General features: G+C 37.3%; 1 protein-coding gene across 1 annotated transcript; it reads right to left on the bottom strand.

The window, feature by feature from the left end:
- Positions 1–7,181: 7,181 nt before the first annotated feature.
- C11H11orf58 (chromosome 11 C11orf58 homolog) lies at positions 7,182–30,094 on the bottom strand. The gene is made up of 5 exons (XM_068555793.1): positions 29,888–30,094; positions 24,814–24,897; positions 10,460–10,520; positions 8,384–8,493; positions 7,182–7,650 (listed from the first exon to the last, which is right to left on the bottom strand). Exons 1-5 carry the CDS (start codon positions 29,948–29,950, stop codon positions 7,420–7,422), a joined length of 549 nt encoding a protein of 182 aa, XP_068411894.1. The 5' UTR covers positions 29,951–30,094; the 3' UTR covers positions 7,182–7,419.
- Between the last annotated feature and the right edge of the window lie 30,854 nt (positions 30,095–60,948).

Here is a 60,948-nt window from a genome sequence, read left to right as displayed (position 1 = left end):
GACTCAATGCGTGTGCTTCCCTTTCAATGACTAGAAGCCCTATATGGGTTGGCCAACACGGATTTCTTCACCTTTATTCATGAAGGATATTTTCACTGGGATAGGATTGTAAATTGGTGATTATTTTTTTCAGTGCTTTGAGGATATCATTACATTGTCTTCGGGCTTCTTTGGCTTATGTTGAGAAGTTAAATGTCTTATTCTTGCCCTTAATGTGTCCTTTTCTTTTTCTCTGTCTGTACATGTTTTCTTCTTTTCTTTGGGTCACAGCACTTTCACTGTAATATGCCTAGATGTGATTTTGTCTTTATCCATCTTAGGATCTGTAGATCTCAAATCTACGTGTGGGTATCTTTTGTCAGTTTTGGAAGATTCTTAACCTTTATCTCTTTGAAAATTGATTTTCTCCATACTCTCTCTTTTCTCTTTCAGGGACTCCAATTATATGAATTCTAGCCCTTTTTACTCTCTTTTTCCGTTCCTGGGAAACAGTATCTTATTTTGCAAGAATCCATTACATCCATGTGAAAAGGATTTGACAAATCAACTAGCATTTCTTACTGAAATGCTTTTGCCACTAGAATTTCCCTGTACTAAGAAGCAGTGTCTGTCTCTGACATTAGCAGTGACAAAACCCACAAACCTTCATGGAATTGGGACATGGCCACCTTTTGTTTCAAGGACATAGGGCAAAAGACGTGGAGGATTTTCCTGGTTACAAGGTTAAATATTTTAAGGTTATAGGCTGCATTATGCTAGTCCTCAGTGGCAAATTCTGAGTGACTGAGGCACCCACATGCTCTTTGATAAAAATCTATTTGTGATATGCAGGGCTCTCTAACACATAGGCCCCAAGGCAGGAGCCCATCTTACCTGGGTCTAAAGGTAGGGTTTCTCGATCTCAACACTACTGATATTTTGGGCCAAATAATTCTTTGTTGTGAAGGTCTGTCCTGTGCATGGTAGCATATTTAGCAGCATACCTGGCCTCTACCCTGTACATATCAGTAGCACCTCCCAGTTGTGACAAGCAAAAATATCTCCAGATATTGCCAAATGTTCCCTGGTGGGGCAAAATCCCTCCTGGTTGACAACCATTGGTCTAAGGATGGTACTCCAGACGAGAAAGACCCACTTGAAACTTAATACCAATGGCCTGCTTTGTGAAAGAAAGCACATCACCGGTTTAACTAGAGACACAGGTGTGTGTTCTTTTGACTTTGGCTGTTGGGAAGCTCAAAGCTAAGTTTCGTATTTACTACATTAACTGTGAGCCTCAGTTTTCAGGACTGATCTTATTTCTAATACAACAATCTTTTAGGAAATGGCTTCACATAATTTGAAAAGACCGGCAGGTAGAGTGTCTCCATATGAAAAAGCCTTAGGAGGCAACATCTTGGTACTGGTAATGGCACAAGAGGCACCATTTTCAGTAGTGCAAGTTAGGCTACTTGAGGCCAGCTTTGAGGGCAGGTTTTGGGAGTTGGGGAGAAGAGGGAAGGCATTGTTGGGTAACTGTGGGTGGCGTATCTTGTGGGGAGCATATGGGAGGTATTCCTTTGCTTTTTCTCAGGCCCGTAGTAATTGTGGAATGCTTTCTGAGAGTGGGGTAAGTAGCTGAAGTTCAGAAATCAAGTGAGTAGGGGTTCAAGGCATAGTAATTTGGGTATTAAAAGTTAATGTGTACTTCCAAGTTTGGAGACAGAAGAGTTAAGTCCTTTCTCTCTTCTCTTGAAAATCACCCAGAAGCAATAAGGAGAATGAGAAAAGGAAGTTCAGACTCCAGCTTCAACAAAACTAGGAGACATCTGAAACTCTGAACTCTAAAATGGGTGAAAGAGTTGAAAAAGTAGTAAGTGTCAAAGGAGAGTACAGGGGGTATGCTTGCCTCTGCAGGATCTGAGAAACCTAGCTAGTGTCTTCTTTAAGGCGAGGCTATTTGTGGGACAGGTCTGTTAGAGCAGCAGGGAAGAGGGCCCCTGCGGTGTAAAAAGCCCTTTGGCATCTGATCTTCACTGGCAGGGCTACAATGGTTCACACACATAACTCTGGACCATGATAAATTTTTCTGCCAGCTTGACCTTTCCCCTACATGAAAACCCTGCAAACACCTGGGAAGAACTTCATTTGAAGACAAGTCATCTGTTTTCCCCATCCAGGTAAACAGAAATTCCTTTCTTCCAAGAGCTCATTTCTGACTCCTCTCATATGTTACATCCAATCTAGAATCTAGTTCTCATTACTTCCACTATGACTACCGTAGTCCGAGCCCCTGTGCTCACCTAGAATCTTGCAATAATTTCACAATTGTGCTCTCCATTTTCATAGTTGACTCCCTACAGCTGCCTAAGCTTTGTTAGATCATGTCACTCTAATAAACTCTCCAATGTCTTCTCACTCTCCTTAGCATAAAATCCAAAGTTCATGTCACAACTCTAATGATCTTATTCCTGCTATCTCTTTGAACTCATCTCACAACCCTCTGTTGCCCCTAGCTTTATTATTCATTGCATCCCTTTACCTTGTTTTCTTAATATTTATCACAAATGATACATATTTGTTTATTGTCTCCCCTCCACCAGAATGTAAGCTTCATTAAAGGAGGGACTGATTTTGTTTACTGCTGTATTCCCAGTGGTTAGAACAGTGCCTGGCACATAGTAGGTGCTGAGAAAATATTTGCAGTTGACCAAACAATAAAAAAGAACTGGCACAGGCTTTGGAGGAGGATATTAAAATAGAAAAGGATCAAGAAAAATACATGGCAGGTGAAGAGCACTCACCAGAAAAATGTTGCCTCAAGAGATTGTTGAAAACTATAATCAAAGATCTCATGACAACCTTAGTATCTTAACATCTCGATAAAGTGCCAACATCAGAAATACAAGAGGATATGAGGAAACAGAAGAAACATGAGCTGGCAGAATTCAAGGAAAAAAATTACATAATAATCATAAAAATGAATACAAAATTGGAATGATAGAGTATACAGTGCTCAATCACGATGAGAAAACAGATGATAAAAATAAAGAAAAATGACATGGAGATAGATAGGAGATGTAACATGCACATAATTGGAGCTTCTAAAGGAGAAAATTTCTATTTTCTATTTTTATAGATGAAAGCACTGAGAAACCTTGCTCACATGAAGTCAGTAATAGATTTTAGAAACATCACTTAATCCTCTGAACTCTTGGAATTTAGGCCAAATATCATAGTGATCTTTCTTCAAATTGTATGTCTAATGAATCAGCTGACAATTCAGTTCTCTACCAATTTTATTGAGGGCATGTAACTGGAAGCTACTCAGTAAATGTAGTTTGACGTGCAAAAGGAGTCATTCAGACCGTAACATCAACGTTTCAAATTGTCCCTTTGTTTGGAGGCTTTACTCCCTAGAATAAACAGTGAGTTTTGGGATGGATGAGAGGTATTTCCTTTTTTCTAACGGGTGAAGGGTTACAGTGAAAGGAATAGTTTTCAGAGATCAATTTAGAACAAATACATATGAATGTACAGTGTCGGGAAATTGATTCCGTTGAACCCCTTCATGTATCCCAGGAGTGTATATTCATTTGAAGACTACTGGCTAACAATGCCAAGCACTGCTATCAGGTCAAGCAAGGAATGAATTAAAAAATATGGTTTAGGAAAATAAGAATTGTTGATTTGATAAAGTAGTTTTCAATACAGCTGTATTAAAGTTGGGTAGGGCTTCCCTGGTGGCGCAGTGGTTAAGAATCCACCTGCCATGCAGGGGACACGGGTTCGAGCCCTGGTCTGGGAAGATCCCACATGCTGTGGAGCAGCTAAGCCTGTGTGCCACAACTACTGAGCCTGCGCTCTAGAGCCCGCGAACCACAACTACTGAAGCCCGAGCGCCTAGAGCCCGTGCTCCACAACAAGAGGGGCCACCGCAATGAGAAGCATGTGCACCGCAACAAAGAGTAGCCCCCGCTCGCCGCAACTAGAGAAAGCCCGCACACAGCAATGAAGACCCAACGCAGCCAAAACAAACAAAAAAAAAAGTTGGGTAGAAGCTATATTGGAGTGGATTGAGGGGGAAGGGGATGGTACTGAAGCAGACAGTAATAGAAATGTTATTAAAACTGAATACTGAAAAATGTGGAGATAGATAGGATTATAGCTGAAGCATATGGTATCTAGGAAAAATCTTTTTAAAAAGATGTGAAATACCTAGGGACTTGGGGAGAAATGTTGACAAAAAAAGGATCAACAGACTTAAGGGAGAGGTTGAAGACTCCTAAAACAAGATAATCAAAAGTTCTAGGTTCACAAGATGATGCAAAGGGTTAACAGTAGTTGGCATTTACTGAGCTGTTTTTTATCAGTGTGCTAAATAAAGCTTTTTACCTGTTTCAACTAATTCTCACAATAACCATACAACGTGGTTGCTACTGATATTCTCATTTTACAGATGAGGAAAGGAGACTCAGATTTAGTTATGCCCAAGGTCACTGAGTTTATCACTAAGTTGGCAGAGCTGGGATGTCACCTAGAGCATTGGAGCACTTCTCCACAGGTGTCAATTTAGGTGGAAGTTCAGGGAATTTCTGCCCGATAAAATCTCTTTAATGTAAGCCAGAAAGCAAGGACGTAAGAGTGAAGAAAAGAGAGGGTCACAAGTTTGAGAATAGGGGTTTTCAACAGTTAAGAACAGGAAAAGAGTTGATGAAACAGTAAGGATAACATGCAGTGTTGTTAATTAACACTTAGTAATATTGATTTGTACAGTTGGTGGCCTTTCTCCAGAAATAATCCATAGGAAATTGGATACATCTAGGGCTGTATTTTCCAGAAAGGTTATGACACTGGGGAGGGTTATTTGGGATACTGAGAACAATGACACTGAATTGACATATCACTTAAAAATATGGACAGGGCTTATGGAACTGGTGAAAACAGACAGATAATGACCTGATTTGAACTTGTGTAAAGGAATACAACTGTTATGGTCAGAGGTGAGGTTTCTACATTTGTGATTTCAGAGGTAAAGTTGTTTTGGGATATTAGAAGTAGCCAAGACGTGGCTGCTGTGGAGACAGAGAGTAATGGAACTAAAGCCCCGTAAGTGGCCACTGATGTCAACCAGGTAGTTGCCATTTATTTCCTCAAAATTTACTGAAAGAATATGACCTATCTTTCTGCTCTCAAACTTGTTTAATCAGAACAGCAATCACTTCAGACTTTCTTCTGTACCTGCAATTCATCCGGATTTAAAAAATTAGATTTGAGAAGAGGATTTTTACCTATCAATACACACAAAATTGGAATCTGTGTTCCTGAAAACCTTTACAATAGAAAGATCACTGGATCACTGGTATAGTCAAGCACTTGGGAGAAGTGTATTTCAGGTAAGAAATCATCAATAGTAGGGAAAAGTTGCCACTCAACTTTCCCCTCAATAGCATGTTTCACTGCACAAAAAAAAATTGTGTTTTCCCTTCTGGTACTTCAGTAGGGATATCAAAATGCCATGGCATCTCTCTTCCTTTAATCCACCCACCACACACACACAATTTGATAAGGAAAAACAAAAACAAAAACCAACCCAGTGTTCATGCTTAAAAGACAGCCATGATATTTAATGTGGTGCTGGGACACTAGGCCACATGGACCAACAGACCTAAATTTATTCCAACCCTGAATTTTGTTAATGTCCAATAATATATGAATTGGAATGAGAATTTCTCTCTCTGAAGATGAAGAAAAAAGGTCTTCCAGTGTAGTTATTTTAGAAGGAGGCTCTTCTATTTACATATAAGAACCAAGACTTATAAATAACCAAGCATATTTAAATAAATTGATGAAAATACCTTTTAAAACATAATACTGGTCTCTCCCTCTTCCATTCTTAAACACATATCAGTCTTCACTTTCTACTTAAATTAGTTGTAATAAGCAACCCTATAGACTAGCTATTTGACAATCAGTGGCCAAACTGAAATTTGAACAAAGCCAAACTTGTTTAAACCAGATACTATTTGTTAAATGTTACACATTCTACTAGCCACTGACTCAGTATTTTACTATATAGCGTAGCACCTATTATAAAACAATGTGAGAAATAAGAAAAAAATGAAATGTTGGGGGTCTGATATACGAAAAAAATTTCAGGATGGATTGCATAATCCAGAAATCACTTGTTCTATTTGCTACATTCCTCGAACATTCTAAATTTCAAAATGACACAGGAATTAAAAAAAAAAAAATCCAACACATTAAACATATACTTAAGTATCTAGATGTGTAACAGTTCAGCAAACAAAAAGGTTTAACTCAAAGCCTTTGAACATGTCACTTAAACATTAAGATTTTGAACCCAATTACTCAAAGATCATTGACTAGCCCATAATGCAGTTTGTGTTAATCTGCTGTACAAATTAACCAGATAATAACAGTCAGATCTTACTCCAACAGAAGTGGCGATAAAATCATACAGCAATACTCTTTTTGTAATTAGATAATCAGGATAACAGCGCTGGGATAAAATGAAGAGAATTTCTTGTTTCAGCTTCTTGTTCAATAAGCCTATTCCTCATTTTCAGACAATGAGGATAAAGGTATCACAACCACATATGAGAAACTGCTTTCTCTTTATTTAGGTGTTAGGAAGAAAATTAACTTTGGTCACATATTACCTTAAAAAAAAAAAAATCCAGTTTTACATATTCCTAAATAGATAGGACCAAATGATCAGAGAAAAAATTTCTTCTGTAAAAATTGGCCAATTTTATCAAAAATCTAACAAACAGTGTCATTCAAATTATGTAAAGACTGCTTGAGATCATAACATTCCAAATATACGACAACTGCAACTCCATCCTAACCGGTGTGAAAAGTATTTGCTCTCATGTTGCTTTGGTCCAAAAGAGTAGAGCTGATTCAGTAAGAGTAAACTAAGTACCTAATCTTTTGCCAGCATTAATTTAGATTGTTACTGGCAGCAGAAATATCCATGAATAGTTCTACTATAAGAGCGTATAATAAAAGAATATTTTTATGGACACATCACAGTACCAGATAAACTTGTGTAAGAGAGAAACATGAAGGAACAAAAAAAGATAAACAGCTACCACACAAAAAATACTGTTTCCCCCATAACTGTATTTGAAGGGGTAAAAAGGTAGTATTAGAAGTTTGATGATGCTAACATGAAAGGAAGTTGAGTATTGTATTTATTTCTTATTTTATACAACTCTTACTGTTTACAAAAATGGTTATAGTCATGCCCATAAAAGTGTAACCCATGGCATCTGAAAGCAAACACTCTTTGTAATTATTTAAAAGGGCCTTTTTAAAAATTATAATACAAAGGTCTGTGCTCTATAAGCAGTCCTCCACTGTGCATTATAACAATAAGGCTTACTTTTAATACAAAGACTAAGTGTTTGGGAGTTATGAGCCACTGGATTTAACAAACATCATCTTATAGTTGCTTTTTGCATCTTTTTTGTTTTTGGGATCCTCCACTTCATCAGGGTGCTCAGTAGCTTGGAGTTCTTCAGCAGATTCTTCTTTCTCTGACTCTGAATCACTTTCAGAGTCATCTGGACTTTCAGGATCAGGTGAATCATCATCATCATCATCATCTCCAGCTACATCACCTTCTCCATCATGATCATCTACCTAAAAACATCAATCAACAGCTATTAAAATACATTATCCAGTACAAAAACTGGAAAAGACCCTAAATTTTTTGTCTCACTCCCTAGCCATTAAATTAACAGTTTAAGATCAGAGGCTGCCTAGGGAAGAAATGAGGACTCGGGCACCTCCATGTGTTTTATACACTGGGACCTGAGTAGGATTTTGGTTTAAGAAAGGGCTCTGAAGACCACTCACCTTCTCCCCTCCCCCCTAGTTTGAAAATAATATATTATTATCTTCCTGATGGAAACATTATTTTAAGTAAATAAGGCAAGTTAACCACTGATCCATGGGAATATTTAAACAGTTATCAATGTTTTGCATATTACATTACTTTGGAGTAATGGACCAACAGTTATTATATGAAAAGAGATGACGTAGGAAACAACCAAGAAAACTCTCCTGAACCGGTATTTACATAAAATATTTCATGTACCTTGTATGTTGTTCATGCCAACTTAAGATGTGCCCTAATGATTATCTAAGCAGAATTTACATTAAGCTAGTATCAGAAAACATATTTCTAAAACTCTCAAAAATATCTATTCTCATTATCTACAAAGACCTAGTTTGGCATGTAAAAATATTTTAAGTAACTGCATAAAGAAAGCTTTCTACATAGGATTCTTGATTGCTAGAGTAATTTAACACAAGTAAATGATAATCAAATTGGAAATTATCTTCCCACTTAATGAAAATACGTAATTACTACCTCACTGAAGCCAAGTCCACAATGTCGTCGATATCTTCCTGATAATTTACTGTCCAAACTTTGTTGATATTGAGACTCCAGTTCTTCATTAATTTTCTTGTCTTCTTCCCCTGTATGTCCAGTGTACTTTGATTATGTTTCAGTCAAATTAATAAAAATATTTGATTACACAAAAAACCCACAATACAGATGCTATTATATTCAGGGCTGATTTCTCTAACTGTGACTAATTTTACAGTGAATTTTGTGGATGGGTTTATAAACCATAGGTAGTTACCCAATAGATAAAATAACTGAAGGATGTATTTATGATTACTTCTTTAGTAACCAACCCCCTGAAGCACAAGTTGTTTATTAAAGATGAAAAACTTAATTTTTCCCATGTAATAATTCAAACCAGATACAGGAATCTCAGAACTGCTTAAGTTTACATATTATAAATATTAATTACTAAGAACTTTGGGCATGATGTTTTAGTTTATTTATAGTCTGATAATGGTTCTCCTGAAAGTTTCCTCCTAGTCATGTAGAAAAAATCCTCCAACAAACAAAAGCTTCTGTCTTTGAACAGAAATAATGAAAAGGCACACAATTCTGTTCAGAGAATGGCTAAATAAAATGACCTTGGAATGGCTTCCCTTTATGCCTTTCTTTGCATATCAGTTTACTGCACCAACATAAACTTATTTGTAATTTTACCATGCAACATTTGATATATAAATTATTTTTAACATATATTCTGTTATATATGTTATGAAGCAGAATACTAAACAACCACCTATAAACTTACCACCCAAGAAGTAGAACATTACCAATACCATTGAAGCTTCCTGTACATGACATTTTAATTTGTAAATACAAGAAGAATTTCATATTTTAAAAGAATGAATGCAACAGTTAAATATATTTCTATTCTGCCAAAGCTCAGGGACTCTTTTGCCTTTTGTAGAAGTGCAAATCAATTTGAAATAACTGTTCAACACCGGAAATATAAAACGCATACTAATTTCTAAAATGTGCTACATATTCTAGGTCAGTATAAAGTTAACTTAATTGATATAATTAAAGGTTTTCTTAAATATATCTAGGTCAGGGCTTCCCTGGTGGCGCAGTGGTTGAGAATCTGCCTGCCAATGCAGGGGACACGGGTTCGAGCCCTGGTCTGGGAGGATCCCACATGCCGCGGAGCAACTGGGCCCGTGAGCCACAATTACTGAGCCTGCGCGTCTGGAGCCTGTGCTCCGCAAGAAGAGAGGCCGCGATAGTGAGAGGCTCACGCACCGCCATGAAGAGTGGCCCCCGCTTGCCACAACTAGAGAAAGCCCTCGCACAGAAACGAAGACCCAACACAGCCATAAATAAATAAAAATTAAAAAAAAAAACCAAAAAACAAAAAAACCCAAAAAACAAAAACAACTTTCTTTCCTTAAAAAAAAAAAAAAAAAAAAAAAAATCTAGGTCATTATGCCCTGTTATTAATAATGTCTAAGATTAAGGCCAGTTTTAAATGGGATAAAACTTTACTTTTCAGCAGACTGAATTCAAATCCAAATTCTAATTCATTTTCAGTTTTTATTTTTAAAGTTTTTTCCCCAAAATTAAAAGAAAAATTAATTTCTTCCGGCTTTCCAATGAGTTTATACTCTTCAAAGATTTCAGAGCAAAACTCAGTGAATAAACTAAAAACCAGTATAATATGCCAACTATAACTGTATATTAAATAATTTACAAAATACATGTAAACTCTAGATACTACAGTTGGCAAGATGAGGCACAAAACCTCACTACAATTAAAATACTACATGTTGTGAGTTAGTAAAAATGAAGACAAACTGGTCAGTTTCTTGGTTAGAATATCATATTGATGTATATATACTCTCAAATCTTTTATGACAGTATATACTAACTGTTACATGATATATGTAACATGTTTACATATACTACATATATTTCTAATATTTATTAGTCATTAGAACTAAACAATTATAAACGGAAGCTAGAGTATCCCAAAATATGTACAAATATTTCATATTCCAAATTTAGCACCTCCACTCTAATTATATTTTACTTTCTTACCTGTTCGGAAGTGAGATGTGGATTTGTGATCTCCTATAACAAGACGACCAGTATGTTCTTTCTGTAAGAAGGCAGGAAATTTATTAGAATTTGAGACCACTAATTCAACATAATTATTAAGTGTTTACTATGTGCCTGACAATATTCCAGGCTTATGGGATACAGTGAAGAAAAAGAACTAAATTAAGATCCCTGTCTTTATGGAACTTACATTCTTGCATGGATAGGGATGGGGAGGGGACACAAAATCAGTAAGTAAATTATAGTATGTCTGAAGGCAATGTAATTACAATAAACCAAGCAGAGGAAGGGGATAGAAAGTATGTAGAGTTCAAGCTGGAATTTTAAATGGGAAAAATAGCTAGAAAAGTGGATCAATCTAAACATTTTCTTTCCTAAAATGCCAGTTAAATGAGTTGCTTTAATTTTTCCACCTTCTCTTTCTGATGTCTCAGGCATATATCATGGAAAGAAAGCAAATGAGATTATTTAACTGAATAAAAATAATAGATTTATAATGAACAAAGTGATCGAAATTTAAAATATAAAACATAAAAATAACCATTACTATTTAACAACATACCACAATCAAATAGCTAGCTCATTACCTTTGACTACAATAAACACCCACTTTCAAACTATCAAAAAGCACAGAACTTAAAACAATGTAGTTCTATAAAACATAAAAATAAATCTCACTCAAAGTTACCAACTAATCAGCTTACATAATTACTCTCAATTTATCAGTTCCAATCCAGATTTCATGGTTCATATTTAGTTTTGAAACCAAGCAGGAGCCTGTGGGGCTCCTGGGCATGGAAGCCTTTCCGTGTCCCCAGTTTCTTGTTTATAGGGAACAGACTCCAGCCTCCATGACACTCCCTGAGTTCCAAAGGGCAGATTCGAACTATTGCTAAACAGGGAAGGGAGGCAATGCAGAGACAAGGGAGGAGCAGTCAAGAAACTACAGTGTAGCCTTTGGATAAGGTCCTGGTTCTGCCTGAAGGGATACACATAACAATGAGTTCTTTACAGAATGAAAACCCCCAACAAATGTAAGATGTTAGCATTCTTTATTCCAGATTAAAGGAACCAGAGAAGCTCTTCAAGAGACCATCTGAGGCCAGATTAAAGGAGTCACAGAAACTCATCAGACCACCTGAAGCCAGGCCCTGCACACACCCTGATCCTTATCAGCAACACTGCCTTTGAATCACTGCTATAAAACTCCTCACCAAATCCCTCCAGGTCGGGACACACAGTTTTGAGAGGCACTGAGTCTGCTGTGTCCCCCGTTTGCCTGGCAGAGCAATAAAAGCTGTTCTCTTCTACTTCACCCAAAACTCTGTCTCCGAGATTCAATTCCATACTGGTGCACAGAGGCCGAGTTTTCGGCATCAGTTTCACAAGGTAAAGAAATAAATTGTTTGGGAGACTGGCCAAGATGGCAGAGTAGAAAGATCTTGAGCTCACCTCCTCTCACGAGCACACGAAAATCACAACTATCTGCAGAACAGCTATCGATGAAAAAGACTGGGAACCACCAGAAAAGATCTTCTGCAACTAAAGACATAAAGAAGGAACCACAACAACCTGGATATAATCAAATTCCATACCCCTTGGGGTGGGTGATCCACAAACTGGAGAATAACTACACTGCAGAGGTTCTCCTACAGGAGTGAGAGTTCTGAGTCCGACATCAGGCTCCCCAGCCCAGGGGTCTGGTACCAGGAAGATGAGCCCCCAGAGCATTTGGCTTTGAAGGCCAGTGGGGCTTAACTGCAGGAGCTCCACAGGACTGGGGGAAATACACTTCACTCTTCGAGGGAGCACACACAAAATCTCACATGCACCCGGACACAGGGTAAAAGCAGTAATTTGATGGGCACCTGGGCCAGACCTACCTCTTAGTCTTGGAGAGTCTCCTGGAGACGCGGGGTGGTGGGGGGACTGTGGCTCACCCTGGGGACACAGACACTGATGGCAGAATACTGGGGAACACTGTTGGTGGCTGACATCTTGGCTCATTAGTTCCAAGACCTTATCCCACCCAACAGTCTGTAGGTGCTAGGGCTGGCACGCCTCAGGCTAAACAACTAACTGGGCAGGAACACTGCCCCACCCCTCAGCAGACAGGCTGCCTAGAGACTTACTGAGCCCACAGCCACCTCAAGATATGCCCCCAAGACATGGCCTTGCCCATGAGAGGACTAAGACCCAGTTCCACCCACTAGTGGGCAGACACTAGCCCCTCCCTCCAGGAAGCCTGCACAAGCCTCTAGAGCAGCCTCACCACCCAGGGGGCAGACACCAGATGCAAGAAAAATATGATTCCCGCAGACTAAGGACCAAGTCTGCCCACAGCAGGCCAGACCGTACCCGCTAGCAGGCCAACGCAACCTTCAGGACACCCTGGACCCCATAACCAACTGTGTCAAGAACCACCTCCTAACCCCAAATCTTATATGTGCTCTGGGATCCAGGGGCCCTGCAGCCAGACTCCAGGAACCAGCTCTGACTGCCCACTTGTCCCCAGAATCTGGCTTAACCTGCCAATGGGTGGGCAACAGCCCCAGAGTCTTCATGAACCTGACTCTGACCACCCAGCCAGCACTAGCCTTGGGGCCCCCTAGGGTTCTGCAAGCAGCCACTTCATGACCAGGGCCTGCTAAACAGCAGCCAGCAGCATCTGCACAAGGCAGGGCCTGGCAACCAACCAGACTAGGGGCCAACCAAGCCCACCAGATCACCCACATAGTCAGGCCACCACAACAGAAGGACCCACACAGCCCTCTTAGGAGGAGACTCTAGAGCATATAGCTTGGGTGGCGAGAAGGGAGTGCACTGCTGGGATGCATAGGACACATCCTAGAGGGCCACTTCTCCAAAGTCAAGAAATGTAACTAACCTACCACATACATAAAAATACAAGTAACAACTTAGACAAAATGATGTGGCAGAGGAATATGTTCCAGATGAAGGAACAAGATAAAACCCCAGAAGAACTAACTGGAAATTGGCAATCTACCTGAGAAAGAGTTCAGAATAATGATTGTAAAGATGACCAAAGAATCTGGGAGAATGGATGCCAGAGCAAGAAGTTAGAAGTTTTTAACAAAGAGTTAGAAAATTTAAAGAACAACCAAACAGAGATGAAAAATACAATAACTGAAATGAAAAATACACCGGAAGGAATAAATAGCAGACTGAGTGATACAGAAGAATGGATCAGTGAGCTGGAAGACAGAGTACTGGAAATCACTGCCACTGAACAGAAAAAAGAAAAAAGAATGAAAAGAAATGAGGACAGTTTCAAAGGCCTCTGGGACAACATCAAGCACACTAATGTTAGCATTAAAGAGGTCCCAGAAAGAGAAAACAGAAAGAAAAAGCCTGAGAAAATATTTGAAGAGATAATAGCTGAAATAGTCCTTAACCTGGGAAAGGAAACAGTCACTCAAGTCCAGGAAGTGCGAAGAATCAAGGAACACACCAAGACACATTGTAATCAAGATGACAAAAATTAAAGATAAAAGAGAGAATATTAAAAGCAGCAAGGGAAAAGCAATAAATAACATACAAGGGAATTCCATGAGGCTATCAGCTGATTTTTCAACAGAAACTGCAGACCAGAAAGGAGCGCCACGATATATTTAAAGTGATGAAACGGAAAAACATACAAGCAAGAATACTCTACCTAGCAGAGCTCCTGTTCAGATTTGATGGAGAAATCAAAACTTTTACAGACAAATAAAAGCTAAAAGAATTCAGCACCACCAAGCTAACTTTAGAACAAATGCTAAAGGAACTTATCTAGGTGAAAAAGAAAAGGCCACAACTAGAAACAAGAAAATTAAGAAATGAAAAAGCTCACAGGTAAAGGCAAACATAAAGGTAGGAAATAATCCACATGCAAACTAGTAGGGAGGTTGAAAGACAAAAGTAGAAAAATTATCTGTATCTACAATAAGCAGTTAAGGGATACACAAAGCAATTAGATATAAAATATGATATCAAAAACAGTAATTGTGAGGGGAGGAGAGTACAAACGCAGGATTTAAAAAATGCATTTGTAATTAAGAGAGCAGCAACATAAAACAATCACGTATACATATAGACTGCTCTACAAAAACCTCATGGTAACCACAAACTAAAAATTTATAATAGATATACACACAAAATTATCCACAACACTAGAGATAGTCATCAAATCACAAGAGAAGAGAACAAAAGGTGAAAGACCTACAAAAACAAATCCAAGGGGGCTTCCCTGGTGGCGCAGTGGTTGAGAATCTGCCTGCCAATGCAGGGGACACGGGTTCAAGCCCTGGTCTGGGAAGATCCCACATGCCGCGGAGCGACTGGGCCTGTGAGCCACAACTGCTGAGCCTGCGTGTCTGGAGCCTGTGCTCCGCAACGAGAGGCCACAATAGTGAGAGGCCCGCATGCTGTGATGAAGAGTGGTCCCCGCTTGCCACAACTAGAGAAAGCCCTCGCACAGAAACGAAGACCCAACACAGCCAAAAATCAATCAATCAATCACTCTACACTTCTAAAAAAAAATAAACAAATCCAAAACAATTTTGGGAGAGGGAGCTGTGTAAGAGGAAAGGTTCTCTAACCCTGGGAACCCCCTTCACCAGCTGGCAAAAATCAGCCAGGACAGAAAGTGAGCTTCACTGGCTCAGAGGAGTGCAGCAACCGGCTTTAGGCAGGCAGAACAAAGAGACCAGCACTGATGGTCCTGGCCACCTCGCTCTACTTACTCCCCAGCCTGAGATGTGTGACTGCTGGTGCGAGGGGGCTGGGTGCTAAAACTCAGGCTTTAGGGGACAGACCTGGGGAGAGGACCGGGGTTGACTGCGCGGAGACAGCCAAAATGTACTGGAGTATGGCCCGGGCCACAAGGTGTGGGCAGGATGCCTGGGTCCAGCATAGAAGCCCCACTGGTAATGTGCTCATGAAGGGAGGGTCAGGACCCCACCACAGCAGCCTCATTCTCCTTGTGCTCACAGTGGGCACAACTCTGACTCTATGAGCTCTGGTAGTAGACAAGCCCTGGTGGTTGCCTACACACAGAGGTGGGGCTGAAATATGAGCTGTGTCCAGCCAGCAGCTTTGAGACTTTGGCAGATTTATGCCTCTGGTGCCTTTGTAAGCTCAGCACCTGGGGGACATCCAAGCAGATTATTGGTGCTTCTGTGGTTAGGGGGAGTCCAGAGTTAGCAGCTGCGGGTTTTGTAGGCATGTGCATGCAGAGGAAGGGCCGGGGTCTGGGCTAATTCCGTAGCTCCCATGGTGGGTCCAGGTGCCCGATTATGGTGGGTCCTGGTGCCTGACTTTGGCAGATATGCACTGGTTGCTTTCTGATAACTGCGCCTGAAGGGCATCTAGGCCAATTGACTGCATTCCCACAGCTGAAGCGGGGCCAAGAGCAGTGCCAACAACAGTGTACTTTGTGAGTACTCATGACAAGTGACAGGAGACATCACAGAGCATACTTTCCAGTGGACAGCTCCTGGGAGGAATACCCAGGGGCTCCTCTCCCAGTGGAAGCACTCCAGTCCCATCTACCTCACATTGCACTTTAGCAACAGATCTGAGAGCTTTTACTCCAACACCCCTGTTCAACATCCAGTGCAGGCTCTGGTCACCACAACGCCAATCACACCCCCTATCAAGGGGATAAGGGCAAGCACACATTGAGGAAAGACGTGGCAGTCATCCATACTAAAAACAGCCTTTGCACCAAAAATATTAGACTCATTCAGGCTACACAGGGATATTCCCACATAAAAACAGCCCTTTAAGACCACAGTAGATAACTGTTTCTCCTAAAGTCATAGAGTCAGAGAAACATAAGTAAAATCAAGAAACACAGGAACTGCTCCCAACTAAAAGAACAAGAGAAATCCCCTGGAAGTACAAATGACGAAACACCTCTCCAGTCTACTAGACCCCGAGTTCAAACAGAAGGTAATAAAAATACTAAAGGAATTAACAAAGACTATCAAAAGAAATGCAGATCACTGTAACAAGAAACTAGAACTATAAAGAGGAGCCAATTAATATTAGAAAACTCATCTGCCGAGACAAAACTTGAGCTAAAGGCAATAAATAGCAACCTAAATAATGCAGAAGAACAAATAAGTGCTATGGAAGATAGAATAATGGAAATCACCCGATCAGAACAGCAGACAAAAACACAAGCGAAAAAAAAAATGAAAGCAATATACGAGACTTATGGGATAAAATAGAGCAAGTCAATCTACACATAATAGGATCCCAGAAGGAGAAGAAAAAAAAAGGGGGATTGAAAATGCATTTGAAGAAATTATGGCTGAAAACTTCCCAAACCAAAAGGAAACAGATATCCAGGTACAAGAAGAACAGAGAGTCCGAAACAAGATGAACCCAAGCAAACCTACACCATGACATATTATAATTAAAATGGCAAAAGTTAAAGTGAGGATTCTAATGGCAGCAAGAGAAAAAGATTTACTTACAAGGAAACCCTCATAAGTCTATCAGCGGACTTCTCTATAGAAACACTGCAGGACAGAAGGGAGTGGCAAGATATATTCAAAGTCTTAAAAGGGAAAAACCTGCAACCTAGGATACTCTATGCAGCAAGATTATCATTTAGAATAGAAGGAGAGATAAAGAATTTCCCAGACAAGTGAAAACTAAAAGAATACAGCAATACAAAACCTAAACAGACATTTCTCCTAAGAAGACAGACAGATGGCCAATGTGAAAAGATGTTTAACATCTCTAATTATTAGAGAAATGCAAATCAAAACTACAGTGAGGGATCACCTCACACCAGTCAAAACAGCTATCATCAAAAAATCCACAAACAATAAATGCTGGAGAGGATGTGGAAAGAAGGGAACCCTTCTACGCTGTTGGTGGGAATGTAAACTGGTACAGCCACTATGGAGAACAGTATGGAGGTTCCTTAAAAAACTAAAAATAGAGCTACCATATGACCCTGCAATCCCACTCCTGGGCATATATCCAGAGAAAAACATGGTCCGAAAGGATACATGCACCCCAATGTTCATTGCACCACTGTTTACAATAGCCAAGACAGGGAAGCAACCTAATGCCCATCGACAGAGGAATGGATAAAGGAGATGTGGTACATGTAAACAATGGAGTATTACTCAGCCATTAAAAAGAAGGAAATAATGCCATTTTCAGCAACATGGATGGACCTAGAGACTGTCATACTGAGTGAAGTAAGTCAGACAAAGAAAGAGAAATCTCATATGATACTGCGATGTGGCACACATATACAATGGAGTATTACTCAGCCATAAAAAAAATAATGTCATTTGCAGTGACATGGATAGACCTAGAAATTATCATACTAAATGAAGTCAGACAGAAAAAGACAAATATCATATGCTATCACTTATATGTGGAATCTAAAAAAATGATACAAATGAACTTACTTACAAAACAGAAACAGACTCTCAGACTTTGAAAACAAACATATGGTTACCAAAGGGGAAAGGTGGGAGGGGAGGGATAAATTAGGAGTTTGGGATTAACATATACATGCTACTATATATAAAACAGATAATCAACAAGGACCTACTGTATAGCACAGGGAACTCTACTCAATATTCTGTAATAACCTATATGGGAAAAGAACCTGAAAAAGAATGGATATATGTATAACTATAACTGAATCAGTTTGCTGTACACCTGAAACTAACACAACACTGTAAATCAACCTTACTCTAATATAATATAAAAATTAAATTAAAATATAAAATAAACAACAAAGTCCTACTGTATAGCACAGGAACTATATTCAATATCTTATAGTAAACTATCATGGAAAATAATATGAAAAAGAATATATATAAAGTACAGCAAAGTATCACTTTGCTGTACACCAGAAAGTAACACCACATTGTAACTGAACTATATTTCAATAAAAAAATATATAAGTAAACAAAATGAGAAAAAAACAGAAAAGAAACAAAAGCAGTTCTAAGAGGAAAGTTAATAGCAATACAAGCTTACCTCAGAAAAGAAGATAAATCTCAAACAACCTAACCTTACACCTAAAGCAACTAGAGGAAGAAGAACAAATAAAACCCAAAGTTAATAGAAGGAAAGAAATCATAAAGATCAGAGCAGAAATAAGAAAAAAATAGAAAAGATCAATGAAACTAAAAGCTGATCCTTTGAAAAAATAAACAAAATTGATAAACCTTTAGCCAGACTCATCACGAAAAAAAGGGCTCAAATCAATATTAAAAATGAGAAAGGAGAAGTTACAACTGACATCACAGAAATACAAAGGATCGTAAGAGACTACTACTACAACCAATTATACACCAGTAAAATGGACAACCTAGGAAAAATGGACAAATTCTTAGAAAGGTACCATCTCCCAAGACTGAACCAAGAAGAAACAGAAAATATGAAAGGACTAACCACAAGTATTGAAGTTGAAACTGTGATTTTAAAACTTCCAACGGACAAAAGTCCAGGACCAGATGGCTTCACAGAGGAATTCTATCAAACATTTAGAGATTAGTTAACACTTATCCTTCTAAAACTTCCTGCAGAGGAAGGAACACTCCCAAACTCATTTTATGAGGCCACCATCACCCTGATACCAAAACCAGACAAAGATAACACAAAAAAAGAAAATTACAGGCCAATATCACTGATGAACATAGACGCACAAATCCTCAACAAAATACTAGCAAACTGAATCCAACAAAACATTAAAAAGATCATACACCATGATCAAGAGGGATTTATCCCAGGGATGCACGGATTTTTCAATATCTGCAAATCAATGTGTGATACACCACGTTAACAAACTGAAGAATAAAAACCAAATGATGATCTTGTGAATGAGAAATGTGGCCTGCTATATCAGTAAACAAAGGATACTGTGGCCATCAAGCCAGCAGCCACCCCCAACTGTGCACCCTGAGGGGATTCAGGATGGTGAAAAGCATGAAACTGGCCCTAGATAGTTAAGGTGTATATCAAAGGAATGATTGCAGTGAGTCCAGACTCTTGAATCTTCCCACAGGTGGAAAAGTGTTAAATTCATTAACCTGACATGTTTGGTTTTCCATAATTAACAGTTTCTTTAATTAACAGTAATCCTTTGATGTTTCCACTACCTAGTTTTTGATGCAAAATGCGTATATATCCTGGCTCCTCCCTTACCTCTTTGGAGCAGTCCCTCAAAGCAATATGAGAGGCTGACTTAAGTCCTCAGGAAATTCGCCAAATAAAACATAATTCTCAACTTTTAGGTTGTGTATTTTTTTCAGTTGACAGTTTTGGTGACCAGGAAGGGACTAAGAGCAGACGCCTCTCCTTTGCCTGAACTCTACAAGGAACTGGGGCCTTGGTACCAGCAGAGGCCTGTTGTGCCCATCCGGCTCCGCAGAGAGTCCAGATGAATTTGGGTGAGTCTCTCCTGGTTCTTGGATCTCCCGATTACTGGCTGATGATCCTGAGTTTTATTTGGCGGTGTCTAATAGGTACCTGGCTCCCAGTTGAAAGATATTGGGGAGTGGCCCCTGCTAGTTGAAAGATACTAGGGGAGCCCAGCTGAAACACACTGGGAGAAAGTGCCCGCTAGCTGAAACATACTAGGGTAACTCAATTGAAAGACAATGGGATTTCCTCAGTTTGAAAGATACTGAGCGGTCTCAACTGAACGGTTGGTTTAGGTAAGAGGTTTACCTGACATTTTCCTCAAATTGGCTATCTTGACAAGAATGTGTCAGGATAAAAGTGCACTAATAAAATTTTATGCCTGAGAAATTCAAGGTCAAATGGGAAACAGATTCTCTCAGAGAAATGAGGGGTGTCAGAAAGCCAACCTCCAACACTCCAGCCAGATTCATGTACGTACAGAGCTCATACCTGCAACTAAAGGAAATCTTGCCCTGAAAATGACTAAATGGAGCTCTTGTATTGTATACGCAGCTATGTTAGAAAAAGTTGGCTTGATAAAAACATATTTTCAGAATTCTGATGTTAAAAAAACAAAAGCCCTTCAAGGGGGATTCCTCCTCCTGTGTCTTTGAGATGTAAATGTTTTATCTGATCTTCAGGCTGTGTGTGTGTGTGTGTGTGTGTGTGTGTGTGTGTGTGTGTGTTTTGAGCACTTGGTCTCTGTCATCCAAAAGGCACACATATGGTGTACATTTAGCAGCCAATCGAACAGACTGAGATTCATACTTAATGGTGAAAAGCTGAAACCATTCCCTCTAAGATCAGAAACAAGACAAGGTTGCCCACTCTTGCCACTTTTATTCAGCATAGTACTGGAAATCCTAGGCACAGCAATCAGACAAGAAAAAGAAATAAAAGAAATCCAAATTGGAAAGGAAGAAGTAAAACTGTCACTGTTTGCAGATGACATGACACTATACATAGAAAATCCTAAAGATGCCACCAGAAAACTACTAGAGCTCATCAATGAATTGGGTAAAGTTGCAGGATACAAAATTAATACACAGAAATTGGTTGCATTTCTATACACTAACAATGAAATATGAGAAAGAGAAATTAAAGAAACAATCCCATTTACCATCACATCAGAAAGAATAAAACACCTAGGAATAAACCTACCTAAGGTGGCAAAAGAACTGTACTGTGAAAACTATAAGATGCTAATAGAAGAAACTAAAAATGACACAAACAGATGGAAAGATACACCGTGTTCTTGAAGTGGAAGACTCTGTATTGTTAAAGTGACTATACTTCCCAAGGCCATCTACAGATTCAATGCAATCCCTATGAAATCACCAATGTCATTTTTCACAGAATTAGAACAAATAATTTTAAAATTTGTATGGCCCCAAATAGCCAAAACAATTTTAAGAACAGAGCTGGAGGAATCACACTCTCTGACTTCAAACTACACTACAAAGCTACAGTAATCAAAACTGTATGGTACTGGCACAAAAACAGACAGAGATCAATGGAACGGGATAGAAAGCCCAGAAATAATCCCATGCACTTATGGTCAATTAATCTATGATAAAAGAGGCAACAATATACAATGGAGAAAAACCCACTAATTTCAAGAAGTGGTGCTTGGAAAACTGGACAACTACATGCATAAGAATGAAATTAGGACATCCTCTAACACCATATACAAATATAAACTCAAAATGCATTAAAGACATAAATGTAAGACCATATACTACAAAACTCCTAGAGGAAAACACAGGCCAAACACTCTTTGACACAAATTGCAGCATTATTTTTTTGGATTCGTCTCCTAGAGTAATGGAAATAAAACAAAAATAAACAAATGGAACCTAATTGAACTTAAAAGCTTTTGCAGAGCAAAGGAAACCATAAGCAAAATGAAAAGACAACCTATGGAATGGGAGAAAATATTTGCAAATGATGCAACCAACAAGGCATTAATTTCCAAAATATACAAATAGTTCATATAGCTCAATACCCAAAACAAAACAAAAAACAAAAACAACCCAATCCAATTAACATACGAGCAGAAGACCTAAATAGACATTTCTCCAAAGAAGACAAATAGATGGCCAACAGGCACATGAAACAATGCTCAACATCACTAATTACTAGAGAAATGCAAATCAAAACTACAAGGAGGTATCACCTCACACTGATCAGAATGGTCATCATCAAAAAGTCTACAAATAATAAATGCTGGAGGGGGGTGTGGAGAAAAAGGATCCCTCCCATGCTGTTGGTGTGAATGTAAACTGGTGTGGCCACTATGGAGAACAGTATGGATGTTCCTTAAAAAACTAAAAGTAGAGTTACCACATGATCCAGCAATCCCACTTCGGGGCATATATCTAGAGAAAACTAACTCAAAAAGATATATGTATCCCAATGTTCATAGCAGCAGTATTTACAACAGCCAAGACATGGAAGCAACCTAAATGTCCATCAACAGGTGAATGGATAAAGAAGAAGTGGTATATATATACACATACACACATACACACACACACACACACACACACACACACACACATATAATGAAATACTACTCAGCCATAAAAAGGAATGAAATAATGCCGTTTGCAGCAACATGGATGGACCTAGAGAGTATCATACTAAGTGAAGTCAGACAGAGAGACACAAATATTATGATATCACTTATATGTGAAATCTAAAAATTATGATACAAATGAACTTATTTACAAAACAGAAACAGACTTACAGACATAGACAACAAACTTATGGTTACCAAAGGGGAAAGGAGGTGGGAGGGATAAATTTGGAATTTTGGGTTAACAAACTACTATATATATATATAATTGATAAACAACAAGGTCCTACTATATAGCACAGGGAACTATATTCAAGATCTTGTAATGAACTATAATGGAAAAGAATCTGAAAAAGAATATCTGTCTATCTATATATATGCATAACTGAATCACTTCGCTGTATACCTGAAACTAATACAACATTGTAAATCAGTTATACCTCAATTAAGAAAAAAAAAAAACCAACTGAAAAAAAAGGGAAATTGTTCACTAAAACTGAGTGAAAGTGAGATTAAATTTGACTTTGCAAAGCAATCTTAACCAATTATCTGTGAAGATATATAGTAAATAACAAATCACCCTATTGTGAAATCATGACACATTCTCCATACCCAAAGATGATACTCCTGAAAAGGTTCAAGCATTAATGCTTATTGCCTTACATGTTATTAGCACAAAAGCCAATCAACAATTCAGTAGTTTGCTCCTTTAGATTGCAGAAGACACCTCATAACAAGATTTGAATATACATAATGGCATCAAGTTATTCTAAGATGATAGTATTGTACTGGTCTATCATACTTTCTCAGTTGGTTCTCCCTGTGACCAATAGAATACTCAGTGGCTAGGATTAGGAATGTACTTTGGGGCCACAAAACAGTATAAATCTCAACAGCCTATGTAAAAGATCAAAGCTATGATCTTTGCCCTTGTTAGCAAAGAATTTAACATATGCTATGCCCATTTATCGGCAGCCAAATTTTTTTTTTTAATTGTTCAATCTGTTCTCCACCCACCCCCGCCCTGTTTTATTGAGATACAACTGACTACTGGTAGCTAAATTTCATACATTTTATGTTAGGGTGTTCTTCCTAGGTACTTAAAGAAATGTGATCCTACTAGGTTGAGCATACCCTTAAACTATTACTTTATATATCCTTAACAAAATCTTTTATTTGCATGAACCAAGAGAAACTTCAGACTACTTTCTATGACAAATCACAAATTATTGGGAAATCTGGATTAATGTGATATTATACAAATGCTTCCTTTGTATAGGTCTTAACATCTTACATGATATCTCCCTATGCCCAAATCCACTGTTCTAGTCTGGCTAACTCTTAATCTCCTCAGATTCAGATCAATTCTATTTCTGGGAAGCTTTCTTGTGCTGCTAAGCCAGAGTGAGCTTCCCTTGTCTGTTGATTCCACAGCATTATGTGCATAGCTCTTCCACAGCAATTATAATTCTATATTGTTATTATCTAGTTTCCTCCAGCACATGACAGCTCCAAACTTATGTTACTGATCTACGTGACCCCCCCCATCCAGGACCTAGTACAGTGCCTGGCATGTAGTAGTCAATAGCTGTTGGTAAAATGCATTCCCACATAAATAACAAAAACAAAGGGCAGAACTTCTTTCTAAAGAGCTTAAAAGAGAAAAAAGTTTTCCTTTTTCTTCCACATCAGGTTTGCAGAAATACTACTGGGACAGTGTTAGGAAAATAAATGTACTTGCTTACAAAAAAAATCAGTATTTAGAGATCACTGTATTTGCATGTAAAAATTAATTGCTAGGAACAAGAGTTTTTTCCAACAGGTGATGTCTCCTGGCACCTATATTTTATATCTTCTATTACGTTAATCGAACTGAAAAAGATTTCAAAATATATTGAACATTTTTAAAATTAAGTTTTTGACAAAGGCTATTCCCTTGGCTACTACTTCAAGGGCTGGAAGGAGCTATAAAATATGAAAGACCTACCAAATGGTCTGCCCAGAAGTACCTTGTATCAAATTATCAGGCTAACAGATGGCAAATCATGAATTTCCACATTTTCTTTCTTCCACAGGAGTCTCCTCAAACCAAATTTTTTCTCTATGCAGTCTCTAAACATTACCACCCAGTGGCACTGAAAATCCTAGAAGCAGCTCAGTGAGGTCAGCTATATTTCCGAAAGCCTAAAGTAGTCATGCAGAACAGTAACATGGGATCCAAGTGTATCCATTCCTTCTCACTTAACATACATAAAAAAGGGCATTATTTTCACAGAAAAGATAAAAACGTATTCTGTCTGATGCTTACCTTTCCTGCACCCATAAGTCTCAAGAACTTTTGTTTTCTTTCTTCATTACCTAAGTCTGCTGCCTCCCAATTGCTAGATCCAAGCTGGAAAAGAAATTAGCCAATTAATCTTTTTTGCATAGTAATAAATATTTAAAAATTTACAGTCTACCAGTAAATCCCAAGCTTTTTCCCCCTGTCAGTTTTCACTATAAACTGGACTCACTCTTGCCTAGGAAGTTAAGCATATGCATAATATTCGAATTAGAATATACTCCTTTTCTGTTACCTTAAGGGAAAGTCCTTTAGTTCTTTTGCAGCCAGAGATCTGGTTTTCAAAAGTTTATACTATAAGAATTACCTGGAGGGCTGGTTAAAATACAAACTGCTGAGCTACACCTCAAGAGTTTCAGACTTAGCAGATCTGGGGCGGGGCTTGAAGATTTATTTCACTTCTAACAAATTCCTAAGAGATGCTGATGCTGCTGATGTAGGGTACCACACTTTGAGACCTACTGCCTTAGAGCCTTGCAGGGCCCTAGGGTACCTAATACTCTGAACCCAGGAGGCTGCTACAGCTGTTAACTGAACTTAAAACTCTGGCTATAGTGATATTCTAAAGAACAATACAATATCAGAGTCAACTGGACCCAATATCAGTTTCTTTTTTGAACAGTTTCCCTATTTGTAAGGACTGATGTGTGAGGACTTTTTTTTTTTTTTTTTTAAATATTTATTTGGTTGGGCCTGGTCTTAGTTGTGGCAGGCTGCCTCCTTAGCTACTGCATGCGAACTCTTAGTTGTGGCATGCATGTGGGATCTAGTTCCCTGACCAGGGATTAAACCCAGGCCCCGGGCATTGGGAGTGCAGTCTTTTTTTTTTTTTTTTTTGGGAGTGCAGAGTCTTAACCACTGTGCCACCAGGGAAGTCCCTGTTAGGACTTTTATTCTTACTTAAAGGTCTTCCAAAGAACAAAGAGAAAATTTACTAAATTTTTTTTTAAAAAGAATAGAATAAAACTCATTCTATCTTGTAATTATCAAATGGGTGTATTGAACCCTTTTATAAATCTAATATATATTATGAAATCCTAGCGATATTTTTCCCCTATATATTTAAACAAATTTAAGAATTATTTCATTATAGTTCATTAATCATTTCAAAATATGCTAAAAATGACTAAAATAGTAAGATAGAAAAGTGGTAGAAAAGCGTTCTCATCGTGTTGTCCAAAGTGCTGCATCATCTTTCAAGACATCACCCCTCTGTTGTATGCTTCTAGCTCTCTTTGTTGAAAATTTTAATTTCTACTCATAATGACAACCGAGTAAAAAACTGAAAACTGACAGGAGGCATTTCACAATTATTAGACGAATAACAAGGTGAACGCAAAATGACAGGTAGTGTCTAAACTAATGATAATGGCAAACTTAACAGCAATTAAACTATGACTTTTTGGATGATGAAATACTAGATAACTTTTCTCCAACCCGGGAGTCAATGAGAGACAAAAAAGACAAAAAAATATGGTACTTTTATCTAGAAAGCCATTCAACAGGAAGAACTTCATCTTGCAATATTTTGCAATATTGCAACAACAGCCTGGACCACCCCGTTTTTCTAAAGAGGTATGTGACTATTTAATATCATCTTTTATATTTGTACACCAAAATTTACTTGATATGGTTTGTAAGTGGACAAATGCTGAGGGCAGGTGACTAGAAGGAATATAGAAATGAAAACATTCATTGGATTGATCATTCTAATTGAGTTTATAATCTAAAAATGAAAATGTTTTGCAATTACAGAGCAAAGAAGACAAACCCCGTTTGACACAAAACTATGAGCAATGAAAACGCTTCAAAAAAATTCTTCAAGTATCATATTTTGATGATGCAAATCCAAGAACTAAAATAAAGCTAAAATCTATTAGAAACAGATTTGAAATCTAAAATTATATGTTTCACTTTCACACATGACAACTGATAAGCTGTTAGCTATATTCAGAGAATGCTAAACATTTTGGGTGTATATATATATATATATATATATATAGTGAAAAATCAAGAAAACTAGGTTTGCTATGGTTAAGTTCATATCAAAATTTCTAATAAAGTTGTTTTTACTATCCTTTTATTCTCACTTCTGAATATTATTCATAAAAGACTAATAGAATAATACATACATCAAACAACGATGACCATCCCTCCTGGGCATATGAGAGTTGAAGTATTTGTACCATACTGGACACCCACTTATGGTTATTCCTTTTGGTGGCATGCTCTCATGATTTTGGCTACCTAAGTTCCAAATCTCTACTTCTTTCCATCTGACAGTTCATATTTTTTCATAGACTAGTTAGTTCTTAACTGTTTTTGGCTCAGTATAGTTAAAACAAAACAAAACAAAACAAAAAACCAAAAACCAAAGTACCAGTGAAGCTTAAGTTCTGATTCTCACTAAATCACTGTTCCCTGGACCTGGCATAGAGTAGCAAGTACCTTGCTCAAGTGCTGCAATCTAAAAAGCACATGGGTGCCTGATACATTCTTAGAGATTCTCCACCAGTTACTAAAATTAACCTCCCCATTCCTCTTACTTCCTGAAAGATAGCTTTCAATTCTCCCCTCCAATCAAACCAATGAAACCATTTTTAAGTTGGCTTCATCCTTAATACCTTTATTATAGAACAGCAGTCAATTTACCTCCTCCTCAGTACACACTGTAGTAACTCTTAGAATTTATTTCTACCATTGTCAGCATTTTCCTACAACTGGATTCAATGATTTGTTACCCCCATTAAATGTGTGAGGTCAGTGGGCAAAGAAAACTTTGATTATCTTTTACATGCAGAGGTTCATTAGAAATTGTTGACCAACTACACACTACAATTGGTTGATTTTCTAAACGTAGACATATATTTTAAAAACTTAAATATGTATTATTCTGGGGCTTCCCTGCTGGTGCAGTGGTTAAGAATCCGCCTGCCAATTCAGGGGACACGGGTTCGAGCCCTGGTCTGTGAAGATCCCACATGCTGTGGAGCAACTAAGCCCGTGCGCCACAACTACTGAGCCTGCGCTCTAGAGCCCGTGAGTCACAACTACTGAAGCCCGAGTGCCACAACTACTGAAGCCTGTGCTCCTAAAGCCTGTGCTCTGCAACAAGATAAGCCACTGCAATGAGAAGCCCTTGCACCGCAACGAAGAGTAGCCCCCGCTCGCCACAACTAGAGAAAGCCCGTGCACAGCAACGGAAGATCCAACGTAGCCAATAAATAAATAAATAAAATCTATTAAAATATATATTATGCTTAAAAGATTAAAAACACAAGCACTTAAAAGAGAACTCCCAATTACCAACAAAAATAAAATTAATATTAAAGAAACTGACTAAAAAAAAAAATCACTGTCAAGGGACAAGTTACTACTGTATTGCACTAAAATATAGAATTAGCAACATAATCCTTTTCAGATAATGTGTGAAGGTCCTAGGACCTAATCTTGAATTGCAACTGTAACCACCTCTTTCAAAGGGAATTCTCATAGGATTGGAAAAGGTCTTAAAGGTCATCTAGTTTAAACTGATCCCATCAAAAGCTGTAGAGATTTAATTACTCAATCCCTTTAACTTTGTTAAATTACCTAATATCACCTAGAGTTTTCTGTCAAACTAAAATATTATTTCTTTGATTCTAGCAAAACAGGTGCTTGACATTCTAGCAATCAAGTCACAGTTAAAAAAATACCAGGAGGAAAACAATGTAATAGTTTTTAAAAGGGCACCCAGGTTACTCAAAAGCCTAGATAACATTCCTGGTAGGTACTGGCCTACCATATTAACAAGAAAAGATCTCAAAGCCAGTTGTAGGGAGGAACAGCGGGAATGAATAAATCTCACTATATAACTATTTATCCCCAAATCTTTACTGATTACTAATCTTTCTGCACAGCTAAAATCAATTTCAGTAAAGAGCCTTACTATTCTGGACCTAACCTCACCACTTACCCAAAGTAGGATGAGTCTTAACATCATCTCATTTGCTACAACTGATGCACTAACAGTGTTCAGTAAGCTTTTTATGGTTCGCAAAGTAAAATATTATGAAAGGCACTCAACTGCACTATAGAAAATAAACTCTACACATTCAGAAACTGACAGCGCTTTAAACAACCTAAAGAAAACTAGATGTCCTCCCTTCATCACTCTTAACTATGACCTCTCCATCGCCCCCCCCCCGCCATTTCCCCATCAACGTTTCCATGGCATTTATCCATTGTATGAAGGACTTAGTTTTACGTTTACTGGTTACTGCAGCGTCCATAACACCGCGCTAGGAGCTAGTACAAATACACAAAAGGCCTAGGATAAACACCACAGTTATTCATCTTTGAATTCCCAACACCTGGCGCAGCAGTAAATATTTAATGGTTTACTTTAAGGAATGAATGCTTTGCAATTTAAACTGGCAACTGTAGGGGGAGGGAGGAGAGGGAAGAGAGGTACTTGACATCGAAACGGGCTTCTACGTCTCAACGTCTTAGGCCTACAGCACGGTGCGCCAGTACCAAATTATTCCCCTGGTACCATTTTTCCGTTCAATATTTTCTTGGTTTACTCTTAATAGTACAGTTAAGCTTAACTCTTAATAGTACATTGCAAAAACAATCCCGGCCAGAAAAATCTGTCCAAATTTGCATGAACATCTTGACTTTATCACAGGAGCATTTTAAGCCTAAAACAGGGAGGATCTTGCCGTTTCTACTGAATATAAAGGCCCCATAAAGAAGCTTCATCAGCCCCCGAACAGGCAAACATGGTCCCTTGACTAAGCTCTTTCACTTCTCAACCATTCAGGATTTCCTTCCTCGATTCCCCTTTCTACGCAGGCCTCCGGCTCTTAGCGTGTGGACCTCTTCAAACATTCCAACTCAAATTAAGAAAAAGGGATATTTCCCATTCTTCTGGGTCCTCCCCCTCGGCCCTCCCCCTTCAGGTCATCTCAGGCGCTTCCTCCGTCTTCATCTACCCTTCCCGGCCTACCCCAGCCTTTAGTAGGCCTCAACCCTCCACCACTCCGCCATTGTTATTTACATCGTCGTCTGGGGAGGCTGAACGCTTCACCCCGTGCGGATGGGACTCTCTGGCAGCACTCATCGTTGCGGAGACCCCAACGGGAAATGCCGAACCCACTCGCCGTTCTCCTCAACCGCGTCGCCAGCAGCCTGCAGTCTGCCACCAGCCCAAGCAGCGCCACTCCACAACGCAGAGCCTCTCCGGGTCTTCTCCGCCACTGTCGTCACCGCCGCGGGCGCTCTCCACCCCGGAGCGCTCTGGGAGTTGTAGTTTTCTGGTTCACCACATACCGCCTGAACAAAGGAGATGGAGGGTTGACTAAAACTACAAGTCCCAGGAAGCCCGGCAGCGCAGCTCGCGCTGTGTGGCGGGAGTGCCCGCCGAAGCTCCGCCTTCCTCGGCTGGTGGAGGGAGCTTTTCCGTGGGTGGATATGGCGGTGAGCTTTGGGCTCAAGCTTCGTCGCTACAGAAAGAGGCTTATGCTGGGTTTTCGCATTTCCCTGTGAGACGCTGCCCCATTGACAAATGCATTCGTTATAGTTAAGCACCTAGGTTTAAAGGTAATGTTTGAGGCCTATTGAATCCTCACGAGTACAGTCACCGCAAGACAAAAACCGTTCAGAAAAAAATATGGCTCCTACCGTTTCTCCCGTGGTGTTCTCTATTGCTCGTAGGTGATTTCTAAATCGGTGGGGCAGCTTTTAAAAAACTCCCGACAAACGTTTTCCCGCTTTCTCATTCTCACTGAAATGAGTTCATATTGGTGTTAAATGTCAGTTAATTGGCCATTATTGTAACTAGGGTTCATTTGAGGGAATCCTGTAAGCTTTCTACGCGGCTTTATATGAAGTGGGAGTGACCCTCTTCAACCTCGCTGCTGGTATGTAGGCTTTGTACTTTGGGGGCCTTGGCAAAGTGAAGTCCATCTCTCCGAAAAAGCCCTGTATCTTTTTCTTTTCTTTTTAAGAGATACTTTTAAAAAAATGAGGTGAAATTCACATTATAAAAAATTAACCATTTTCAAGTGTACAGTTAAGTAGCACTTAGTACATAAACAGTGCTGTGCAACCGTCACCTCTTCCTAGTTCCAAGACATTTTCATCACCCCAAAAGGAACTGTCAATACCCATTAAGCAGCCCTTCCCCCTTCTCCCCTCTCCCCACCAACAACTGTCAGAAAGAAAGCACTGAATCTATAGGTATTACTAGGATACTGGAGTTTAATTCATGGAGTGTCAAGGTATCTGAAGTTTTAACTAGGCCTGAACCTGAACCTCCTTTTTCCTTACTTATTCTGAAGCTTTCTGACCTTGTTCAGAATTTTAATTTTGTTTTAAAACAAAAGTAAGTACAGTCTTTACAGACAATACAGATGAAGAGTGCATTTTGGTACTGAGAGCAGCCTGTGAAACTACTTAACTATTAGCTTCTGATCTCAGCAATTACTCTAGTTTGACTGCCTGTGCAGAAATAGTATTACTTTCCTAGATTTCAGATGATCACTGAATCTTTTATAGAACTGTGACTAGTGGAAGAGAGTTCTTTAATTTATGCAGTCATGTATTCAAATTTTGCTCTTTTATTTTGGAAGCAAAGGAATAACAATTCTAATTAGGATAATATTATTTAAAATCTAAGGTAGGGTCATATATTATAACCAAGCAAGGGTATCTTTATCAGTTAGTTCTGTGGTAAGAATAAACCTTAAATCAAGGACGAGAAGAGTAAACCCATGAGGAGAAAAGGTATTTTTGGGAAGTGGTTGCTTGCTCTTTACTATTAATTAAATTATTTATAATATTTTGCCTAACTCCATGATTCTACCAAATTTCTATTATCATAACTACAATGACATACAGTTAAGTTACAGAATTTTCTAGGATGGACTACGGTTCATACTCAAAGGGTTTGACAAACTATAATATATATAATTTAGAATCCTTACTTTTGTTATCAATAAACAAATAGGATGGCTGAATAGGTAATGTAGACTTCTGAAAGAATTCTGAAATAAAAAAGGGCCATCAGTAAGGTTAGTAGTTAGTAAATAGTTATAACTTTACTAACTGATGAAAGTCCAGAAAGTTTTAATGAGCTAGTGACCTTTTATTTCTTCACCAGAATTGTTGGTACCTGAATGGCTAAATTTTCAAGTTATCATAAAACAAGATTAAAATCCAAGAAGTAACGCAGGAGATAATAAAGTCTGGATCGTTTCATCAGATTTTATTCAGTTTCATATACAGAAGGCTATAGGTAAGGATGAAATTATGCAGTGTAATAGAACTGCATATGTGGCAGAAAAACTCGGTAATACTCTTCTTCCTTGTTTTTTTTTTTAATTTTTATTTATTTATTTTTGGCTGTGTTGGGTCTATCGTTTCTGTGCGAGGGCTTTCTCTAGTTGCGGCAAGCGGGGGCCACTGTTCATCGCAGTGCGCGTGCCTCTCACTATCTCGGCCTCTCTTGTTGCAGAGCACAGGCTCCAGACGTGCAGGCTCAGTAGTTGTGGCTCATGGGCCTAGTTGCTCCGCGGCATGTGGGATTTTCCCAGACCAGGGCTCGAACCCGTGTCCCCTACATTGGCAGGCGGATTCTCAACCACTGCGCCACCAGGGAAGCCCGATCTTCCTTGTTTTTAAAAACAAGAAGAAGATACTCTAAAATACCTTCTTCAGGATTGGAACTGTTTCATCTTCATTTTTTTTGTTTCTGTATCTTCTAGAACAATGCCTGCCACAGGGTAGTTAATATTTTTTTAATTAATATAGGAAATATGAAATTATACAATGTAACAGAGTTGTATCTCATATAAGGCCCAGAAACTCTGCAGTTTCCTTCTTTCTTGGGTAGTAAAATAAAGACAAGGAGAGGAGACCCTGTTACTAATAGGATTTTAAAATAATTTTCCTGAGTATAGAGACCATGCCTTCCTCAGTTTTGTATACTCAATGCTTAGCATGTAGTAGGCATTCATAAATGTTTGTTGAATGCATACATTGATATTCCTCAACTAAGGGGAGTCATAACTGAGCATAGTTAACAAACCTAAAGAAGAAATAAAAGCTCTGTACAAAAAAATCTGCTGTTTTACCTGAGACTAAAAAAAATTCCTGGAGCCATTATTATAACTTATATATTGAATATCCACTATGTGCTATATACTTTGCTAGGTGCTTTTTAAATAACTGATCTCAAAGCTTCACAACAATTTGCAAGAAGTTTTATTTTATAGACAATGAAGCTTAAGAAAAGTTAAATACTTGCCCATAAGCATAGAGCTACCGAGCGAATGGCTCAGCTGGGATTGAGTCCTTAAGTCTGTCAAACTCCAAAAACCCATGCACTTTCCACTGTGCCAGTATAAGTCAACATTTATATAGGGTGCTTAGTATGTGTCAGGCAGTGTGCTAAATTTCTGGAAAACCAGAGTAAATAATGGGTAATCCCTTACCTCAAGGAGTTTACAGCTTGGTGGGGGAAGAATGATTAAGTGGCACCAGTAAGTTACAGCAGTTCATTTTAGCTGAGGGAAAAGGGGAAATTCTTCCTCAAAAGTTTTTGAGCTAGGCCTTGGAAAACAGTGGAGCCAGGGTGGGGCATGTATTTGGGAATGGTTAGTGTCTTGTGTGACTGAAACCTGATAAGCACAAAAGTATCATATTCCGAGACAAAACTCTGTAGCCTGATCAAAGCCAGCCTGATCAAAGCCTTGAGTTTCAGTCTTCCACTATGTCTGTTCAGGTTCAAATCATCTGTTTAATAGATTTATTATATCCTTCTCCCATCCTTGAATAGTTCCCCCGTTAAATCCATTTTACACATCATGGCCGGATCCATCATCTGAAAATGGAATGTAGACACTCTCCTGTTCAAAAATTTCTGGAGCTTTCCATTTTATACAGATTTAAGTTGATATAATTAAGCCTATAATTAAGGGTCTATATTCTGACCTCAACATCCATTCCAATGTTATTTTCTACTACTACCTTTTATTTATCTTGGTTAGTCTGTCATCACTATTTACAACAAAAATATATGTGCTATCACAGAGGTATGAACAAAGATATATGTCTTGCTGGCTATTCTAGGCTGTAAGATTCTTTTGGATAGGATCTAAGATTAGCACCATGTCTTGTGTATAAGCCATGATTCAATAAAATTTTATTGTATTAATATATGAATGGATGTGGTGAGAGAGGAGCAGGTTTATGTGGTAAAAAGTTTTTAATTTTAGACATGTTAAATTTAAAATATTAGTGGAATACCAAGTGAAGTTGTCTAGTAGATGGTTAGAAATATGGGCTTCAAAGTTAGGAGAGAGCCATAAATGTGGAAATCACCCATCTAGATATGATGGGCAAACTAGTAGAGTGATTGCATTCACCCAGTGAACATGTAGAAGACAGTTACTTGGAAAAGGAAAAAAAAAAAAAAAGAATGAGGAAGAAGAGCCTGAGATTAAAAGATAGATAGTTTTTTCTCCAAAATCACTTTGCTGTTCTTGCCAATTATAAAAGTAGTATGTGAATATGAGGCTCAATAAATTATGGTAATCCATGCAGTGAACTACCATGTAGCCATTAAAAAGAAAGAGGAAGCTCTGCAGGTACTGATATGGGACAATCTCTAAGATACATTGTTGAATGAAAAAAGGAAGGTACAAAACAGTGTATATGTTACACTGTATTTGTATTAAAAAGACAGAAAAGAATTAATATATGTGCATCAAATATGTCAACAAAGATACCCAAGAAGTAACTGCTACTATTTGTAGACTCCATGCTTGTGGTGGTGGCTGGGGGCTGAGTACACTGGTAGCAGCAAAACTTTTCACCATCCTTTTTGTATCTTTTGAATTTTAAATTACCTGAATCTATTAGCATATTAAAAATTAACCATAAGTGAATACATAAGTAAATAAAATTAGATTTTAAAAAAGTCAGAGTCACAAAGGTAAGCAGACTTACACGAAGATAAAACAACCCTTTGTAGAAAATGTGGAAAATGAAGAGGAAATAAAAATCACTCATAGTGCCATATTTGTGAGGTAACTAGTTAACATCTAAATGTAAATCCTTCTAGTTTCTTTTTTCTATTAATTTGGAGGATATACATTTTGTTTTCAATATTATTAATGGTTATAGTTTTTATATAAAAACTTTAGTTTTTACTCTAATCAAGATTAAAACAATATCTGTGTCTCCTGACTCCCCTGTCAAATGTGTGAAGAATTTAACACCTTTCCTTTTGCCCTTTTCTTCCCTCCCTCACTTTCAGGATAATATAATTTAGGATTTAGGTACCGATTTTTGTTATTGCATCAGTTTTTATTTTACAAATATTTTCCATCAATAACATTTTGGCATAGCCTTTAGGCTTTTTATTTATTTATTTATTAAATTTTATTTATTTATGGCTGTGTTGGGTCTTCGTGTCTGTGCGAGGGCTTTCTCTAGTTGTGGCAAGCGGGGACCACTCTTCATCGCGGTGCGCGGGGCTGTCACTATCGCGGCCTCTCTTGTTGCGGAGCACAGGCTCCAGACACGCAGGCTCAGTAATTGTGGCTCACGGGCCCAGCTGCTCTGTGGCATGTGGGATCCTCCCAGACCAGGGCTCGAACCCGTGTCCCCTGCATTGGCAGGCAGATTCTCAACCACTGCGCCACCAGGGAAGCCCTAGGCTTTTTAAACAACAGGTTTATTGAGATATAATTCACATACCACATAATTCACGTATTTAAAGTGCACAATTAAATATTTTTGTCATATAGTCAGAGTTATGCAATTATCACCACAATCAATTTTATCATCTTCTAAAGAAACCATGTATCCATCAGCAGTTTTTCCTTCCACTTCCCCAAGCCCTAGGCAACCACTAATCTACTTTCTGAATCTATAGATTTGCCTATTCTAGCCATTTCATATAAATGGAATCATACAATATGTGGTCTCTTGGGATTAAGTTTGACTTAGCATAACGTTTTCAAGGTTCATTCATATTGTGGCATGTATTAGTACTTTATTCCTTTTTATAGCTGAATAGGATTCCATTGTGTCATATACCACATTTTGTTTATTCATTCATCACTTCATGTGCATTTGGGTTGTTTCCACTATTTGGCTATTATGAATAATGCTGTTATGAACATTTATGTACAAGTTTTAGTGTGAACATGTTTTCAGTTCTCACAGGTATATGTCTAGGAGTGGAATTGCTGCGTCATGAGGTTACTCAGTGGCTATCTTTTTGAAGAACTGTCAGATTGTTTTCCAAAGTGACTGCGTCATTTTACATTCTCACCAGCAATGTTTGAAGGGTCCAGTTTCTCCACAGCCTGGGCAATACTTGGTATTATCTGGTTTTTTTTATTATAACTATCCTAGTAGATGTGAAGTTACCTTCAGTTTTGAAACCAAATCTTTGAGATGTTTTGTGATAAAAAATGAGGTGTGCAAAACACCAAGTATACCAATGGCTATGTATATGAATGACATTGTATTAAAGTCCAGAGAGAGAGATAAAATCTTATTAATTTACACCAATGGCTCTCAAACTTCAGTGCGCATTGGAATCACCTGGAAGATTTTTTGTGAAAGTTTATATTGTTGGGCCCTACCTGAGTTTCTTAATCAGTTAGGACTGTGATGTGTCAGAAGGTTTTGTAACAAGTTTCTGGATGCCGCTGCTGGTCTGAGGACCACATGTTTAGAACCAGTGATTTGACAAACATGTTGGTAATGCTTCCTTTGTGCCCAGTTTCTTCCTTAAGTGTTTTATATATGTTAATATCTCATTTTACAGGTGAGGAAATTGAGGCATATGCAGATTAAGTAACTTGCCAAGGAAATGGAGGTATATAAAGGTTAATAACGTGCTCAAGATCATGTATCTAAAAACAGTAGAGCTGATGGCTTGCTCTGGCTGTAATGTTTATGTTCTTAATCACTATGTTATGCTGCTACATGTAGAGTTAATTCACACATGGCATACAGAATATTTATTGAATGAAAACTTGCAAATAATCAATTTCCTACAAATTTGTGATGCTCAGTTCCAAGAAATAATTGTTCTCTTTCAAGACAATAATGTAAAAAATCAAGGATTCCTTCAATGTGCTTGTGTCTAGTAGTTAATCACTTCATTCATTACCGTGTCCAGTAATTATTAAAATATTTTTATGTTTATGTTTTTATGATATTTTATGTTTTATGTAAGGTAGGACTACTGTGAATTATAATTTTTATAACAGCAAGTATTGTTGAATATCTAAGTAGTTATATGACCTTGGAGTGTCACTGAAATACTTAGTCAAACTATGCTTCTATGATTTGGATTTAGTTGTTCCATTGTAATACTCAGATGATGAAAATCATTTTTTAGTTGAGAAGGGGAATTTAGTTCAGCAGATGGAATTTTCTCAGTTTTAAGATTTTCTCCCTTAAAATTTTCTCAACTTTAGAAAAGTTACCGATGGAAAAACAGAGTTGATCATGCTTTATTTGACAGCTTGTTTCTCTATGGACATTTGTGTTTGGGACTATGATTTTATATTGAATTACTCATCATTTCTTTTTTTTTTTTTTTTTAGAGGACTAGTCATCAACACTTGGTTTTTTTTCTTTTTTTAAATTTTTTTAAAATTTTATTTTATTTTATTTTATTTATTTATTTATTTATTTTTGGCTGTGTTGGGTCTTAGTTTCTGTGCGAGGGCTTTCTCCAGTTGCAGGGAGCGGGGGCCACTCTTCATCGCTATGCGCGGGCCTCTCACTGCCATGGCCTCTCTTGTTGCGGAGCACAGGCTCCAGATGCGCAGGCTCAGTAGTTGTGGCTCACAGGCCCAATTGCTCCGCGGCATGTGGGATCTTCCCAGACCAGGGCTCGAACCCGTGTCCCCTGCATCGGCAGGCAGACTCTCAACCACTGCACCACCAGGGAAGCCCCCAACTCATCATTTCTTTATACAGTTTTTCCTATTTTGTATATCAGTATTTCATGATGTTTTATAATTTATTAATGTTTTATCATTTAGACTGGTCTGAAGTTTCTAAAGCTTGTACTACCTCAAATATTTTGTGATATACCTTGACCATATACACATTAAATTCAGCACACTTTACTAAACATTTCTAGGGGATGCATAACAAAGAGAATTAAAGAAATTAAAATTTTAATTGTAATAGTTTTAATTCAGTTTACTAATTAGTAAAATGTATCAGAAAAATTTGTCAAAGACTTGGAAATGGACAAAAAAAAATCACTGGGTTTCTTTTCAAGGGAATGCTGAATGTTTAGGGGCCCTAGAGGGTTTATCTGATTCTATATGAGTGTGTACTTTTTGTCATGTTTGATTGACTAGGCTATTTTACAGCTCTGTAGGGATAAAAGTTAAATTGTAGAAAATTGAAAACAATGCAGATGTTTTCTGCCCATAACAATGTAATTGATTCCTGTTCTTGGCAATGCAAAACAATTTTTTTCCAGTAGAGAATATAAATCTCTAAGTCAGATTCTATTATGAATTGATTTTCACTTCTTACTGGTTTCCTCGTTAATATGTTAAATAAAATCCCTGGCACTTAACATTTTAACTCATGATTGCTGTTCTTCTTGTTTGTATTTATATGAGAGTCATGATTTTACCATTTTGGAAATTATACTTTAGAATTTTTAACTACTTATAAAATGCACATGTAAATAGTTAAATGTGAGCATATATGTATATGAATTTTTAAGAAGTACTCATATGATGTGCTGAAAGTATTAAAACAGCTCTTATTTTTTAAACTAAGAGTAGCATTTTCCCTTATTACAAACAATGCATGTACACGTAAGATAAATTAAAATATATTCATAAGCAAGAAGAAAATTAAAAAATAAAAACATTTATGATCTCACCGCCCAGAAATAATAACTGTTATGACCTTGGAATTCAGTGTTTCAGACTTATATTTTGTGTTTATTTAATTTTTTTCTAAAATAGCATAAGATTGTATCCCGTATTGATTTAAACGATTTAAGCCTTTTTTTTAAAACTTAAGAGTATATAAATGAGCACCTTTTTGACATTTAGTTTTTGAAGATTGTATTTCAGCATTTCTAAGGAGAGGGAGCTAACAAAGCTTCTTGTCAGCAATTTTAGTTCTAATAACTTTGCAGGTGACATGTCATTATGTTAAAAATGAAAGGATGTTAAGTAGGCACATGAAAGCACCAAATACAGAAAAAATTAAAGCAAAAATATTTTAATACTCTATGTTCGAGAGATGGTCACTCTGTATGGGATCTCAGAAGTCTGCCTATACACATTACCATGATGAATGAAATCTTCTTTTTTTTTAATTGTTTTTGTTTTATTTTAGAAAAGAAGCTGGCATGGAGGTTATTGGGGGATTTTAAGGGTGGGGAAGAACCCAAGACTACAAAGGAAATGAAGCCTGGAAAATCAGTATAGTAAAGCAGTCCTATCCTAGCTGTTAACATTTAAAAAGCCCTTTCAAGGACTATAGAAATAAAGGCTACAAATGTCTGGAGCTTGAAATGGCTTTTATACTTTTGAACCTGTTATGAAAGCTTTTCTTAGAACTCTCCTTCCTTCTCCTCCCCCAAAACAAAATAGTTTTAAAAAAAAAAAAAGAGATTAAACAGGAAAAGACCAGACATAAAGGATGTTACCATAGCTTATTTTAAATTTCTGATCCAGAAGAATGGCTTCTTCTTAAGACAGAAAGAAAGAAAGAAAGAGAGAAAGAGAGAGAGAGAGAAAGAAAGAAAAAAAGAGAAAAGAAAGAACAAAGAGGAAGAATTGCTTCAAAGTCTGAAGGAAACAAAGAGAATAAGTGGTTATAGCCTTGAATCTTGTGAATTGCTGGTAGCTCAAATGTAGCTGCATTTCCAGCAGGAATCAGCACTTTCTGATTTTGTTGCTACTAAACTGGTTTATGCACAAGTTACAAAAGTGAAAGAGAAAGAGGCAATGTGCATTGAGACTATTCTGTTTTTAATACAGTATTTGGTTGAACACAAATGTTCTGTATGTTTTCATAAAGAGTAAGTTTTTAAAAAAATGTTCAAAGGACATGGATTGCTAGTTCTTATAAAGTTCCTCAGCAGATGGCTGAGTATGTCTTTCCTTCCTTGTTTTATGATTTATTCATTATTTTATTATAACAGAAAAGGAAGAATGAACGACCGACTTGTAGTTTTTGTCTGTTTAGCATTATAAACCATCAAGATTATAGAGGGACTCCAAGTCTCTCTAATGGAGTCTAACTCTACTTAAAAACTTTTAAAGTCCTTCCACGTAGTATGGAAGTTCTGAATTTTAGTCCTATCACTGCTATCAATTTAATCATGGCCATGTCACCTAAACTCTGTTAGAGCCAAACTAGTTTATTTTTCTTCCATCTGCAAAGCTCTGTAATTCTGTGAATTTAAAAACTGTGAAAGTATTGTTAAGGATAAAATCCTCTTTAAAAAGCAAATCTCAATTTAAAAAAAAGATTCCTAAGTTTCAGATGATGTCTTAATTTAACTAGTAATATAAAATGAAATTTTAGTGTGACCACAGAATTTTATTTTTTGAATTTTTTTTATAGAAATACTATAGATATACAGAAAAGTGTACAAATTCTGAGTATATAATTCAGTTGTCACAAAATGAACATATCTATGTGACCACTGCCCAGGTCAAGAAGTAAAACATTTTGGGACTTCCCTGGTGGTGCAGTGGTTAAGAATCTGCCTGCAAATGCAGGGGACACAGGTTCGATCCCTGGCCCAGGGGCTCTAAATCCCGTGAGCCACAACTACTGAGCCCGTGTGCCACAACTACTGAAGCCTGCATGCCTAGAGCCCATGCTCCGCAACAAGAGAAGCCACCGCAATGAGAAGCCCGCGCACCGCAATGAAGAGCAGGCCCTGCTCACCGCAACTAGAGAAAGCCCACACGCAGCAACGAAGACCCAACACAGCAAAAATAAATAAATAAATAAATAAATAAAATGGTTAACTTAAAAAAGAAAAATAAAATATTTTAAGTACCCCTTAAGTCTTCCCTCCCAGTTACTACCTTCTCTTCCTTCCCAAAGATAGCTATCTTGACTTTTAAGAACATAAATTAATTTTCCCTGTTTTTGAGTTTTATTTAAATGGAACCATACAGTATGTATAATTTTATATCTAGCTTCTTTTATACAATGTTGTATTTGAAAGTACGTGGTAAAATTTAAAGTGTTGCCATGATCATGATCATGATCATCATCACCATAAGGAGAATTTAGTTTTTTGTAAGAGGAGGAGGGATAAACAGTTTAGGTACAGTAGAACTCTGTTTATTACAGTTGGGCCAGGGCTGTACTATAGAAATAAAAAGTAGTCACAAATATGAGTCACGTATGTAATTTAAAATTTTTAGTAGTCACACTAAAAAAAGTAAAAAGAAACAATGTTAATAATGTATTTTATGAAAATCAATATATCCAAAATATTACTGTTTCAACATGCAATCAATATAAAAACTATTGAGATATTTAACATTATTTATACTGAGTCTTCAAAAATCCAGTGTGTACTTTATTTTTTTAAATTAATTAATTAATTTATTTATTTTTGGCTGCATTGGGTCTTTGTTGATGAGTGCCAGCTTTCTCTAGTTGTGGTGAACAGGGGCTACTCTTTGTTGTGGTGCACGGGCTTCTTATTGCGGTGGCTTCTATTGTTGCGGAGCACAGGCTCTAGGCGCATGGGCTTCAATAGTTGTGGTATGTGGGCTCAGTAGTTGTGGCTCGCGGGCTCTAGAGCACAGGCTCAGTAGCTGTGGCACATGGGCTTAGTTGCTCTGCAGCATGTGGGATCTTCCCTGACCAGGGCTTGAACCCGTGTCCCCTGCCTTGGCAGGTAGATTCTTAACCACTGCACTGCCAGGGAAGTCCCCAGCGTGTACTTTATACTATAGCACATCTCAGTTAGGGGTAGTCACATTTCCAGTAGCCCAATAAGCCACAGGTTGCTATTGGCTACAATATTGGACAGCACAGGTTTGGCGCTTTCCATGATAGAATGGGAGAGTGCTCAGTGCTGTACAAACTTGATATTATTAACTCATGCTTTTAGCTATATTCCACTATAATGTATACTAATAGTGGGTTGTTAGTTTATGTTTGAGATATAGGATTTTGAGTTTCTAAAGTGCATAAGAAAGAGCTCTGAACTCTACCACTGAAATTTATTTTTTGAAACTTTTCCAACAGGACTATTTTGCCAGAGTTTAAATGACAACTTTTAAATCAGAACCTTGAACCTATAGGAGTCCAGTATATTCTGAAGTAATTTGCATACTAATGAGCAGCAGCAAGAGAGACATTTGGTGGACTAAAAAGACCTAATGAAAATTAAGAGACACAGGCACTTCCCTGGTGGCACAGTGGTTAAGAATCCACCTGCCAATGCAGGGGACACGGGTTGGAACCCTGGTCTGGGAAGATCCCACATGCTGTGGAGCAACTAAGTCCATGCGCCACAACTACTGAGCCTGTGTGCTGTAACTGCTGAAGCCCGCGTGCCTAGAGCCAGTGCTCCACAACAAAAGAAGCCACCGCAATGAGAAGCCAGCGCACTGCAACGAAGAGTAGCCCCCACTCGCAGCAACTAGAGAAAGCCCAAGTGCAGCAACAAAGACCCAACACAGCCAAAAAAAAAAAAGAAAACTAAGAGATACAACATTCAGAGCAACTGGTAGGTAAATAACAAAGGTTATATAATAACTGTGAAATTTTAATTAGGGAAAAACAATAGACATGACTGACTATATGAAAATAACTTTGCTGTAAACTGAATGCTTATGTCCCCCCAAAATCATATGCTGAAACCTAATCCCCAATGTGATGGTATTTGGAGGTAGGGCCTTTGGGAGATGATTAGGTCATGAGGGCAGAGCTCCCTTGACCCTTCCTTTGTGAAGACACAGCAAAAAGACAGCCATCTATGAACTAGGAAGTGGGTTCTCACCAGACACCAATCTGCCGGGGCCTTGATCTTGGACTTCCCAACCTCCAGAACTGGTAGAAATAAATGTGTGTTTTTTAAGTCACCGAGTCTATGGTATTTTTGTTATAGCAGTCCAAATGGACTAAGACAAACTTTGAAAGTTTAGCATAGTAACTTTAGGGAAGTTGGAACTCAAACAAAATTTCCATAGAAACAGATAGTTTTTTTGAGAACAATGCTATAAATAATGTCTTGTTCACTAGGATAGCCTACATAAATCTATCTGAACTGTAATATAGCTGAAATAGTTATCATTTGCAGTAATAAATACTATTATAATGCTAAAAGTAAAAGATTTATATTTTATAGTTTTTAATACTTTTGAAAAATTATGTAGAATTCTTTAGAAGATGAGGAAGGAGGTAGATGATGACAAAGCTGTTTTTAAGGACTAAATGGTTAATGATAGAGCTTAATTTTTCTAAATTTTTATCATGGAAATTTAAATATATATACACAAGTAGACAGAATAGTGAGTATTGATACTCTGTGTTTAGTAGGGAAGTAAAAGTTGTTGGTGAGAAAAGTTGGATCAAAGTTTTCTCCATCAGTCACCAGGTGACAGTCGCAGCTTGAGATGGTTTAGTAGCTATTTGATTTGGGTTCTGGAGGAGTGGAAGGAGCTGGAGGTAGTATGTAGTTGTGACAGTGTAGACTGCATTGATTAATGAACTGCGTAGGTAGAGATATGGCTAAATGCTTTCAAACCAGAAATTAGATTCCACAAGTAAGCAGTATAGGATTCCTGGGTTTGATTGTTTCTTCTTTTATCTGTGGTTATTACTAACTGTGCATATTTTGCTTAGTTTCTTGTTTAGTTTCAAAATTACATGAATTTTATATTTTGCATGAATTTTAGAGAATAACTGGCTATTGGGAAAACTTACAGTAAATTTTTAGGGACAAAGTATGATTCCCTAAGAAAGTTTATTCTAGATGTATTATCTATATGAAATAAAACTTTTTGTTTATATTGTGAAGTAAATGATTTATGTAATGTAAAATAGAGAACCATTTGTCTATATTTTCAAATTTTTCTTTAACAAAAACAATTATGTAAAAGATTTTGACAATCAATGCTTTGTGTACCACTATTTTATATACGTATGTGTATGTACAAATATATAGATGTATATCTATTCCTTTCTTGCATTATCTGATGTTGTAAATGGTTGCAAAAGTTTTTAGTGGTATTTTTGGCCACTTTGTGGAAAACTTCTTAGTCATATTTTTGGATGGGGCTATCAGCATAAAACAATGTGGTCTAGAAGAAAAAGCCTGAATCAGAAGTAAGAAAGCCTGAAGTTATTGTGGTTCTGTCACTTATTATGGTCTTGGGTAAATAAATTGTCTTTCTGGATCTCAGTTTTTACTTGTGTAAAAAGAGAGGTTTGGACTAGATAATTTCTAAGATCCGTTAAGGTGGCAGCATGATATAGTGAAAAGAATATTGGTTTTAGAATCAGACACATTTGTTTTTCATTCATTCAGCAAGTATTTATTGAGAGCTATATTGTGCCAGGCACTGGAAATACTAATAAACAATATAAATCAATCAACTAATTAGTCTCTACCTTTATAGAGCTTATGTTCTGTTTTGGTAAACAACAAAAAGACAAGTACATAAAACAATTACAAAATTTAATAAGTACCATAAGGAAACAAACGAGGGATTCTTGACAGCGTGGTTTGGGACTGTTTCTTTGAGGTTGTGACTAAGGAGGAAAAAGAGCTAGAATTAATAGGGAAGTGTTTTAGGTAGAGGGAACAGCATCTGAAAAGGCCTTGAGGCTGGGAAGAACCTAGTGTGTTCTGGGTGCTGAAAGAAGAGCATTGTGAATTAGAGTGTAGTGAAAAGATAGGAGAATGGCGTAAGATGAGGTTGGAAGGATAGGCAGGATTTTGTGGATCCTATGGAGTTTGGATTTTATCCTAAGTGCCATGGTAAGCCTTTGCAGCGTTTTTAGCAGAAGACTGATTGATGTTTTAAGAAACTAACTCTTATTACAATATAAAGAATGGATTAAGGAGGTTTGAGTAGAAGTGAAGCTTTTGCACAGTCCAGTTGAGAAATAATGAGGACCTGAGTTAAGGTGGTATGGTGGAGATGGAGAGATGTAGAAAAATTTAAGATATATTTTAGAATTAGAAACAGCAGAACTTTCTGATGGGTTGGACATTGGGGATGATGGAAAGGAAGGAATAAAAGATGATTCTTAGGTTTCTGACTTGAACAGTTGGTAGACAGAATTTCTCTTTACTCAGATGGGGGAAGATGAACAGATTTGGGTGAGTAGGTATCATGATTTCTTTTCCGATTTCTTTGTTGGACACAATAAGTTTTCAATGTCTTTGACATGTTTAGGTGATGATGTCAAGAAACAGAGTAGATAATTAAATATTCAAATCTGAAATTTGTATGAGTCAGGGCTAGAGATACATATGTGGAAGTCATCAGCATAAGGATAGTATTTAAATCCATGGGAATGGGTGAACTATTCCAAGAAAAGAGACAAGTCTCAGGGGACTTTGGCCTGGGTCTGGGGAACCCTAGAACTTACAAGTCAGGTAGAAGAGGTAGATTCAACAGTGGAGACTAAGAGGTAGTGGCTAGCGAGGATGAAATAAACCAGGAGAGTATGGTATTCATAGGTGAAGAGATCAGTGTTTCAAGAAGGAAGGAGGTGTTGATTGTGTTGAATGCTGATGAGAAATGCAAGTAAGATGAGCACAGAGAAATGACCACTGGATTTGGCAACAATTGATTTGAATTCTGGCTCTGCTACTTTCTATCTGTGTGAACTTGAACACTTCATTTCATATTATTGAGTCTCAATTTTCTTCGGAAAGGGGTATAACAATACTTCTCTCACACAGCTCTTGTGAAGTACATGATGAACTAACATGTCTTTACCTGGAGTTGTGCCTGACAAATCTGGGATACTCAGTTGATACTAATTTCTTTCTTCTCTAGGTGTGTGATGCCTTTTGAAAATTTAAATAGAGTATACCTATCCCTTGCTTAAAGATGTTAATTTGTTTCTGAAAATTCTGCTGTTTAGTGAAAAGCCATAAAATAAAAAAAAATTTCCATTAATTTTAATGGTAAAAATTATGATACGTATTATCCCAACGCAAGATACCCAGGCTCTTTACAGATAGAAAAATATATTATTTGAGGAACAATGAAAACAAGTTTGTATAAATGATAGATAACATTTGAAAGCAAATAAATGTAGATTATACATAAACTATAAAATAATAAAGTTTTATTGTATTTGTTGAAGGAGGAGAAGAAGAATGGATAATGGATGGTGGCTGGTGGAAGAGGAGGTATTCATTCTTTGGAAGGTATGTTCTTTCTGTACCATTTCCCCATCAACTTTTTAGCCTTTTAGGGGCTCATAATTATCTTGTCTTCACATGAATTTAATATGAACATATGGCACACTTTTAGAGTTTTACAAGATGCTACGTCTTCATTGTTCATTAGCAAGGCAGAACATTTTGGGTCATGGTACACAATGCAGAATTTTCCAGATGATATTGTCTGACTAGAAATTGTTAAGTTCAGTAAACTAGTGAGTATTTTTGCCTGAAAGTATAATATCAAAATATCACGTCTTATGGTATATTTATTTAGTGTGTTTTTGGGTGAAAAAGTTATTCTGGGAAAAAAAAGATGTCATTTGAAAAGTAACACTTTTTTTTTTTTTTTTAATAATGTGAGTTGTTTTTGTTTTTTTTTAAAGTTTATTTATTTATTTATTTATTTATTTCTGGCTGTGTTGGGTCTTCGTTTCTGTGCGAGGGCTTTCTCTAGTTGCGGCAAGCGGGGGCCACTCTTCATCGCGGTGCGCGGGCCTCTCACTGTCGCGGCCTCTCTTGCTGCGGAGCACAGGCTCCAGACGCGCAGGCTCAGTAGTTGTGGCCCACGGGCCCAGTTGCTCCGCGGCATGTGGGATCTTCCCAGACCAGGGCTTGAACCTGTGTCCCCTGCATCGTCAGGCAGACTCTCAACCACTGCGCCACCAAGGAAGCCCGAAAAGTAACACTTTTTTAGAGCCATTTTAAACTAATAAGCTAATATCTGATTTAAGTCCTTATTTACTGATCATCTACCCCAGGCATGGCTATGTTAGACTCTGTGAGGATAACTAAAAAGTTTATAATTTAATGAGTGGCTTTTAGCAGGCAGAATTTTTAGGTAATTCTTAATTTTAAAGGAAAAATCGTGAAAAAGCAAAGCCACTTTTTAGTGTCATCGCTCTCTAATAATGTGAAATGCTCTCTCAATTGAACAAAATTTGAAAGCCTAGTTTATATTAACTGGAAATGAGAGAATCTCATTACAAAAAAGTTTTTTAAAATTTTCTTTTAGTTGACATCTAAACCCCTAAACTGGGAAACAATCTTGTGGGGAATCATAAAGCCACTCTGGGTAGGAGTATGCATGTACCAGAGAACCACTGTCCAGGAAGGCTGAATTTCCACTGCATGCTGAACTTATACATCTAAGGCACATGTATTTCTTGGCAAAAATCTGAATTTCCTGCCAAAATCTTGGCATAGACAAGCATAAGATCAATGAGTTCCAAGATAGGGCTCTGTGCCTTAAATATCCATGTGTAACTTCTTTTGGCATGATGCTTTCAAAAGAAATATTTTTGGTAAATTATTCATTTCCCCCTCCAAACTATAAAGTTGCTATATGGTAACTTTAATAATCTATTGTGCAACTGTTATTACTGGTTTCTGTTGTTTAGACCTTAATTCCAGAGCAGTAGCATGTGCAAATTGAAAATCAACCCTCAAGAGTTCCTTATGTGGATATTACAAACTGAGACTTAAATGTATTTCTCTCTGATCATTTTCTTTTTGTATGATATTAGATTTAGTATCCAGGTTAGTAGCCCATCCAATGATGGGGTTTATAGGCATCCCTAAACCTGAAAAAATGGTTGAAATGAACTCAGGGGCATTTTTTACTTTGCTGAAAGTAATTCTGTGTGGCTTATTTCAATTTATTTACTTTTTTCTCTAGAATTACTGTAAAGATTTTCTATTTCACTCATTACAGCACAGTGTTTTTCACATTTGAATAGACTGCATCAACATGAATTCTTTATAAGGACCTTAAAAACAAACTTTGCCAAGTCCCAGAATACAGAAGTGAATTCACATCCCAATACTCAGCTGCCTCATGAATAAAGGAGAGCCTGTGCCTGACACTTTGAAGCTGTAGCTGTTAAACCATACAGAATATTTACCTCAATAAATCATTATAAGAAACTAAGGTACAATTATACCCACAGAGAAAAAGAATTCAAAACACTGATTTATGTGTTTCAGTGCCTATTCCCTTTTCCCACTGTTTTGAATTTTATGTGTGTTTGTCATCTTTGGCTGCTCCTATGTATCTTTAAACTAATGGGTTCTGATTTTTTTTAACATTCCTCATTAAGTTTGTTATTTTCTTAGACACACAGACATGATTTGCATAGTGCACAACGTTTTACATTTAAAATTAACTATATCTCTTTTCTTAGGGCAGAAACAAAAAATGGAAAAAGTGACTTACTTTAAATTAAACACTGACTTTGCGCAATTTGTGAGTGTTTAAACTGAAATTCCAAATTAAGGATTTCATTTAGCATTTATTTTGGAGTACTGAGAAAGAGTAAGGAACTGGGATGTAAACACGAAGAACCATCTTTTATTGAATTATTTTGTTTTTTTAAAGTGGTAATAGTATATGGAAAGATACATTTGTTCACCAATGTGTATTTTGTCTTTCTGAAACTAAAAAAACCCAGAAGCAAAATAAACCAGTAATGTGGAAAAAGGAATGACAGTGAGGTTGACAAAGAATCAATGCACAGATAGGAGGATTTTTGCCTGGAATAATTAATTATGGTCACCCAGGTGTAGTAGGAAAAAAATGGTTTTATAATGGTATGTTATAAATTGAAAGAATAGAAAAAGTATTTTAAAACAGCTAAATAATTTATCAAAAAGAATAAAATGTTTCATTGGTTTAATTTAAAACAATTTAAAGTTTGTAATTTTAGAAAAACAAAGTACATGCTATCTCTGAGCCTTATCTGTAGAAATAAGAGGCTGAATTTAGTTTATTGAAGTTAGGTGATCAGTTTGGGTCACAGAGTTGTACTTTTAAACAATGTAATGTAATCTAAATGTTACCCCCTTTTTCTCTCCATGTAAAATTGAAGATATTAGTTGGATTAGAGTCAGAGTTTTAATGAATTCTTTATTATCCAAGCACTCATGCGTATAAGATTTCTCTTATTTTACCTTTTCAAGTGGTAGGAATTTAAGGATACATATAGATTGTAGGTTATCTGAGATTCTGGATCTTCTCATCCCATTCTCCAGTATTACAACCTGTTTATTTCCTTTCAATCTGAGTAAAATTGATGGTTCCTTCCATAGCAAATTAGACTTGTTGGTTTGACATGGGAACTGTTTAAAGGTGAGAGGGTAAAGTGGAAGTTATATAATTGGCAAGAGAAGTTAAGGCACTTCATTGAGATTTATTCATTCATTCAACAAGTGTTTACTGAGTACCTGCTGGTGAGAGAAAAACGGAAAAATTATAGTTGTATGACAGCTATTTGCAAGGTGTATCACAGAGTGATACATTTGAGCAAAATTAAAATTCCTCTGTGTTATAATTCACAAGTGATGCTCCATGGGTAAAATTTTAAAGCATAAGCTATCAGGTTTGAGCACGTTATAAAAACGATGAAATAAACAACTAAGCACAAATACATTTTTTAAAGTGAGTTTGTTTTTGATGGGGGGAGAAGTAAAAGCCAAACGTATATCAAGTTTATTTTATAGCACTCAAGCTTTCCATTAGCATTCCCCTCTACTTTCCATCTTATATTTCTAGTTTATATTATTATGAAACACTTTGAGAAACTCAAAAGTGAAAAAGGCCTTCGTAATTTAAATAAGTCTTTGTAATTAAAAATTCCTCTGGGCTAGAACCTGGCACAGAGGTCTCTTTCTATCTTGAATGATTTTTTTCATAAAAAATATTCACCAGCCATTTTTTTAATCAAACAAAATTTAAAAGAATGTTTCTGGCAGTTATAAAAGAATTAAATGTTTCATTAAGAAGCTTACAATGACCAGCTTACAAGTATAATTTAATCATTTAACATTAACATATGAAATATTTTGTGACACCCTCATGATCATTAATCCATATTTGTGAACTATATATTTTCCATGTATTATATTACACTGATCAGTGTGATTTGATCATGTAGTAACACATTCTATGGACACACTCTATAACTTATTAAAGCATAAGCAAATAAGGTATATTTTTAATGCTGCAGGAAAGTAAATTCAAATTTCATGCCATTTGTGACCTTATAATAATTGTTTTATTTATTATTTATTTATTTGCTAAACATTCAAGGGAAACCTATTCCTTAAACAGATGTATGGAGAAGAATTTTATATATATGTTTATTGCATAGGTAGTTTCTTTGACATGGACTGTTTCAGTTGAGATGTAAAATCCAATATTCAGGATTTTTCTTTCCTTGTTCATAAAATATTACAGTACAACACAGGCTTTCTGAAGGTGTCTGGGACATCAAACACCTTCAGAAGATTGGGGACTCAGGAAAACAAGAAGGCTGGCCAGTGGGCTTGGAATAGGGAATCTTCCAAATTCTCCATGCCTAGAGGGAACGAAGGATACTAGTGGAAAACAGTGATTGAACTTCAGAGCTAGCCAGTGTCCTTGGTCTGGAAAAAGGTCTGTAAGAGGAAGGTTCTGATGTTTGTAGAAGTGTTTTCCAGTGGTCTGACTCAGAAAGTCATATAGAGTAAGTTTAACAATTTACATAGTCAATGTGTTTTCCTCAAGTAGCATACTCATTAATTGCTGGTACAGGGATATAGGCTCTATTTCATAGAAGGGTTAAAGCACTTCAGAGAAATTATCTCTTCTAATAAACACCAGCATAGTGTTTTTAAAAAATACATGGAAGCTTTTCTTTAGAATATAAAATCTTAGATGATAAGGATTCGGGAGTTTGTTTTAAATATATGTAGTGGCTAGCAAAATTGCATGAACATTAGCATATGTAATTGATATTTTATAATAAAAAATACAATTAGATAATCCATCAATTCTTTTATTAGTTTGTAAATCATTTGTGAATTTTCTCAAATTATCAATAAAATATTTTCTTCATTTCATAAACACTTTAAAATAATTAAATTCTTTAAATATTTAAATTTATAGACTAACTCCAGGAACTAGATAAGTGTGTTTTAAAGTCAATAATAGGGAAAAAAATATATGTCACATCTGAAAAGTTTATTCTCTATTTAGAATTTATAATGTAGGAGATGATAACATAGTATGATATAGTTTGAAGTGCTCTGAAATTGTAATAGAAGACATAGGTTTTTGTCTTTGCTCTACATTAGGGAAGTAACTCTCTAGGTTTCAGTTTTAGTTGGTTAGTTTTTTGAGGCATGCTGTGTTTTTAAAGTAAACTTCACACTAAAAGCTACAGCATAATGAGTAATTAACTGAAAGAGAATAATAGTATACAAAGTTAGAAAACTCACAATCAAGTTTATAAAAAAATCAAAAATTTTTTCAAGGAAATCAAAACATCTAGGTATATGCTATCCAATTTGGTTGCCACTAACCACATTTGGCTATTTAAATTTCTATTTAAATTAACAAATATTAAATAAAATTCAGAATTTAGTTTCTTAGTCTCACTTAACCATGTTTCAAATTCTCAATAGTCACAAGTGGCTAGTGGCTAGACAGATATAGAACATTTCCATCATGGCAGAAAGTTCTGTTGTACAGCACTAATCTAGGTGCTCAAATGGTCTTGATTTCTGTAGTGGTCAAGGGGCATTATAGGTATAACCTATAATCCAGATTTCCTACTGTATATCATTCTATCACAGGCATGTAAGTTGATATCTGCTTTGGTCAAATGGATTATTTTTGGGCTTGGGGCTAGTGCTGCCAGTCCAGAGAACTCCCAGTATTTATTAGCTTGGGGGAAATCCCTTGAGTTCTCATATGCTAAGGAAAGACCATGGGTTGGTTGGGACTGAGAAATTCAGATCAAACTAGACTTCCTTTTGGAAGTATATGTATATTATATATTTATGTTTGTATTTTATTTTATTTTTAAGTTAGTGAATACTCCTACCTTGTTCTAATAATGATTCAAGGCAACTTCTCCTTAGAATATTTTTCTGTTATTTTCTCCAAGGCAGAATCAGTTAGGTCTATTCAACATATATTTATTAAGCGCTAATGCTCAGCTGGATATAAAAACTCTGGGAAATGTTCAGGTCTTTGAAGAACAACTCCTGCCATTAAGGAGTTTGTAATATGAATAGGAAAAAAAAGATATTTTTACATGAAAAGCTTAAAAATGGAAGATAATTTTAATTAGGTCCTGTTTGTTTATTTTTGCTTTTGTTTCCTTTGCTTTAGGAGACAGATCCAAGAAAATATTGCTATGATTTATGTCAAAGAGTGGCCTGCCTATGTTTTCTTCTAGGAGTTTTATAGTATCCAGTCTTACATTTAGGTCTTTAATCCATTTTGAGTTTATTTTTGTATATGGTGTTAGAGAATGATCTAATATTCTTTTACATGTAGCTGCCCAGTTTTCCCAGCACCACTTATTGAAGAGACTATCTTTTTTCTCTATTGTATTTTCTTGCCTCCTTGTCATAGATTAATTGACCATAAGCGTATGGGTTTATTTCTGGGCTCTCCGTTCTGTTCCATTGATCTGTATCTGTTTTTGTGCCAGTACCATACTGTTTTGATTACTGTAGTTTTGTACTATAGTCTGAAGCCAGGGAGCATGAGTCCTTCAGTTCTGTTCTTCTTTCTCAAGATTGTTTTGGCTATTTGGGATCTTTTGTGTTTTCATACAAATTATAAGATTATTTGTTCCAGTTCTGTGAAAAATGCCATTGGTATTTTGATAGGGATTGCATCGAATCTGTAGATTGCCTTGGGAAGTATGGCCATTTTAACAATATTAATTCTTCCAATCCAGAAACACAATGTATCTTTCCATCTGTTTCTGTTGTCTTCAGTTTCTTTCATCAGTATCTCATAGTTTTCCGAGTACAGGTCTTTTACCTCCTTATGTAGGTTTATTCCTAGGTATCCTACTTTTTTTGGTGTGATGATAAATGGGATTGTTTTCTTAATTTCTCTTTCTGATAGTTCATTGTTAGCATATAGAAATGCAACAGATTAGTGTTAATTTTGTATCCTTCAACTTTATCAAATTCACTGATGAGTTCTAGTAGTTTTCTGGTGGTGCCTTTAGGATTTTCTATGTATCATATCATGTCATCTGCAAACAGTGACAGTTTTACTTCTTCCTTTCTGATTTGGATTCCTTTTATTTCTTTTTATTGTATGATTGCTGTGGCTAGGATTTCCAATACTATGTTGAATAAAAGTGGTGAGAGTGGGCATCCTTGTCTTCTTCCTCATCATAGAGGAAATGCTTTCAGCTTTTCACTGTTGAGTATGATGTTAGTGGTAGGTTTGTCATATATGACCTTTATTAAAATGAAAAGGTAACCTACTGAATGGGAGAAAATATTTGCAAGTGATATGACTGATAAGAGGTTAATATCCAAAATATATAAACAGCTCATACAACTCAACATTAAAAAAAACAAACAACCCAATTAAAAAATGTACAGAAGACCTGAATAGATGTTTTTCCAAAGAGGACATGCAGATGGTCAACAGGCACATAAGAAGATTCTCAACATCACTTATCATCAGGGAAATGCAAATCAAAACCACAGTGAGCTATCGCCTCACACCTGTCAGAATGGCTGTCATCAAAAAGAACACAAATAACAAACGTTGGCAAGGATGTGGAGCAACGGGAACCCTTGTACACTGTCGGTGGGAATATGAATTAGTGCAGCCAATGTGGAAAACAGTATAGAGGTTTCTCAAAAAACTAAAAATAGAACTACCATATGACCCAGCAATTCCACTCCTGGGAATATCCAAAAAACCCAAAAACACTAATTTGAAAAAATACATGCATTCCAATGTTCATAGCAGCATTATTTACAATTGCCAAGATATGGAAGCAAGCTAGGTGTCTATCAACAGATGAATGGATAAAGAAGATGTGATATATTATACACACACACACACACACACAATGGTATACTACTCAGCCATAAAAAAGAATGAAACTTTGCCATTTGCAACAATGTGGATGGACTCAGAGGGTATTATGCTAAGTGAAATAAGTCAGAGAGAAAAAGACAAATACTTTATGATATCACTTATATGTGGAATCTAAAAAATACAACAAACTAGTGAATATAACAAAAAAAACCCAACCAGACTCACAGATATAGAGAACAAACTAGTGGTTACCAGTGGTAAGAGGGAAGCAGGAGGGGCAATACAGGGTAGGGGATTAAGAGGTAGAATCAAGTTCTATATAAAATAAGCTACAAAGATACATTGTACAACACAGGGGATATAGCCAATATTTTATAATAACTATAAATGGAGTATAATCTTTAAAAATTGTGAATCACTATATAGTACATCTGTAATTTATATAATATTGTACATCAATGGTACTTCAATGAAAAATATTTTTTTTAAATTGCATCCTTACAACTCAAAAAAATGCAAGATAATATGGGTTAAATGTGTAATAAATGGTATAGCACCGTATGCATTGTAGAAGTTCAATAGAAGTAGAGATCTGTGAGCTTGAGTGGTTGAAGAAGTTAAGGAGGAAAGGGACTTGAGCTGAGATTGAGTATGTTAGAAAGAACTTTCTAGTAAGGAGATTCTATGAGCCAAAGATCATATGTACGAATCAACAGGTATGTTTGGATACTGTATTAATGAGGGTAGGCTAGGCTGTGTAACAAATAGCACACACACTCACACATTCCTCTGAAGTCTAGAACAAAAGAGTTCTGCCCCTTTGCCTGCTTTTCTCTCTACCATCTTTGATTCCTTCCTCTTCCTTACTTCCCTTAGCTAATTAATCCTGTATTCTGTAGATTCTTCCTTTCCAGGGGGTTATGAGTGACTGCCTTTATTTCCAAAAATGCCCAATATCTCAACCACAATAGAAATTTATTTTTCATAAAACAGTCTAAGTCCTGGTCTGGTTGGTCCTGGTTGGTTAGTGGCTTTCTTTCATGTAGTGATTCAGGAATCTAGGCTCTTTTGTGGCTCAACCATTCCTTAGATCAGGCAGAAGGGGAGAGTGTGGAACAGTATATCTAGTAATTAAAGTTTTGTCCTAGAAATGGGCTTTATCACTTCTGCTTACATTCCATTGGCTAGGATCAGTTACGTGGTTAGTTACATACTCCAAACAGCAGAGGAGGCTGGGAAATGTAGTCTAACTGTGCTCAGGAAGGATATTTTGTGATCACCTAGCAGCCTTTGTCATACACAGGAAGCCAATAAATCTAGTTTGGCTGATTTGGAGGGTTAGTGTGGGAGAGCAATGAGAAGTAAGCCTGGAAATTTAGCATGGGGTCACATTTTGGGAGACTTTGACTGACAGTCTAAGCATCGTGAACTTTATAATCATTTGCATGCTGTTGAAAGCTTTTGTACAAAGGAAAGATATGGTAACAGTGGGATTTTACAAACATCAATCCAATATACAGAATGACTTGGAAGAGGAAAAGGTTATTAGAAAGGAAAAGGTAATCCAAGTTATAGATGACGAGGACTTGGCATATGGCAGTAGGAGCGGAAATGAAGGCATAGATTTGTAATCGACTAGAAAGAAACGATAAAATATGATTAATGATTAGTTTGTGTCCTATGGAAGAGGGAGGAATTAAAGTGGTGGGGAGAAGGGAGAGAATTTTTCTTTTTGTTCTAAACATTCAAAGAAGTATATGTGTATGTGGTATTTGCTACACCCCTACTATTTCTTATTTATCTTAAAGAATTCATTTGCAGTCTTTTAGACTGCTTAAGGATCTAGGGCATATGTTAAAGGGGAGATCCCTGGGCCTTCTTTCCAGAGATTCTGATTTAGAGGTGTGTCTTTTTTATAAGCATGCTGAATGATTATGATGCAGATGTGGTCTGCAGACTACACTTTGAAAAACATTGCCTTAATATATGTATTGACTCATGGCAAGTTGATGCTTTACTTTTTCTGTAGTAAGCGATTGGGAATTTTCTATAGGCTGATAAGATATACTTGAGTCTCTAGGTTCTGAGTAGAATGATCAGAACCATTCTTGACAGTGTGTTTTCCCTATTGTCTCAGTACTCTTGAGACAGTCTCCTTTTATTTCCTTCAGCTCCCTGAAGCGTTGGTATTAAGAATCAGAAGTGTTTACCATCCTGTCCTAAATTAGTCCAAGTGATTCTCCAGCCAGAGAAATAGAAATAACAATTTGCTCACTCTATTTTCAAAATTTTACATTTTTGTGAACTGCATTGATACTAGCGTGTTGTCTGAATTTTGTAGGATTGTTGTGATGCACACACTTCTCTGAATATCTCAATCAGAAAGGAGGTGTGCTGATTGTTCCCCTTCCCAACAAGTGTGATTTTGTCTTCTTCATTCTCCATATGCAGTGTATATGTATAGAAATGACTATAAAGATACATATCCAGCTTTTTTTTTCATATAAATTTATTTTTTTATAAAATAAAAAAATAGGGTGGGTCTGCGTTGGGTCTTCATTGCTGTGCGTGGGCTTTCTCCAGCTGTGGCGAGCGGGGGCTACTCTTCGTGGCGGCGCGGGGACTTCTCATTGTGGTGGCTTCTCTTGTTGCGGAGTACGGGCTCTAGGCACGTGGGCTTCAGTAGTTGTGGCACGTGGGCTCAGTAGTTGTGGCTTGCAGGCTCTAGAGCACAGGCTCAGTAGTTGTGGCGCACGGGCTTAGTTGCTCCGCGGCATGTGGGATCTTCCCAGACCAGGGCTCGAACCCGTGTTCCCTGCATTGGCAGGCAGATTCTTTTTTTTTTTTAAATTTATTTATTTATTTTTTTGGCTGTGTTGGGTCTTTGTTTCTGTGCCAGGGCTTTCTCTAGTTGTGGCGAGCGGGGGCCACTCTTCATCGCGGTGCGTGGGTCTCTCAGTATCGCGGCCTCTCTTGTTGCAGAGCACAGGCTCCAGACGCACAGGCTCAGTAGTTGTGGCTCACGGGCCCAGTTGCTCTGCGGCATGTGGGATCTTCCCAGACCAGGGCTTGAACCCGTGTCCCCTGCATTGGCAGGCGGATTCTCAACCACTGCACCACCAGGGAAGCCCTGGCAGGCAGATTCTTAACCACTGTGCCACCACGGAAGTCCCCATATCCAGCTTTTAACAGCACTCTGAGAGGTGGAATTGGGAAGTGAGGGAAAGAAATGGGGGCTTTTATTTTTTATTTTATATTCTTCCATACTGTTTTTTAAAAACCTGAATATATGTCAATTTTAAGAACTTGTCATTTGCTTTTCATCCATATTAAATAGATGTAATAGTAATAGTAGCTACCACTTATTAAGTGCCTCGTCTCTACCTTCACATTATTTTACTTAATATTCACAAAAATTCTGCAAGATAAGTATTAACATTCCTATTTTACATAGCAAACAGAGATTTAGAGTGTTTATAAAACATGCCAAAGGGCATACCACTATTAAGTGGCAGAGCAGAGAACTAAATCCAGTTCTCTCTGACCCAAGTCCACTTTTTTTTATGGCTATACTATGAAGGTCTTATTTACCCTAATTCCTTTGGATGGCAGGAAACCTGTTTGCGTGAGTGGCAATGGTTACAGTCCTCCAGGAATCTTTTAGTAATTAAGAAGACCAATTACTAAGAAAAAGTAATCAGTGGAAATGCAGAGTAGGGGCTAGAGGAAGGCTGCAATGCCTTTTGCCACTATGAAGAGGCAAAAGAAAATTCCATGGAGTATCCTAAGACTGGAGTAAGTTAGTCTGGTTATTTGGTTGCCAGATATTTGTTGTCACTTTGTACAGATTTTTTACCAGGCCTTAGGGACTGAATATCTCACTCACTGTGGTTCTGCCATGAAACAATTCCACTCAGAGGAAAAAGGCTTTAATGAAATGATTACCATCAGATTGCTGGCAGGGTTAAGAAAACCAATAAGAAAGGCTGAGGCTCCCAGAGACCAGCAACAGGAGGATGCCATTAACATCCTCAGGCCTGAAGGTACCAAAAGATGAAACAGTGTTATTGGAGCCCAGAGCCCTAGAGGAGGATCTGCTGGGCAGGAAGCATTGTTTAGGTATGCAACCCACTACTAGAATTGGGGCCCCATAGCAGAATGAGAATGGAGAAGAAGTACCCGGACTTTCTTTTCTTTCTTCCTGCCAATCTCCTGCAGGTGCTTCTTACTGACCAAATAATAAACAGAAACCATCTGACAAGGAGCCCGCGCGATACAGTCTGTGGTTTCAGCCAAACAGGGCTCCAAGTGGAAAATGGGTACGTGGTGGGGCAGAGCAAATGGAGAATAAACAGTACATCCCTTCATTGCTTTGCCATTGTTTCCAAGATAAAGACAAAATTCTTTACGTGGCCTACAATGCCCTACACAGTTTCACCCTTGATGACCAATTCAGTATCTTTTCATTCTCTCCACTCCAATTTTACTTGCAGCTTATCAGTCCTTTGTTCTTGCCATGTACCTATCTGCCACAAATGCCTTTTCACATGCTGTACCCTTTTCTTGGATACTTCCTTCTCTTTCCTCCCCTTTCACCTAATTAGTGCTTACATATCTTTCAGATCTTAATTCAAAAGTTTCTTCTTTTGGGAAGATATCCCTGACTTCTCTGACCAGACCAAATTCTGTTTTTAATAAGTTCTTTTAGCTAAGTGTACCTTTTCTTTATATCATGCATTATTGTAGTAATTTACATTTACTACACTTGTCTGATTGTTTGATTAATGGATTTCCCCATACTACACCAAAAACTCCATGAAGGAACTGAGTCTGATATTTGCTTACCAGTATAGTCCTAGTGTCCACATAATGTTTGGCACTCAGTAGGTAGTTAATAAATATTTGTCAGAAGAACAAATGAAAATAAAATATGAATAGAAGCCTCCAAAGGATACACATTCTGTTTGTTGACGATAATACATGCATAAATAAAACAATATAAAGCAAATACAGAGCAGCAATTGAAGCTGTTAAGGCAAGATGGCAAAGATTCCACAAAGCTTCTGTACTCTAGGTATTTGTATGTCTCTCATTCTCAAGTCCCTTGCTTGCAATCGGACACAAATGTTTCTTAGCAATGTATTATATATCTAATGAACACCTAGCACTTATACATAGTAGACATTCATTAAATATTTAATTAATGAATGTAGACAAATTATCAACAATAAAGTAGGCTTAGAATTAGTATATATAAGAATCATCTGAGGGACTTCCCTGGTGGTCCAGTGGCTAAAACTCTGGGCTCCCAATGCAGGGGGCCAGGGTTCGATCCCTGGTCAGGGAACTAGATCCTACATGCTACATCTAAGAGTTCGCATGCTGCAACTGAAAAAAAAAAAAAAAAAGAGCCGCCATGTTGCAACTAAAGATCCCGCGTGCATCAACTAAGACCCAGCACAACAACAACAACAACAAAAAATCATCTGAGCATAATCACTTTAAAAAAATATAGGCTTCACTTCAGATATACTGATTTCAATAGAACTTGAATAGAGCCCGAAAATCTGGATTTTAAATAAGCACCCCAAGTAATTCTGGTGCAGGTGACTTGAGGATTACTTTTTGAGAAATATTAGACTGTAAGCTCCTTGGTGGCAGCATAATGTTCTGGTTAAACATGCGTTTGGGAGTCACAGTTTCCTGGGTTTGAATCTTGTCTCGTATACTAACTAGCTATTGGGTTGGCCAAAAAGTTCGTTCATTTTTTCCCGTAAGATGGCGCTAGTAGCACTTAGTTGTCTTTAACTTCATTCGAAACAATTTTGTTAGATAGTACGTGACAGCTGTCATATCAGTGTGCATTTTAAAAAAGACTTATCAAAATGGGTGAATTTTTGTGTAGCCATTTTAATATTGAAGATGGAGGGGAAAAAGCAACATTTTCGGCATATTATGCTTCATTATTTCAAGAAAGGTAAAAATGCAACTGAAACGCAAAAAACGATTTGTGCAGTATACGGAGAAGGTGCTATGAGTTGATGGAACATGTAGAAAGTGGTTTGCATGGGACTTCCCTGGTGATCCAGTGGTTAAGACTTTGCCTTCCAATGCACGGAGTGTGACTTTGATCCCTGGTCGGGGAGCTAAGATCCCACATGCCTTGTGGCCAAAAAAACAAAACATAAACCAGAGGGAATATTGTCACAAATTTAATAAAGACTTTAAAAAAATGGTCCACAGACACACAAAAAAAAGTGGTCTGTGAAGTTTCGTGATGGAGATTTCTCACTGGACGATGCTTCACGGTCGGGTAGACCAGCTGAAGCTGATAGTGACCAAAATCAAGACATTAATTGAGAACAATCAACATTATACCACTCGGGAGATAGTCGACATGCTCAAAGTATCCAAATCAAGCTTTGAAAATCATTTGCCCCAGCTTGGTTATGTTAATCACTTTGATGTTTGGGTTCCTCATAAGTTAAGTGAAAAAAACCTTCTTGACCATATTTCTGCATGCGATTCTCTACTGAAACCTAACAAAAATGTTCTGTTTTTAAAACAAATTGTGACGGTGGATACTGTACGATAATGTGGAACGGAAGAGATTATGGGGCAAGCGAAATGAACCACCACCAACCACACCAAAGGCCAGTCTTCATCCAAAGAAGGTGATGTTGTGTATATGGTGGGATTGGAAGGGAGTCCTCTATTATGACCTCCTTCCGGAAAACCAAACGATTTATTCCAACAAGTACTGCTCCCAATTAGACCAACTGAAAGCAGCACTTGACGAAAAGCATCCTGAATTAGTCAA

This window comes from Eschrichtius robustus, chromosome 11 (assembly GCF_028021215.1).
Source record: "Eschrichtius robustus isolate mEscRob2 chromosome 11, mEscRob2.pri, whole genome shotgun sequence".
NCBI lineage: Eukaryota > Metazoa > Chordata > Mammalia > Artiodactyla > Eschrichtiidae > Eschrichtius > Eschrichtius robustus.
The sequence above is the reverse complement of the archived record's forward strand: the minus strand, read 5'-3'. Positions and strand labels throughout refer to the sequence as shown.

Excerpts from the sequence above, each read along its gene's own strand:
- C11H11orf58 (XM_068555793.1), bottom strand. The coding sequence starts at position 29,950 with ATGAGTGCTGCCAGAGAGTCCCATCCGCACGGGGTGAAGCGTTCAGCC. Across the intron at positions 10,521-24,813 it reads GACTTATGGGTGCAGGAAAG|AAAGAACATACTGGTCGTCT; the intron begins GTAAGCATCAGA and ends GCCTTCTTACAG. Across the intron at positions 7,651-8,383 it reads GTGGACTTGGCTTCAGTGAG|GTAGATGATCATGATGGAGA; the intron begins GTAGTAATTACG and ends TGATGTTTTTAG.